The 72,089-nt window shown below is 39.8% G+C and overlaps 3 protein-coding genes across 3 annotated transcripts; all 3 read right to left on the bottom strand.

Annotated features, from left to right (window-relative positions):
* Window positions 1-18,629: 18,629 nt before the first annotated feature.
* Window positions 18,630-32,320, bottom strand: LOC119477399 (toll-like receptor 5). Its single transcript, XM_037751484.1, is given in 6 exon segments — window positions 18,630-19,943; window positions 21,657-21,745; window positions 24,825-26,057; window positions 26,060-27,116; window positions 28,099-28,167; window positions 31,985-32,320. Coding segments are annotated over 5 exon segments (2,673 nt in total). The 5' UTR covers window positions 28,147-28,167; window positions 31,985-32,320; the 3' UTR covers window positions 18,630-19,697.
* Window positions 32,321-45,969: 13,649 nt separating this feature from the next.
* On the bottom strand, window positions 45,970-48,581 carry LOC119477404 (thrombomodulin-like). The gene has a single exon (XM_037751493.1). It carries the CDS (start codon window positions 48,344-48,346, stop codon window positions 46,667-46,669), a length of 1,680 nt encoding a protein of 559 aa, XP_037607421.1. The 5' UTR covers window positions 48,347-48,581; the 3' UTR covers window positions 45,970-46,666.
* Window positions 48,582-54,639: 6,058 nt separating this feature from the next.
* LOC119477410 (thrombomodulin-like) lies at window positions 54,640-56,940 on the bottom strand. Its single transcript, XM_037751504.1, has one exon. It carries the CDS (start codon window positions 56,598-56,600, stop codon window positions 55,446-55,448), a length of 1,155 nt encoding a protein of 384 aa, XP_037607432.1. The 5' UTR covers window positions 56,601-56,940; the 3' UTR covers window positions 54,640-55,445.
* Window positions 56,941-72,089: the final 15,149 nt, after the last annotated feature.

Raw genomic sequence — 72,089 nt, 5'->3', positions numbered from 1 at the left:
TACAGAGCTCCCCGCCCGGACCTCGCCGCATCGTCGACAAAGAGCTCGCTGCACCCTCTCTCCCGGCCGTGGACAGCGGCAATGTCGCCAACCCACCCGACCCGTCTTCAAACGCGGACCGAGGAGTCTAACGCACGCGTGAGTCGGAGGGTGCAAACAAAACCCTGTGGCGTAATGAAAGTGAGGGCCGGTGCGCGCCGGCTGAAGTGGGATCCCGGCCCAGCATGGTCGGGCGCACCACCGTAAAGTGGTATCGGTGCCGTTGTATCGGAGCCGTTTTGCGAGTACGAGTACATGAGCACAGTATTGGACCCGATACCCGATACTGGTATCGGGTATCGGTGCATCCCTAAGTTATATCATTATGGGAAATAATGGTGTTTTCACAAAGGCATCTCCATGAAAATTAAAGTGTTAAATATGCTCATACAACAGCCATTTGCACCGAGGATGAAATGGAATAGTATATATTGTGTGTAATTATAAATATATGTTGTCAGATATGATCACATCAACCATACAACAGAAATGTGCCACATTTTACAAGCTGGTAAAAAGTCATTGCCTGACACTTTTTGTATTTATGGGAGCTGGTGTTAAATTCGGTGTTTCGAGTCGCCACACGCCTCAGATAAAAGATGTACTGTATGATTAAAATGTCTTTTTTATTACTTTTGTCCTGCTGGCTCCTATTGTCTGCTCTTCCTATCTTGTGTACACACACACACACACACACACACACACACACACACACACAGACCATAAAATGAGACGAGGCTCCGTTCAAAGAAGAGGGTATATCTTTAATCATAACAGTCTACACCTGTTTCATTGTCTCAGGACTGCTGGCGCCTTCAGTGCTATCTGTTACATCTGGCCTCAGGTCATTGACTGGATTTTAAAGTGGGCTGGCTGCCTGCTCTTTATGCTCATGTAGACTTGATTTACACCAGAATAACAGATTTGTATTACAGGTTGTTATACAGATCTCATTTTCTCACAGCTACAAGTCCATCTACAGCGGTGGTTCCCAACCTATTTTTGGGCTGGTCCACAGAGGGCCAGCCCTACGAACGCAGAAGTCTGTCACCGACTGACTGAGTGAGGGATGAAGTTACACGGCCGAGTTTTGGAGTTTCCTCATCGGTTCTTTCAAAATGAAAAGTCTGTTATGCAAATGAGTCCATCCAGTGCAACGTGTCCGACTCGCGAAACTTGGACCAAGTTGTGAAACTAGGCGATCTAGTTCTAAAATGAAACCAGATTAAGCAGTGACATCATGGCCTGTTTCGCACTTAAAATGTTTTCAGATGTAGATTTTGGTTGATTTTTTTGATGGAATAACAGGAAGTTTACGAGCAGGCCGCCATGTTGTTTCCTGTTTGAAACGGCGAGCAGAAAACCAGGAATCAATCAGTTGCATTCCACGGTAAGGTACGTCACCCCTTGAACGGCCAGTGCGTCCCTTAGTGTCCTCGCCGGACCTGGTGGACATGAACCGCTGGATCTAACATTATAGACATGACCACTGACTATTTGTTGAACAATTTAGCCACAAATCCACAGACTGACCGTACACAGTGCAGACATATATACTCGGTATGGACCGAGTCTCGTTTCTTGAAGCCCCCCCTACTTATATCTAAGAAAAGCTGAGACCCCACCCTCAAATTTTGTGACGTCAACACCCTAACTAAATTACAACTCCTCGAACAAAATCCTCAATTTGTATCTTTTTTTAATAAATCAACTGTCTTTAATGAACTCGTCAGTGTGAGAGCAAACAGTCTTTTTGCACCATCATTGAAAATTTTGTTTTTGAAAGGCTGCATGCCAACAAATAGGGATTGAATCGTAATATTTCATTAGATAAAAACATTTTATGAATTTTGGAAATGACTACATTTTGACTTTTGGACTTTACAACACTTAGTTATTGGAAATGTTTGGATCATAAAAGTCTGAAGCAATCCTACGCAGCCGGCACTGGAATCTAATTCTACAAATAGTATAATACTAATAATATTAGCCTAGCCTGATCTTTATCCGCAACTGAGCACACATACTGGGTTTAAACAGTACGTGGCCCACTACTAAATATATCTTTAAATAATTTTATATACAGACTTTTATATAAATTATTCAGTAAGTGTGTTATGATTTTAGTTATACATGTGCAAATCGAATTTTGACAACCTCAGAGCAGATAAATCCTCGCGCACCCCTTGGGATCTTTGGCGCCCCCACTGAGGGGGGCCCGGACCCTATGTATGGAACCACTGATCTACAGCATTTCCACTCAGGAACTGTTTAAAGGTTCCATATTGTAAAAAGTGAGATTTTCATGTCTTTTATATTATAAAGCAGGTTTAAGTGCTCTATAAATACTGTTGAACTATCAAAACGCTCAATATACGGAGAAATACACCCAGCCCGTATTCAGAAATGTGCGTTTGAAACAAGCTGTTTCTGTCCATTTGTGATGTCACAAATATACAATATTGAGACCATTACACGGTTTTAAACATAAACATTCTAAATGTGTCCCAGTTTATTTCCTGTTGCAGTGTATGTAAATAACATCAGCTGACAGGAAGTAAACATGGACCCAAGCTGTTGCCTAGCAACGCAATTTCGTTGAAATGCACTAAAACAGAGTGTTTCAGACAGGGTAAATACAGGTATATTCAGGCAGACAGTACGAGACAAATAACGTTGTTTTTTTTTAACATTACAGCATGTAAACATGTTGTACTAGAAACATAAAATACAAGTATGAACCTGAAAATGAGCACGATATGGGACCTTTAAGTTCAGAAATGGGTTTATTTATCTTTATTAAACAGCTGTATTTTCTTTATTGAGCATACTTTGGTAGCACTGCTGTTTTCTTTACATATTCATGACTAACATTACACTACTATCTTGGAATGGGCGAGGCTTAAATATCCCTCAAAAAAGAATAAGCATTATGGATTTATTAAAAAGGAAAAAAGTAGAAGTGGCCTTTTTATAAGAAACACACTTATTGGAAAAAGATGTTGCCAGAATGCAGAATAGATTCTACCATGTTATTGCATCTTCTTCAAACACAAAAAAGAATAGAGGTGTAATAATCCTCGCCAAACGCACCTTTCAATATACAGATCTGGGATCTGGGAGAGATACTGAAGGGAGAGTTGCTTATATAAAAACATTAATTAATGGGTTCAAAATAGCATTTATTTCTGTATATGCACCGAATGTATTTGATGCTGAGTTCTACAACTACTTAACTAACACAATACTCGAATTATCAGAATTTTCTCTAATAACAGGGGGTGATTTTAATGCAGTTTGGCTACACTCTTTGGACAGAACTGGGATTACTGAGTCAAGAGAACAACGTCTGGCATCTAGTGCATTAAGGAAATGGGCTATAGATTGTTCGGTTGTAGATGCTTGGCGAATGTCACACCCCTCAGTGAAAGAATTTACCTGTTTTTCTTCACGACATCAATCCTTTTCCCGTATTGACTACATTTTTGTCTCTACACAGCTGTATGATAAGATTTCAGATCTTGAATTACTTCCCATGTCTCTCTCAGATCACAGAGCGGTGACAGGTAAAATAACCATTCTCTCTATCCCTAAACGTGCAGCACGTTGGCGTTTTAACTCTACTCTACTGCAGAATGAAATCTTCCAAAATGAAATGAAAGAACATTTAGATGAATTTATTGCAATTAATAAACCGTCAGTGAATGATCCTGGTATTCTGTGGGAGGCATTGAAGGGATGCATCAGGAATAAAACAATTGGGTTTGCTTCCAATCTAAACAAATCTAGACTGCAGCATATTCAGAAATTAGAAAAAGACATCTCTGAAGTAGAAAATATGATGACCTTGAATGTTACACCGGAGTTGGTACTTAAGAGGGAGCTACTCCGTAAAGACCTCAATCATTTACTTACACATAGAGCAGACTTCCTCATGCATAGAACAAGACAAAATTATTATTTAAACGGTGCACAACCAAGTCACTTACTGGCACTAAAACTTAAAACCAGCGAAAGACTAGCAAATATAACTTCTATTAAATCCGCCACTGGTAAATTGTGTACAGACCCAATAGAAATCAATGATAACTTTAAGGCCTTCTACTCATCTCTATATACATCAGAGATAAATTACGACAGTCGATCCTGCTCTAGCTTTTTAAACCCACTGCAGCTTCCGCAGTTTTCTCAGGAGGATCGTGTTGTTCTTGATGCCCCTTTATCTTTACCTGAACTCCATAAAGCTCTCCTGTCAATGAACAAAGGCAAGTCACCAGGTTTAGACGGGTTACCTCCAGAATTCTATTTAGCCTTCTGGCCCCAAGTAGGACCTCTCTTACGGGATATGATTCTTTCTGCAATTTCTAAGGGTTCATTTTGCAAAAATAATAACATAGCCATTATCTCTTTACTTTTAAAAAAAGGCAAGGATCCACAGGATTGCTCAAATTATCGACCACTATCACTACTGAATACTGATATCAAGCTATATGCCAAAGCACTAGCCTCTCGATTGGAACCGCATATGAATTATCTCATTCATGAGGATCAGACAGGCTTTATCAAAAATCGCCTTGCCTCAGACAATCTACGCCGTCTTCTTCATATCATTGAGTTTTCTAATAACACTGACTCTTCAACAGCTATCCTTTCTCTCGATGCGGAGAAGGCTTTTGATCGCCTTGAGTGGCATTTTCTATGGTCAGTACTACGCCGCATGGGCTTTGGTAATCATTTTATTACTATGATTCAAGTTCTTTACTCAAATCCCACTGCTATGGTATTGACGGGGAACGTCTTTTCTAAACAATTCCTTGTATCTCGTAGCTCCCGCCAGGGCTGCCCTCTTTCTCCTTTGTTATTTGCCCTCTCTCTGGAACCTGTGGCCCAGGCTGTCCGACAATCAGTTAGCCATGAACCTATCAATATGCATAAAACCAAGCACTTTATTTCCCTATATGCCGATGATATATTACTATTTATTCAGGATGTCTCTCGGTCTCTTACCCATCTGCTAAATATATTCAATAGTTTTAGCCAGATCTCGGGATATAAAGTTAACTGGGCTAAATCTGCTTTACTCCCACTCAATGCTTCAGCAAGACAGTTGACCTCCATATCCAATATTCCGGTGGTTCAGAACATCAAATACTTAGGAGTGTCAATCTTCCCTTCAATTGCAAACATTATAAAAAACAACTACAACGTACTTGTGACAGAGATTGAAGCAGATTTACAAAGATGGAAAACCCTTCCATTATCATTCCATTCTCGCATCTCCACTATTAAAATGAATGTCCTCCCAAGAATCAACTTTCTCAGCTCAATGGTACCTTTACAACCACCTAAAGACCACTGGAAAAAAATTAATTCTTTAATGTTGAGGTTTATATGGGGGAATAAAAAGTCAAGACTGAAACTATTAACTCTCCAAAGGCTAAAAGATGAAGGGGGCCTCGGTGTACCTAACTTCCAGTGGTATCATTGGTCGTTTGTACTGCATCCTGTCTCCAAATGGTTAAATCCTGCTTGTCAGGTGTCTTGGAGGCCAATGGAAGAGAACATGGTGCACCCTCACAGGTTACAAGACCTAATATACTCCAACATTCCACTCAAACAATCAAAAGAGAAATTTGGCTCAATTATAACCGAAGTAATCTCTACCTGGCGTCTTGCCGAAAAGCACTGTAAAATTTTGTCTAACTGGTATCTTCACTCTCCCATTTTTAATAATGCTGACCTCCGTTTGGGTAGCCAACCAATTTCGTTTTCTCAATGGAGCAGTAAAGGGGTGCACACTCTTGGTGACATCTATGGTCCTCAGGGCCTACAAGCATTCCAAGACATCCAGAAACATTTTAATTTACCTGGCTCATCATTCTTTTTCTATCTTCAACTCCGCACAGCGATGCGCACTTATGGTGTGCCTTGGAACATATCTCTTCCCATACATGCATTTCACACAGCTCTTACCAGCCCTAGAGGACTGGTCTCGAAAATATACTCTATCTTACATAAGGCCTCCTGTAAGCCACTAACTATTGACAGACTGTGGAAGACGGACCTCTCTCCAAATAACTCCAACCTAAATTGGAAACTAATCTGGCAGAACATCCAACTATCTTCCAGGAACCCCAACCATCAAGTTATACATTTCAATTTCATACACAGAACATATTTCACCCCCCACATATTGCATAAATTTAAAGCTTTACCATCACCAAACTGCACCTTATGCAATCAAAATGCATTAGGTACTTTTTTCCATATGGTTTGGGGGTGTCCAAGGGTTGCAGAGTTCTGGAAAAAGGTTGCAGAGATGCTATCAAACATATTGTCAAATACAATTCCTTATTCACCTGAAGTCCTGTTACTTAATGACAGCTCCAACCTGGAACTCTGTGTTAAGCAGAGACGTCTCTGGTTAGCTGGCCTTACAGCTGCAAAACGACTAATAGCTTGCAGATGGAAAGCTCCACATTCTGTCAATATACAAAGATGGCTTCTTGACTTCTTAGATATAGCAGGTATGGAACACTGGGCTGCAAACATGCATTTGGCAAAAAGAGAAAATATATCACATTGGAAACAAGCAATCACTACAATTAAATCCTTCATATAATTGTTCACCGTGTCCCAAAGGTCTAGGGTGGGTGGGATGGGAGGGAATCAAAAGGGAGGGATTTGGGGGTGGGGGAAGGGGGGCGCAGAAGTTTTTATTTTAATGACTTTTTGTTGTTGTTTGTTGTTATTTTCCTTCTTCCTGTTTGTTTGTTTGTTTGTTTGTTTTTGGTTTTTTTTTCATTTTCTTTTCTTTTCTTTTTTCTGTAGCTACTTGCCAATTCTGTATTGATTAGTACATGGACATTTGTGATTATATATATATCTTCTTTTTTTACTCCATTGTTGACCTATCAATTTGTAACCCCACCCTATATCATTTTGCTTAAATACCAATAAAAAATTGATCACAAAAAAAAGAAATGGGTTTGGGAATTGCATAATAAACGTAAAACAATAATCATAAAATCATTTTAGGAGCTGGGTTAATAGGGTAAAAGAAAAACAACTTTGTGTTGTGTGCTGCGTTCTGCATTACATCAAATGAAAGAAGTGCTCTAAACGTTGAAGCAGACTGCTTTAATTACAGGGAGACGACACTCTGGCACTAAGCGAGCGACCCAGCTGCCATCAGCGGCGGTTTAACAAATCTATATTTTGAATGAGTTACTCTCTTGTAATATTTCCAGGGCGACGTTGGAGCGAGATCTGCTGACTGTTGTGCCTGTTTTGTCTTTGAAACCGGGCCTATGCAGTTTGTTTATTGGCCTTTTCCAAACTATTGGGAGAATATTAAAGGAGCACAGAGGCTTTTCACATTCAGCGTTAAATCAGCTATAATCAATATGTTTACAATAACAATGGACTAAATTGTTATGTGTATGAGAACGTTGTCTTGTAGGGATGAACCTACAGAGAAATTATCACCCAACTCTGCAGTTCCCCTCAGCTATACGGAACTTTAGCATCTTTCAGCTTGTTGTTTTGGTTTTTCGGGCCCGCCACTCTTGCTGTTTTGGTTCACTCACCGATGCCCTGGCAGTGGTTTGGGCCACGGCAAGCTGTTTCCAGCTAAAAAGCTCTGATAAACACACTGTACACTACGTGCCCAGTACCAAGGCCTATGGAAAGGAGGCTGTGTCACGCGTCATATGTTTTTGGGGTACAACACATGCGCAGTAAAATCTGGTCTGCACTTGTCGAAATTGAGCCAATCGGAACGCACGACCACAGCTTCAGTTACACTGCGCATGTGTCATACCCCATACCTCAAGACCCATGTCCCAGCCTTCTTTCCATAGGCCTTGCCCAGTACCAAATGACACGCAGGCAAAGTTAGCATCTAACTAGGTAAGAAAGTGTAGCATTTACTGGGGACCAAAAAGAGAAATAAAGGGAGAGTAAATACTGGACTTAAAGGTCCCATATCGTGCTCATTTTCAGGTTCATACATCTCCCTCACTGGCAAAACAAGGCTTGTCATCATTGAAGACCATCTCAATGCAGTGAGATATCGGGATGAGATTCTGCAGCCAGTGGCGATCCCATATCTCCACAATCTGGCACCTAACTTCATCCTCCAAGATGACAACGCTCGCCCCCACAGAGCCAGGGTTATCACAGATTACCTCCACAATGTAGGAGTAGAGAGAATGGAACGGCCTGCCAAGAGTCCAGACCTCAACCCAACTGAACACTTGTGGGATCAGCTTGGGCGTGCTGTACGTGTTAGAGTGACCAACACAACCACGCTGGCTGACCTGCAACGAATCCTGGTTGAGGAATGGAACGCCATCCCACAGCAACGTGTGACCAGGTTGGTGACCAGCATGAGGAGGAGGTGCCAGGCTGTTGTGGCTGCGTATGGATCTTCCACCGCTACTGAGGCTCCTGACGGTGTATTAAATGAATAAAGTGTAAAATAGCCAATATGTCATGTTTGTTCCTTGTTACTGATAGAGAGTTCAATCATCCAATCCACCAAACAACTCAAAACAAGAGTCAATACCAACAGGAGAATACACTGTTAACCATTGACGGAGCATTTTGGCAAATTTTTCTTGGGCGCTACCCACATAGTCAGCTGTGCTGCTCATCCCACAAATACATGATCCTTACAAGTTGGACATCATTGCGAAGGTAAATAAACAGGCTTTCTAACGATGTAAAATACAATGACCATTAGCATTGTAACAACAGAGAAATAATCGACCAAGCACAAATTTCCGAACTTTGTTTTTCCAGTTTATATAAATGCATGCTAACAAGTTGATAGCTTGTTTTTCTACTGACCCCAAGTGGCCAAAAAGCTGTTATTGCAGGTTTAGTCCACCTGGCAGCTGCCCAGTGGGGGAGACCGGGGGCAATTGTAACATCTCAATTTACACCAATCAGAAGCGAGACAGAACCATGGAACTCATTATGCACATGATCTGTGATGATCCCTCTCTGACTGCCAAAGGACAAACTGGCGTCTCATACGATTAAGTCATTTGTTTGTCATAGTGACTTGATAAGGCTGCTAATGGTAATTTCCGTTCCTGCTTTTTAGACAAAAAAAAAAAGCTGTTAAGTCTTAAGTTAAGGGGAAAACGTTGTGTTTTGGTTTAAAATAACTAAGAACACAAAGACAACTCTACGCTGTTGGTTTTCCACGGGATGTGAACTCTGGTCTCCTGGGGTGTAGTAGGCCCCTATTGACCCACATCTATGGGGCTTATAGCAACTGATAACGCCTATTTCACAGTCTGACAACAGTCTAATCGGCTGGCTTTTCACACAAACACAACTGAGGAGCATGGTTAATGGATTTTAAAGCTGGGAGTCCCAACTGTCCCTTATTGAGCTGTATATCTAAACTGGTGACAGAATGATGTAGACATGATATCCCTCCTTTTTGATCCCTCTTTCCTTCTATGATCCCTCCAACCTCCATTTTTCCTTCTCTCTTTCTTTCTTTCTTTCTTTCTTTCTTTCTTTCTGCCACTAAATCCATTCCAACAAGTGCAGAAAACACCTGTTTCCTCAGAGGTCAGCTGGGAAAAGAAGCAGCCATCCTCTCCGATCGTCTTTCTGCTGCCTGTCTTTCCTGCAGTGAGTTCACTGCTCACAGTGAGTTCACAGCTCACAGTGAGTTCACATAGTGGGTCAGAGAGATGTGTTCTGGGGACAGGGGGATTCACACTGAAGCACCAACTGAAGTTAGTGGTCTCTTTTTGGCTCGACAATAGTCTTACTCACACTTTGGTCCAAAATCCGGGAAGCAGTTACTCCAGAGATCCCACATTTCACTGCCATTCTTTTGATGTGGAATTTCACCACCAATCGTCTTTTCGCTATCTTCAAGAGCTGCTTTGACATCTCAAATTGAATGTTTTATTATTTTTTCCGTCCCAGACATTTTTCACATTGTGGTTGTGGAGGGGCGCTTCTGTGGAAATATTATTAACTCATCACAAGGCATTCGTTTCAACTACTTTCTACTTTCAACCACAACCTTGTGGAGTCACTTTTGTGTCTTTATTATGCATTCAAACAGAATTAAGTTTGAGAGCAAAACTTTCCACACTGTAATCAAAAAAAGGTTTTATTGCAAGTAAAATCAATTTGTGATAAAAATGTATAAATGCAAATCCAAAAGTTTTGTTTGCTGTTAGCTTAATCTCAATAGTTTAATCTTGTGGACAGGACCTTTGGATTTGCTAACAAAACTTTTGGATACACAAACAAATAACAAATTTACAAACAAAACTTTGGGATTTAAAAACAAAACTTTGGGATTTATAAAGAAAACTTTGGAATTTGCAAACAAAATTTTTGGATTTGCAAACAAAACTTTTGGATCTGCAAATAAAACCTTTGTATTTATAAACAAAACTTGTAGATATACAAACAAAATTTGGGGATTTATAAAGAAAATGTTTGGATTTGCAAACAAAATTTTTGGATTTATAAACACAACTTTTGGATTTACAAACAAAACTTTTGGATTTATGAATTCTAATTGGATTTGCAAACCAATTTTTTGCAAACAATTTTTGGATTTGCAAACAAAACTTTTGGATTTATAAAAAAAACTTTTAAATATACAAACAAAATTTGGGGATATACAAACAAAACTTTTGGATTTATAAACAATACTTTTGGATATACAAACAAAACTTTTGGATTTATAAACAATACTTTTGGATATACAAAAAATCTTGGATTTATAATCAAAATTTTTAGATTTGCAAAAAAAAATTGGATTTATAAACAAAACTTTTGGATTTACAAACAAAACTTTTGGATTAATTAAAAAAAAAATAGATTTGCAACAAATTTTTTGCAAACAATTTTTAGATTTGCAAACAAAACTTTTGGATATGCAAACAAAACTTTTGCAAACAAACTTTCGGATTTGCAGACAAACTTTTGAATTTTTGAACAAAACTTTTGGAATTACAAATAAAACTTTGGGATTTGCATTAATACATTTTTAATCACAAATTTATTTTTTTTGCAATAAAACATTTTTTGATTGCAGTGTGGCAAGTTTTGCTCTCAGACCTATTCTATTTGATTTCATAATAAAGACACAAATGTAACTCCATACAACCTTGGCTCGAAAAAAGCTGCTGGAAAATTGATGGATGATGCACAAATCCTGCTCTAGCTTGAAAACATTTCACCCCGGGCAGGCTGCCGGTGTCAGAGAGGAGGGAGGAAAAGTACCGCTATGCTTTTGCTGCTTCGTTCCTCTCATCCCCGTCACGCCCCCTTAACCTCAGAACAAACTTCCACAAACAAACAAGCCCTATAAAACACATCACGTAAGTAAACCGCCCACACTGGGCTCGCTTGATGCTCCTGTGTTGAAGGAAAGATCTTATTTTGGCTCACAGAGATCAGCTTGTGTTCCCCTCAGCCTCAGATCCCCCATGGCTGCCTTTATTCCCCTCCTCCTCCTCCTCCTCCTCTTCCTCCTCCCAATCACTGCAGAGAAGATGAGTCCCTCAGAGGATCCCCCTCCTCAGGCCTGCGTGAGCATCCCGGTAATTATATTTGCTTAAACAGAGGTCAAATATTAGCTGTGGCCATGGGGCAGGGTTTATTACATTTCCCTGCGAGGGAGAATCTCCGAAGCATGTGTGTCTGTTCTAAGTATATTCTGCAGGCCTGAAATAACTGCGAAGAGGCCACAGAGCTGGAGAGCTTGTTTACAAGGTAAACATTTGCTTCCACTTTTCAAATTAGATCTTGGTGGAGCCGCTGGACTGGTCCAGATTCAAGGAAGTGAAACCGTTTTTCTTTTCTTTCTCAGTGGAGGAGGAATATTTTTTTTGGATTGATCTTTTTCTCTACGGAGCCTCGAAACTGAGACAGGTCAATAAATAGTAAAGTTAAATGGAATACTTTTGATTTGCAGACAAAACTTTTAGATTTATAAAATACAATTTGGATGTGCAAACAAAAATTTTAGATTTGCAAACAAAACTTTTGGATTTGCAAACAAACTTTTGGATTTGCAAACAAATTTTTGGGATTCGCAAACAACATTTTTGGAATAACAAACAAAACTTTTAGACTGTTTTTTCTACTTTTACTGTTTTTAATCAAAATAATTAATTTCACTCTTCAATTAAATCTTTCACTTGTTAATTTCATTTTCCAACTCTGTCATTTTCCTCATCTTTTGGTCTTAGCACAAATTTATGTATTGCCTATTCATGACCACATTTCCCATCTTCCTAATGCTTATATGATGACATGTCACACATATAATGACATGGGTGTGTCCATGCATGCCCAAGGCAGAAATGAGTCCAGGGCATGTGTGTAACATAACTCAAGAAATGAGAAAATTGTGTGATGAGCTAATAATTTACCTGAAAACATTGTCTGGTATAAATACCCTGAGCTCCGGTCATTTTTAGATCAGGGGTTCTCCCACTTTTTGGGGCCAGGTGACCCTCACTGGGGAGAACATTTTCCAAGCACCCCCTGTAAGCGTCTATGTTGAATACTCAATTCTGATTGGTCAATCACAGCATTCTACGATCTGTTATTTCTTTATAACAGACCGTTGCTATGTATAGCAGACCGTTGCTATGTATAACAGACCGTTGCTATGGATGCAGTTCCAATGTCGGACTCTGGTGGACCATTTTTGTGTGAAATGATTGATTTCTTCAGTAATTAGCCGTGTAATAAGCGGGATAATGTACAGCTAGCAGGTCATTGTTGTGAAATAAACCCCTTCAGGACGATGCTAGGGCGATGCCCCTGTTGGGGTTTATTTCGCAACAACGACCCGCTCGCTGTACATTATCCCTTACTGGTGCAACGTGTGTTTTGCATTGCGTAAGTTAATGTATACTCGAAACAAAACAGAGTAAACAATCTTTTTATGTCAAAAAAGCCCCTAAATAAGCCTCAAATGTATCTTTTACCATGTGTTTACAAAAATATTGCAATAACATTCAAATTAAGTTTCCTTATTGATCTTTTATCAATGTTCTTCAATATGAAATAAAAAAAAACAACAACTAAAAATTAAATAATTATTATGTGAAATTGAATTTGAATTTGACCATATAGCATGAGTTGAGTTTTCAAAATATTAAAGGGCTTATAAAAGTCACCAGAAAAGAAATTTCAGGATGACAACCACCCTGGCACTTCTTCCATGGGTCCCTTCTATATAAAAACATATGTTGTCAGCTTTTACCTAAACATGTTAGCAAAGGTCATACAGCAAGCACTATTGTGAATTGGACCCCTGACTATTGTCTGGATGATAACCATTATCTGCACTGGGGGGGGTGTACTGTAGGTTTAATGAGAAGTTTAGCTTCAGCTAGGTAGCTAGGCTGAAAAAGGCTGCTGCTCAGTGTGTTTATCCCGTGGATGTATTTAGCAACCAGCATTTTCAGTTAAAGCAGCAGTGGGTAGAAATGGAGCAAATATGCTTAAAAAAAAGTTATTTTTATAAAACAGTCACTATATCATGACAGTAGTGCATGAGACAGGTAATCTGAAAAAAAATCATGTTCCTCTGTGCCCTCCGGTGCTCCTAATGGCATCTGCAAGATTTCACAGACCGGAGGAAAACAAGCAGTAAGAGCTGATCTGAGGTCTGCTGTCCATCTGCCGTCTCTGAGCCAGCTGTCAATCACTTGAGAACTCCGATCAAACGGTCAAACTAGGCAGCGCTGATCAAATATGAATCAATATTCTGTTACGTTAATGTCTATTTCTCACCTCAAATGTTCTCAGAATCATCTTGTAGTGCACTGTTTAGCTGTAAAATGAGAAAGTTTGTGACCCGGCAGCCATGTTGAGATCCGTTGAGGAACTACCAAGCACCGCCCACCATCTGGAGCACAGCCAATAGGAACGCTCTCTCTCTCTGAAATGACCTGTGATTGGTCAAAGTCTCCCGTCACGGGCTAGATGTTTTAAAGCCTGAAAACAGAGCCATGAGGAGGAGCAGAAGTCTAGTTTTCTCTCAGAACACTTGAATTACAAAATGCTGAAAGGTTATTATGGAATTGTTTTGCCTACTGCAGGTTTAAGCTAGCCAACCACTCAGTCCTCTCGTTTTTGCCTATCTTACTATCATATAAGGAAATGTGGTGAGGAAAACAGGAAACGTTGTTTGAGGAAAACTGAGAGCTGATTACTGAACTGAACGTGTGCTAAGAGCCAAAAGAAACATGAGCTTGTGAAAGATAAAAATAACTGATTGTTAGTAAAGGAAAAAAAAAATCTAATAAAAGGTTTTCCCTTTTTAAAGGTCCCATATCGTGCTCATTTTCAGGTTCATACTTGTATTTTGGGTTTCTACTAGAACATGTTTACATGCTGTAATGTTCAAAAAACACATTATTTTCCTCGTACTGTCTGTCTGAAAACTGCAACAGGAAATAAACTGGGGTACATTTAGAATGTTTACGTTTAAAACTGTGAAATGGTCTAAATATTGTATATTGGTGACATCACAAATGGACAGAAATCCTAATGGCTTGTTTCAAATGCAAAGTTCCTGAATACGGGCTGTGTGTATTTCTCTGAGGATTGTGTGTTTTGATAATTTCACAGTATTTATATAGAACTTAAACCTGCTTTATAATATAAAAGACATGAAAATCTCACTTTTTACAATATGGGACCTTTAAATTAGTTTATACATTCCATTTGAATGATGTATACAAAAGTATTTATTGATGTATTCACATTCTGGGCATTCATATAGCATCATAGCCTACATCCAAATGATACCAGCACATTTTGGGGGGTACTAACAACCTTTTCAAATCCATAACCGGTAAAAAAAAAATCACAACTGCGTAATAAAAGCAGGCCAGACAGATGTTAATGTTGTATGTTGTTGAGATTAATGGACTGTCCACAGTGTATAAGCAGCAGGAGCCTGCAGACGGGCCGTAATGTTCACAACAGCTGGCTCATAAAGGCTGGGAGGACGCAGGCCGCCGGGGCCGCCGGGGCCAACGGGACGGAAGCGTTCCTCTGCCCAGTAGCTTCCTGTTTTCAGACACACGGCTCAAATGAAAAGGAAACCTGCTGACCCCCATATCTGCTCTCATCTTACAGTCCAACAAAAACCCGAGTGCTTAGAGAGATGGTAGCTGTTAGAATGAATTTGTGTCATTAAAATTTGTCCTTGTTGAATGTGACATGCCCATAAACACTCTGGATGTGGTGATCTGTTACTTCCTCAGTAATACTGGGTTTTCACTGATCCACTCACTGACAGCTAACACCATCTAGTGGTGACAATAGTACATGAAAATCCAAAGGGGACCTTCATCATTTTCCCCAATCAGACACCTGAACAGTCAACCCCCCCCCCCCCCCCCCCCCCCAATGCTTTTTTTCTTTATTTTTTTGAGTTGCAGCCTATTTCTGTGATTTCTAAAAAAAAAGTATACGTGATGTATAAAATCATTCAAACTGAGCTTTAGGTTGGGCGAACAAAACCAAAGGCAGAGGAAAAAAATCCCATTAAATGAATTTAAAGTGGCAGTATGTTTTTGGCATCATTGGGCAAAAGTTCCATAATAACCTTTCAGCATATTGTAATTCAAGTGTTCTGAGAGAAAACTAGAGTTCTGCTCCTCCTCATGGCTCTGTTTTCAGGCTTTAGAAGATCTAGCCCGTGACGGGAGACTTTGACCAATCACAGGTCATTTCATTGAGAGAGCGTTCCTATTGGCTGTGCTGTGGTCATGTGACCGGAACTTGGCGTTCCTTCACCAGATTTCACAGTGGCGGCGACCTCACAAAGTTCCTCATTTCACAGCTAAACCGTACACTACAAGATGATTCTGAAAACATCTGAGAAGAGAAATAGGCATTAACGTAACATAATATTGATTCATATTTGATCAGCGCTGCCTAGTTTGACCGTTTGGTCGGAGTTCACGAGGGATTGACAGCTGGCTCTCATAGACGGCAGCTGGACAGCAGACCTCAGATCAGCTCTTACTGCTTGTTTTCTTCCGGTCTGTGAAATCTTGCAGATGCTGTTAAGACACCAGAGGACACAGAGGAACATGATGTTTTTCAGGTTACCTGTCTCATGTACTACTGTCAGGATATAGTGACCGTTTTATTAAAATAACTTTTTTTAATCATATTTGATCCAACCTCGCCTACTTCAGCTTTAAGTGTGTTTTGTATAAATTCTGATGCAACCATAAAAACATATATCTTATACATTGAAAAATTCTTTACTCAAACCATGAAAAAAAGAAAAAAAACATCCTTTATTGAATCGTTTGACTTAAAGACTCAAGCTGGAAGATAAACGTATATTTTTAACCCTCTGAGACCCAAAGTCGACCCGTTTTTGTCTTTTTCCGAAGATTAACGTGAGATGCAGCTCAGCACTGTGTGTCAAGTTGTTTTAGTCATAAATCAGAAATAAACATGAATGAATGAATGATTTAAAATATATTGTCAAAGTGTACAAGGGCTTAGAACATGATGATAGAAGTATATGATGGTCATTCCCCATGCTCTATTATGTCTCATAAGTTGGTTGCAGCAATTTTTGGGGTTGATACCATTTGTTACACAGATTTGGTGCTAAATTGAACCATTTTTTTTACCACTCGAGAACAGTTTACGTTTTCATTTTTAGTTATCTTTGTTGTAGGTCTATGGTATGACAGTACGACGGAGTATTAGGGCCACATTGAGGAAAAAAAATAAATCTGAGATTTCGGGAATAAAGTCATAATATTACGAGAGTAAATTCATAATATTATAAAGTAGTAATTTTATGTGTTATTCTTTTTTCTCGTTAAGTTATGACTTTATTCTCATAATTTTAAGACTTTTTTTCTATTCAAGTTATGACTTTATTCTCGTAATATTACGATTTTTTTTCCTAGTTAATTTATTACTTTATTCTCGTAAAATTATGACTTTTTTTCTCATAATGTTACGACTTTTTTCTTGTAATATTATGACTTTATTCTGGAAATCTCAGATGTTTTTTCCCTCAATGTGGCCCTACTACTCCGTAGTACATTTGCACTTTGGCCCTCACTGCATTAGACTTATATACTATATACTGAGACTATAAACTGTGTTACCTTCATTACAAATGTTTTGCGGCTTCAGATAGATTTTTTATTTTATTTTTTTGCTTAAAATGGCTCTTTTGACAGTAAAGGTTGCTGACCCCTGCTCTAGGTCCAAAAAAAACAAGCGTGCTACAGCCTCTGAAAGACAGTAAAGTCGGTTGTCATCGTGGGTCTCAGAGGGTTAAAAGGCTTCTTCATTTAATTAATAAAAAATAAAAAAAACACTTTACATACAAAGTAATATACTGGGGGGGGATTAAACAATGAAATGCTGTCGTGCACTACAGGGATCATGAGATCAACGACAGCTCTCCACACATTGACAAACCAAACTGGCCAATCACCATTTCAACACACACTTCTACCAGCAATGCCCATGTTCAGGTCTGCCTTGAGCTGCGGTTACGCAAAAAAAAAGCAATAGTTCCAGAAACATTGATGAAAACCAAAAAACGTCTTGGAAAAGAAGACTCTTCAGTTTTCCAAGCTAAAGAGACAATGAAGGCGCAACATGGAAAACCGTAAGGAGACAGTTCGTCCGAAAGCTTCTTCTGACCCCTAGACGACCCACCGACTTAAAAACGTGGAACTTGAGGACCATGTATGTAGGAGGAAAGACAGCAGTAATAGGGGAGGAGATGGAGGAGGTGCAGAGATATCTCTCCTTGGTCTGAGTCAGGGCTCAGCAACCTTTACTATCAAAAGAGACTGTTTAGGCAAAAAAAGAAAAAAAAATCAGTCTTGAGCCGCAAAACATTTGATCATTGTGATGAAGGTAACACAGTTTATAGTCTAAGTATATAGTATATAAGTCTAATGCAGTGAGGGTCAAAGAGCAAATGTACTACGGAGTATTAGGGTCACATTGAGGGAAAAAACATCTGAGATTTCCAGAATAAAGTCAGAATATTACGAGAAAAAAGTCGTAATATTACGAGAATAAAGTCCTATCTTTACGAGAAAAAAGTCGTAATATTACGAGAATAAAGTCATAACTTAACAAGAAAAAAAGTTGTATTATTATGAGAATAAAGTCATAATATTATGAGAAAAAAGTCGTAATATTATGAGAATAAAGTCATAACTTAACAAGAAAAAAAGTTGTATTATTATGAGAATAATGTCCTAATATTACGAGAAAAAAAGTCGTAATATAAGGAAAATAAATTCAGAATATTACGAGAAAAAAAGTCATAAAATTCCGAGAATAAAGTCCTAAGTTTAGGAGAAAAATCTTAATATTCCGAGAATAAAGTCAAAAATTTGTGAGAAAAAAAGTCTTAATATTCCGAGAAATAAGTCATAACTTTAGGAGAAAATAAGTCATAATATTACGAGATTAAAATCATAACTTTAGAAGAAAAAAAGAAAATAACACGTAAAATTACTTCTTTATAATATAATGACTTTATTCTCATAATATTATGACTTTTTTTCTCGTAAAGTTATGACTTTATTCTTGTAATATTACGATTATTTTTGCGGCTCCAGACACATTTTTTTTTTTCTTCGCCTCAAATGGCTCTTTCGATAGTAAAGGTTGCTGACCCCTGGTTTAGGCGCTCACTACTGGATGTCAGAGTGAAAAGAGGTGCTGATGCTGGATCAGACCGTCACCTTGTCACAGCAAGGATCCAGCTGAAACTGAAACGCACAAAACCCAGAGAAGGAAGAGTCCAATTCAATGTACAGCAATTTCAGGATATAAGGCACATCAGAACTCTACCAAGTAACATTACGCAACCGGTTCCAAGCACTACAAAACCAATAAAAGAGAACCCCCCCCCAAAATCACTGGAGGATACATGGAAAGGTCTGAAAACCATACGGAAGGACACATGTGAAGAAGAGGTAGGGAGGAGGACGGCAAACAACAAAACCTGGCTATCAACGGAAACACACAAAAAAGTGAGTGAGAGAAGGGGGAAAAAAGGAAGCACTAAACAGAAGTAAAACCAGAGTGACGGGGGAGGGGGGTCAAAAGGACAGAAGGACTATGAAGCAACAAACAAGGAAGTGAAGAAAAGTGTTAGAAAGGACAAAAAGAAGTATATCGAGGATCAAAGAGAGAGCACCAAAAGGGCTAGAGCCAGCCCCGACATCACATATTATTAATTCCAATAATATAATAACATATTAACAAATAAAATAATCATTTTTTATGCTATACAAGTCATTGGGTCGTGAAGTGTAATGTAAACAAAAGATAAAATAAAAAAAAATGTCGTGCCACAGATCACATAAATACATGGAAATTAAAACTGTTCAGGTCAACCGGCATCAGGTTCTGTAGAACTGAAATATGAAGGAGTCTTTGCCTTTACTTTCTCTGAAGCTCGGTTGGCCATTTCCCTTTTTTTCCCTTGAAAATCAAAAAACAATCCCTCATTCCTCATCCTGCCAGGGAGCCTGGGTTCTGGTCTACTGGTGACCCTTCAGCGGGCTGGATGTTGGTATCAACATCTTGGTTAAAGTAGATTTTCTTTAACACACAGTCAGAGTTCACAGGGCAATTGCTCTGATGTTCTCGAGCTGGATGCTGTCCTCATTCTGAGGTTGGACGTCAGGCTCTGCAGGCTCCGGTTTTTCCTCCGCAAACTTTTTCACCTTGGTGTCTTTGAGCATCTGTGAGACGAGCTGCTCATAAAACCACTCCAGGTCCTGAGGGTCCTCCGGCCAGATTAGGTACTCTCTCCTCTGGACGAAAGCTCTGACGGCGTTGCATTTCATCAGCTGGTAGTGAGCCACCTTGAGTTGTATTGTATTAGAATGGAGATAACAGTCATTAGTGAAGGTCAAGAAATTCTATTTGAAATTTTTGATTTCCTGTAAAATATTGCACAGCGCCAGTTTTCTGCCCTATGTAAAGCAATGTTAAAGGTCCCATATTGTAAAAAGTGAGATTTTCATGTCTTTTATATTATAAATCAGGATTTAGTGATATATAAATACTGTGAAAGTATCAAAACACTCAGTCCACAGATAAATACACACAGCCAGTATTCAGAAACTGTGCGTTTGAAACAAGCCGTCAGGATTTCTGTACATTTATGATGTCACAAATCTACAATATTTAGACAATTTCACAGTTTTAAACGTAAACATTCTAAATGTGTCCCAGTTTATCTCCTGTTGCGGTGTATGTAAATGACATCAGCTGACAGGAAGTAAACATGGACCCAAGCTGTTTCCTAGCAATGCAATTCCATTGCCATTCCGTTGAAATGCGCTAAAACGGAGCGTTTCTGATAGAGGGTGTATACAGGTATATTCAGGCAGACAGTATGAGAAAAATAATGTGTTGTTTGAACATTAAAGCATGTAAACATGTTCTAGTAGAAACCCAAAATACAAGTATGAACCTGAAGATGAGCATGATATGTCCCCTTTAAATAAACATTTGATTATGGTTTAAAACAGCTATTATCAATATTTTTTATATTAACAATTGATCACATAACTACTTGTATGTTAAAGTTAAAGATGTTAAAGCATTGCTTTTGACAGCAGACAACTTTGCACGAAAAGGCTCTTAAGACCCTCTGTGCCCTACCTGCCCAGCACCAAACAGCAGGAAAGACAAAGTTAGCTAGCTAGCTAACTAGCTGATGAACATAGTATAGCATTTAGCAGCTACAGAGCCAGATATTTCCCTCAGACGTTGGAGACCAGAACCAGAACTAAAAGGAGAGTGAATATTGGACTTAAAGGTCCCATATCGTGCTCATTTTCAGGTTCATACTTGTATTTTGTGTTTCTACTAGAACATGTTTACATGCTGTAATGTTAAAAAAAAACTTTATTTTCCTCGTACTGTCTGTCTGAATATACCTGTATTCACCCTCTGTCTGAAACGCTCCGTTTTAATGCATTTCAATGGAACTGCAACGGAATTACGTTGCTAGGCAAGAGTTTGGGTCCATGTTTACTTCCTGTCAGCTGATGTTATTAACATACACTGCAACAGGAAATAAACTGTGACACATATACAACGTTTACGTTTAAAACCGTGTAATGGTCTAAATATTGTATATTTGTGACATCACAAATGGCTAACGGCTTGTTTCAAACGTGAATTTCCGAATACTAATGCTAATAATGTGTGTATTTCTCCGTATATTGAGCATTTTTATAGTTTTACAGTATTAATATAGCACTTAAACCTGCTTTATAGTGTAAAATACCTGAAAATCTCACTTTTTCCAACATAGGACCTATAAATTTGTCAGGTAACCAGAACAAACACTCCAAATAAATGCTAATATTGCTCTCCATCTCCTTGATGTCTAAATAGGTAACTGCTTGCTAACTGCTAATTCCCCTGCCCCAAAATGGCCAAAAAAAGCAGTTATTGTAAGTTTTAAGTACACCGACAGATAGAAATCCTACATTTTTAGACATGACTTTTGCCAACCCACAGAGAACGGGTGTAAAGAAAGTAATAAGCAGCCTTATACACACCTTCCCTACCACCAACATAATTAGGATGTTTGTCATCTCCTCCATCATCCGACCCTGGGCCAAAGTGAACGCCTCCAAGCACCAACCATCTAGAAAGAGGCATGACACAGTTAGTTTCTTTAACCTCTTTAATTTTCCATTTGGTAATTCATTTTATGATTCACTTCCTTGTTGAGAGTTAGATGAATACCACTCAAATATGAAGCTACAGCCAGCAGACGGTTAGCTTAGCTTAGCATAAAGACTGGAAACAGGGGAAAACAGCTAGCATGGCTCTGTCCAAAGGTAAAAAAAACAGCACTTCTAAAGCTCACTAATTAACACACTATATCAATCACATTGTACCTACTAGCGATGTCACGAGAACCGATACTTCGGTACCAAGTCAAAGCCAAAATTTTAAAAAAGTGACGGTACTCTTTTTCTACAGTACTGAAGGTACCGTACGATGCCTGTAGTGGTCGTTGGTAGGGATGTGACGTGAGGAAAATGTTCCCACCGGTTCATAAACTTGTGACAACACCGGTGTCAGCGATTACACCGGACATTTTACAATAAAAGATGACGGTCAACATGTGCAGAGCGCTGACTCTGATCTTTACTGTCAGGTGGCGGTGTGTCTGGCCTCTCCGGTAGAGCTTTTGCTGCGGGGCTCCGCTGCGGGGGTCTACCTGTCGCTGCTGCTCCGTGCACACCGGCTGTGACAGCTCCATCCACCTTGTGGCAATTACCTCATTAACGTTCTGGTTCCCTTATAGCATTGAGATTAAACCTGAAATATTGCCAAATAGGTGCGTTTGCTTTTCACTCTGACAACATATCCTCTGCCTCCTACTCCTGCTACTCTGAGCTGACGGACCAGATGCATTCACGGTCAGTATGTAGTATCCGTCGTCTGACTATCGATTGATAGCATGCCGCTGATATGCCAAAATGAACAAAATGGGTCAATTATTTTTATTTATTACTTAAAGGCTTCATGTCTCTGTTTTTTGTAATGTTCAAATGTTTTTAATAAAAGAGTGCGTGTTGAATTACAGGGGATTTATTGTTGTTTTGTTTCGTTTTTACTGTGGTATCGAATTGGTATCAAGAATCGTGGAAATTCACTGGTATTGGTATCGACTACTAAATTTATGGTATGGTGACATCCGTAGTACCTACAGTATCAATGTAAAAGCAACAATGGTGTGGTTTTACAGGGGGTAATGTGCCAGACTATTTCTTGGCTGGGAGAAGTGACTTCCTCAAGTCTCTGCTGGTTGCCTGGCAATGTCACAGAGATGACAAGACTCCTAAGTCACTGTGCCCGGCCAAGAAATAGTCCGACATTTTTACACTTCCAGGGCTCTAGACTAACTTTTCCACTGGTAGCACTGGTGCTACCAACTTTCTCAGTTGGTCGCACAAGCACATGATTTGGTCGCACCCTTTTTTTGGGTTACAGCATGGTATTAATCAATGACCTTGCATGCTAATAAATAGTTGTCTTGATATACATACCCCAGTGAAACACTGAAAATGCCTCGAAACTTGATATTTGCAAAATGTTTTAACTAGCAAGTTTAGAGTTGCCTGCAACGGATGGACCTCATTGTCTACAATAAAAACACAGCACCGGGTTCCCCTCGTACCGTAACCACGGGTACTGTGTTAGCCATTGTGGCTGAAAGTGGTACTTCTTTTTCTTCACCTGTCTGTCAGCCAGTCTATCCGTGCCTGTTGCACATTCATCATCGGTGGTGTCTGAGTCGGCACCTCTGTCAGACTCTCCCTCACCACCGGCTTCCTCCTTTCTCTCCTCATTGTTTTTTTTTTAAAATAATCAGCGATAGAACGCTTCATTTTGGGGAACAGCAAAACTTTGGCGCCTTGCAGTGTGTGATGCGCGTGAGCAGGGTCTGAAATTAACTTTTTTCCATTAACTGTGGTTTGTTATTTCCATCTGTAGTGGTTATTTGCATAAAAACATAATTATTAATTGTGATTATTTAAATATAATATGTATAATCATAATTCCCTTTCTATTATCTATTTTATATTGGTGTGAAAAAAAATAGCATTTGGTCGAAAAACAAGATTTTGCATAGGGCCCCCAAAAAGGTTAGGACCTGCCCTGCTAGCTGCTCCTAAAGTTAGAGGAGCTGCTGGAGATGCTGCTGTCATGAGGAGAGACGCAGCATGTTGGTACCGACAACATTCATTCATTGCAGCCTTGTTACCCAAAGAGGACAAAGAGAGGAGTTAGTAAGTAAATAAGTGGTTAACATCAGTAACATGATTTGAGCTGTGGCGGAGTTTTGACTCCTTGTTAATGTAACGCTATCGTCAGCTCACTCACTGTAAATACAAACGTCTGCTGCCGGCTCGTTAGTGAGCGTTAACTGTAACGTTATCGTTAACATCCAACAGTCTAACGTTAGCTAACTGTAACGTTACTGGTAACTACTAGAAAGTTTAACTCATTGACTTGAGAAGAATTCCCCGTTGACGCTGCAGCTCCTGAGATCAGAGGCAGGCGGTATATGTTGTATGTGTCTGTGTGTGTGTGTGTGTGTACGTGTGTGTGTGTACGTGCGGGACGGATCGGCCGAATACACTGTGTATGCGTGTGTGTGTTTATGTTGTCACGGAGGTTTAATAATAACGATGCGCTACACAAAACGTGCAGTCATTTTCATCATAGAAGGTTTCCACAGAACAGAGGAGAGTGCAGGAGGGGAGAGAGAGGCTGCGCCAGTGAGGAACAAAATGCACTGCTTTCATCTGCAATATCCAACGCTCGTACCTTGTTACCAAAATAGTAACGATCATGCACTCGCAAAATGCGACTAGGTAAAAATTTTACTCGCACACTCCCAAAAAAAGGTTGCATATGCGATTATTTTGGTCGCAGTCTAGAGCCCTGACTTCATATTTTGTCCATTACTGCAACCAGGTGAAAAGTTAAACCACTGGCGTTCGGCAGAAACAAGATTTTCAGGGAATGTTAAGTTATCCAAAACCAAACCTATAGGATCATCTAACTCTCGGCAAGAGAGGGAATTAGTGCATCTCTCAAAATGTCAAAGTACTCCTTGAAAGAAAGGACAAAAAATATTTCAAGACCAAAAATTAAGCAGCTCCCAATTGTTCATACAGATCAAAGTCTGAAAAACAGTAGCCTACCTTTAAGGAACTCTTTGGAGACAATGCACACAGTCTTCCTGCTGCCCCAGACTGCATCTCTGATGTTGGAAAGGTGATCCTCACCTGGCAGGAAGTCTCTGGCCTCGAAACAACAGCGGAACATGTTCTCCTCCAAAAACTGGTTAGCCAGCTTCTTCAGCAAAGCAGCCTCTACCCACTCGTAGTCATTGTCGCTAAAGCAGAGGAAGGCATCGTACTGCACTTCGTCCACAGGAGGTGTCGGTTTCGGGCCCTCAAGAACCCTACCGACGATCTTTTTGTAGATGATGAATATGCGCCCTCGGAGACGGGCGTAAACAATCCCACTGAGAATGAAAGTGATGACGAGGAGAGCGGAGAAGATGAAGAGAGCAAACTTGAGATCTTGGACGGCCTTTTCGTCATCTTCCTCACACGGTTCAATGATCGAGGAGTACTCAAGCAGAGGAAGATTACGGAGAGCAGTTGGGAACTCACACTTGTATTCCTCAACTGGGCTCAGGAAGGTTACATTCGTCACGTTCAGCCACTTCAGGAAGCTCTCCAGATTGCAATCGCAGTGGAACCGATTTGCAGCCAGGCTGAGGGAGTTGAGAGACCGAAAAGTCGTAGGGTCCGGGAAGGCTAAAACGTTGTTTGAGAGGTCGAGTCTTTTCAGGCTGATCGGAAAGATATCCGGCTGCAGATAGGTTAAGGCATTAAACGAGAGGTCGATCTCTATGATCAAGCCTAGACCGCTGAAAATCCCTTGTGGGAGAGTCGCAAGTGAGTTGAAGCGTAAATCTAGACCGAGCAGATTCTCTAGAGGATCAAACAGGTCGAGGCACTCCCCCTGCGCCCAAAATAACTGCAGGGAACTGCCATGAAGATCCAGCACTTGCAAACTATTATTCCAAGGTACTGTCACTTCCGGACTTAGTGTGCACCACTTGATGACGTTGCCGCCATAGAAGAAATTTTGGAGATGATTTAAATTAGTTAAAATATTATAAACATCCTCCAAGTTTGTTAATCTGTTGTCTGCAACATTCACGTAGGTGCTGCTCTTGCCCAATTCAACGATGTTCCATAGCGATTCCAATTTATTGTCGCCCAAAAGAAGATATTCTAAGTTTGGTAATGGCGCAGGAGAACTCAGGTCTCGCAGTGAATTTCCAGTCAGATCTAACCATCGTAAGTTTGGAAGACCACTGAATGCTTTGTCTCCCAGTTTGCCGATGTGGTTGTAAGACATTCCAGCACCCGAAGGTCTGTCAGATTGGTGAATGTGTGAGAATATATTTCTCCTAGGAGGTTGAATGACAGGTTGAGCATTCGTAAATGTCCTTGGAGACCATCGAAGGCATTTTTGTTAATCTGATTGATTTTGTTCATGGAAATGTCAATAATTTTTGCATCCTTCAGAGGACTTAAAAAAGCCTTCTGCAGAGCAAATATAAAGTTTTTAGACAGATCTAAATGGTTGACTGAACTGTAATTGAGGCCTTCAAAAGTGCTTTCATCCGGATCGGGAAGGTTGTCATATGAAAAGTCTTTGCCCATGGGTCCTACAGATAATATAAGGTGATCAATCTGAGTACCCTGTATTGCTTTGAAAAATTGTCTTGCTATGTTCACGTTGAACCCATTGTTGGATAAGTCAAGGCTATTAAAGGTCATCCCTCTGAAAGGGTTCCCGCATTTTTCCCAGTCAAAACCTACACTATACCCGATATAAAAGTGAATGGATTGCAAGTTCAGGAGTGTGAAGTGTTTCCCCTGGAAACCAACAAGCTCATCTTCACATAATCTTTCAATCGGATTCAATTTGAGGTTCAGCTGTGTGAACTTTGTAAGTCGTGAAAAGAAAAGTCCTGGTCGGAGTCTCGCTATTTTATTACCAAAGAGATCGAGCGTTTCTAAGGACAAGAGTGGCTGCAGATAGCTGTCTGCTAGTATGGAGTCTGTCAGATTGCAATAATCCAAAAAGAGGTGTTGTAAATTGTACAGTCCTGCAAATGCCCTTCGCTCCATCTGAAGGTCAATATTGAGGCCCAGGACCAACTTTGTCAATTTCCTCTGCCTGAGGAAAGCGTTGTTCCTTATGACGAGCAGCACATTCTGCATCCCGAGATCTAATTGTTGCAGCTGGTCATAGCCTCTGAGCGCGCTGCTGTTGATCTCACTGATGTAGTTCATCTCCAGGTAGAGGTGGGTGATTATGGGAGGCAGAGCAGGAACCCAGTAGTGGTGCCGTGAGGCGCAATCAGCCACCAGGCCATACAAAGTGCATGATGGATAGCATGTGGGTACCTTCTGTAGGAAGATTACAAAAATGACTGAACGCTGTAGTTAAAGGAATCGTTTATCGTTTTTAGAGAAGTAGTTGTCTTCTAAGACAGTGAATTTAGCATCTTTTGAATTTGAGTAAGCGTATCAGACAAACTTTAGATTTCTTTTTAAAGGTACAGTGTGTAGGATTTGGCGGCATCTAGCGGTGTGGTTGCAGATTGCAACCAATTGAGTACCCCTCTGCTCACTCCTCCCTTTCCAAGGCCGTTCGCTTCATAACCATAATAACACAACTTTAGTAGCAACAGTCGGCGGCTGGCGGTACCACGGTTTTGCACTCTGTGGCTCACGTTACCGCTGTTTCACAAGTGTGTTGGAGAACTACGGTGGCCTTCAGGTAATGTAAAAAAGAATCTCTGTAGAGCCAGTGTTTGGTTTGTCCGTTCTGGGCTACTGTAGAAACTTGGAGGAGCAACATGGCGGACTCCTTGAAGAGGACCCGCTCCCTATGTAGATATGATATTCCATTTCTGCTAATAGATGCTGCATGGTGGTGCAGTGGTTAGCGCTGTTGCAGCTTGGGGCCCTTCTGTGTGGAGTTAGCATGTTCTCCCCGTGTTAACGTGGGTTTTCTCCGGGTTCTCAGGTTTCATACCACAGTCTAAAGACATGCAGGTTAATTGTTGACTCTAAATTGCCCGTAGGTGTGAATGTGAGTGTGAATGGTTGTCTGTCTCTGTGTCAGCCCTATGATAGTCAGGCGACCTGTCCAGGGTGTACCCCGCCTTCGCTCAATGTCAGCGGGGATCCTGAATCACGACCCTGAATAGGATAAGCGGTTGCAGATAATGGGTGGATGGATGGGTGGATTTTTGCTAATAGATCCCCTGAAATGTAACACACTGTTCCTTTAAATTAATTTCTGGTTACTGTCTTCTATCTGTTCAGTTTGGGAAAAACAAAGTACAACCAATCCGTTTAGAGTTCAGTGTTATACACATACCTGTAGGTATAAACCAATGAAAACCAACTGAAGAGCCAGCGTCCACATACTGTCCCTCGTCCTAACGAGCTGTCCAAAGAGAAAGTCAAAAATTAGCAAAGCTTAAAGGATGCGATGTTGTAGCATTGGCTCAGCAGTGCAAATAGAAGCGAGGACAGGTGAGCGTTTAGTAAGGTACGTAGGAAAACAGGGAAGCTGTGTCCGATTGTTTGCTTTGGCTGGTTCATGGTTCACTGGGTCAGCTTCAGTGTTACACCGCTCAGTACACAACCATTCATGCCTGATAGGAGCTTTCACAACAAAGCTCCATTCGAATAGTTGACATATTTGCCTTGAGCTAATAAGTGGAATGTGTCATATTGTAATGATTATTACTGCTGTCGCACCTCCCACCTGCCATATCAGATAAATTACACTTTATTAGCATTTCTGACGTGTTTCTACTGAAACATGTTTCCATGCTGTAATGTTCAAAAAAAATTATATTTTCCTCATACTGTCTGCTGGAATATACCTGAATTTACCCTCTTTCTGAAACGCTGCGTTTTAGTGCATTTCAACGGAATTGAAACAGAATTGCATTGTCTGGCAAAAGTTTGGATCCATGTTTACATCCTGTTAGCTGATGTTATTTACATCCACTGCAACAGGAAATAAACTGGGACACATTTAGAATGTTTACATTTAAAACTGTGTAATGGTCTAAATATTGTATATTTGTGACATCACAAATGGACAGAAATCCTAACGGCTTGTTTCAAACGCACAATTTCTGAATACGGGCTGTGCGTATTTCTCTGTATATTGAGCGCTTCGATACTTTCCCAGTAATTATTTCGCACTTAAACCTGCGTTATAATATAAAGACATGAAAATCTCACTTTTTACAATGTGGGATCTTTAAGGTTTACTTCGCCTTTTCGTCACATTCAAACCCAAACAATTCAAGTAGATGGCACTGATCACTGATTTTACATATGAAGTTCAGTTTACACGCCATGAGTCCTCTGTGGCTCTGGAAAAGCTTTCTAAAGTCTGAAAAAAACTAGCTAGACGCTATCAAGTTGCACTATGGGAAATGTAGGTGTAATTCAACTGTTCAACTGCTCTCATACTAAGAGCTAAAAGTCAATAGCCTCAATCCAAAGAGTATAGAAGCAAAGAGATGAAACTCCGGTGCTTTTTTGACAACAGCCGCTAGATGGCGCTGCGATAGCGCTGCAGCCATTTTGGACTGTAAATGCAAATGAGTCTGTGGCCATGGATGTACTGTATAAAGTGACATTTGTAAATCAGAGGATCATTTTTTTTAGGTAAATCAACTTCCCAGTACGAACACTTAACTATCCCTCATTTAAATCATTATATCCTAAAAGTTGTAAAATGAACTAACAGCTGAATCCAGAGTTATTTTCCACGGCATATAAACGGTCATCAGACCCACAGGACTGCACCGCCCTGCACGCTCATATGACATATCGGGTTCTGTATGCGGCTGTAATAATGGATATACTGGCTTTAATTCATCACTTTTATTATTTTCTAATACACCCATGGGCTGTATGCTGTAAGCCTGCACAGTGGTGGATGTATTAACGTCTCTGTCCCAAACAACCAGCTATCGGCCAGTAGCTAGTAGTGCTAGTAGCATGACATAAACAGAATTTAAAGGGCTCATATTGTAAAAAGTGAGATTTTCATGTCTTTATATTATTATTATAAATACTGTTAAACTATCAAAACGCTCAATATACAGAAAAATACACACAGCCCGTATTCAGAAATAGTGTGTTTGAAACAAGCCGTCAGGATTTCTTTCCATTTGTGATGTCACAAATATACAATATTTAAACCATTACACGGTTTTAAACATAAACATTCTAAATATGTCCCAGTTTATTTCCTGTTGCAGTTTATGTAAATAACATCAGCTGACAGGAAGTAAACATGGACCCAAGCTGTTGCCTAACAACGCAATTCAGTTGAAATGCACTAAAACGGAGCGTTTCAGTGAATACAGGTACATTGAGACAGACAGTATGAGGAACATAAAGGTTTTTTTTAACATTACAGCATGTGAACATGTTCTAATAGAAACACAAAATACAAGTATGAACCTGAAAATGAGCACGATATGGGACCTTTAATGTAGTTGTAGGCTACTTACTAACACATAGAGCTAATGCACAAGACACAACCTCTTCTACATCTATGGTCTGTGGTCTGTTGGACATCCATGTTGGAACCTTGACATGAAAAAGTTTGAGATTGCTCTCAAAATCTGTGTGCTGGATTTTTCTAACTTCCATTTATGTCCATCGCTCACTTTATGCTCCTCCACCTCATTAATAACTAAATAAGTACCTAAGCAAATTGTTCAACACAGGCCATTTCGGTACTTTTTAGGCAGACGATTTACTGGTGTCCGGTTAGTAATTGCTTTCAGTCCAAAATGGCGGAAGCGTAGCGTAGCTGCTGGGCGCTGATGTTACAATGGAACGAGCAATTGGCATTCACTTCTTATCAATATACGTTCTTTGCTATATCTCAACCTCTGCTACATCAAATTTTGACCATTCTTTTTTTAATCCCCCAACTTTACGGATCTGCAAACATTAGTGGAATACTCCTTTAACAATTACCACTGGATAATAGGCTACTAAACCAACAGATTATTCTCCACCAACTTTAGGGCTGTCAAAGTTAACATGATAATAACGCTCTGTTTTAAAGCTAGAGTGAAGATACTGGCATCATATGAAACTAGAAGAACTTAATGAATCCATCGGTACCAACCATGTCATTCTAGCTTGTCTCCAAGGAGGCTAAATAACGCTCCAAACTTACACTAAATTTTGGCAAGGAAAAAATGTCATAGCTGTTTTCAAAGGGGTCCCTTGACCTCTGACCTCCAGATATGTGAATGTAAATGGGTTCTATGGGTACCCACGAGTCTCCCCTTTACAGACATGCCCACTTTATGATAATCACATGCACTTTGGGGCAAGTCATAGTCAAGTCAGCACACTGACACACTGACAGCTGTTGTTGCCTGTTAGGCTGCAGTTTTCCATGTTATGATTTGAGCATATTTTTTTATGCTAAATGCAGTACCTGTGAGGGTTTCTGGACAATATCTGTCATTGGTTTGTGTTGTTCCAATAATAAATATATACATACATTTACTTAAAGCAGCATATTTGCCCACTCCCATGTTGATAAGAGTATTAAATACTTGACAAACCTCCCTTTAAGGTACATTTGAACTGATACAAAAATGTGCGATTAATTAGTCGTTGTTAAATATTGAGTCGTTAAAAAGATTGACAGCCCTAATAATAATAATAATAATAATAATAATAATAATAATAATAATAATAATAAACACCCAGGAGCTATAATACGTTATTTTACAGCCTTTTTCCCTGTTGTGAATAGTGAGCAAGTGTTCATTTAATACACTTAATATGTACTGCGAAATGTGTTCCCCATTACAGTTTATAGCTTTTATCATATGATAACAGCCCTTCTCCTGTATTACCATGACAGCATAATACTCCTTTAATACAACTGCCTGTATGGTGTTAGCAGCTTCCCTTTAATATCTGTAGCCTGCCCTAGCTTTTGTAATAAATGCTCATCGAGCTGGAGGCTACTTCACTTTTCGAGTAGCTAAACTTTGAGTTTATTAGTGTATGTAAGCATGTAGGCATTAACATGGTTTATTGCACAATGTGGACTATTTCTAACAGCGGAGTGATCAGTCGAAAACACGACATGTTCAAACAAACTCTCAAGAACGTGTTTGAGAAACCGACAAATGTTCCTGGCAACAAATATTCTTAATCATTTGTAGTTTACAGTGATAATGAAGTGAAAATCGTACCTGTGCTGGTGTTCTGTGCAAAAAAAATGCTTCCCAGTGTTTGTCCAGTGTTTAGAGTCGGTCCGCCTCCTCCAGCAGACCTCACCACTACCACTAATAAAGATCTGCTCTGGGACCAGTAGACCAGTAAACACAGACCGACAGTGAGTTTCTGTCAGTCTGACAAAACAGAGAAATGTCGCAATTTCCCAAGTGAGCTTCAAGGTGTTCTTCCTCTTTCGAAGGCAGCTCTCCTCGTTTTATTGCTCCACTTGTTGCAGTGGATCCACAGATTATATTATTATGGGCTGCTTCATCTCTGGCCACATTTACCAACCTTTAGCTTTCTAACTCTTTACCACTGATAGCATGTAGGCTACTAGCTACTAGTCTACTACTGCCACAATACTAGTCTACTACTGCTACAATACTAGTCTACTACTGCTAATTATACTAGTCTACTACTGCTACAATACTAGGCTACTACTGCTAATTATACTAGTCTACTACTGCTACAATACTAGTCTACTACTGCTACAATACTAGTCTACTACTGCTAATTATACTAGTCTATTACTGCTACAATACTAGTCTACTACTGCCACAATACTAGTCTACTACTGCTACAATACTAGTCTACTACTGCTAATTATACTAGTCTATTACTGCTACAATACTAGTCTACTACTGCCACAATACTAGTCTACTACTGCTACAATACTAGTCTACTACTGCTAATTATACTAGTCTATTACTGCTACAATACTAGTCTACTACTGCCACAATACTAGTCTACTACTGCTACAATACTAGTCTACTACTGCTAATTATACTAGTCTACTACTGCTACAATACTAGTCTACTACTGCTAATTATACTAGTCTACTACTGCTACAATACTAGTCTACTACTGCTACAATACTAGTCTACTACTGCTAATTATACTAGTCTACTACTGCTAATTATACTAGTCTATTACTGCTACAATACTAGTCTACTACTGCTAATTATACTAGTCTACTACTGCTACAATACTAGGCTACTACTGCTAATTATACTAGTCTACTACTGCTACAATACTAGGCTACTACTGCTAATTATACTAGTCTACTACTGCTACAATACTAGTCTACTACTGCTACAATACTAGTCTACTACTGCTAATTATACTAGTCTACTACTGCTAATTATACTAGTCTATTACTGCTACAATACTAGTCTACTACTGCCACAATACTAGTCTACTACTGCTACAATACTAGTCTACTACTGCTAATTATACTAGTCTATTACTGCTACAATACTAGTCTACTACTGCCACAATACTAGTCTACTACTGCTACAATACTAGTCTACTACTGCTAATTATACTAGTCTATTACTGCTACAATACTAGTCTACTACTGCCACAATACTAGTCTACTACTGCTACAATACTAGTCTACTACTGCTAATTATACTAGTCTACTACTGCTACAATACTAGTCTACTACTGCTAATTATACTAGTCTACTACTGCTACAATACTAGTCTACTACTGCTACAATACTAGTCTACTACTGCTAATTATACTAGTCTACTACTGCTAATTATACTAGTCTATTACTGCTACAATACTAGTCTACTACTGCTAATTATACTAGTCTACTACTGCTACAATACTAGTCTACTACTGCTACAATACTAGTCTACTACTGCTACAATACTAGTCTACTACTGCTAATTATACTAGTCTACTACTGCTAATTATACTAGTCTATTACTGCTACAATACTAGTCTACTACTGCTAATTATACTAGTCTACTACTGCTACAATACTAGTCTACTACTGCTACAATACTAGTCTACTACTGCTACAATACTAGTCTACTACTGCTAATTATACTAGTCTACTACTGCTAATTATACTAGTCTACTACTGCTAATTATACTAGTCTACTACTGCTACAATACTAGTCTACTACTGCTAATTATACTAGTCTACTACTGCTAATTATACTAGTCTATTACTGCTACAATACTAGTCTACTACTGCTAATTATACTAGTCTACTACTGCTACAATACTAGGCTACTACTTCTAATTATACTAGTCTACTACTGCTACAATACTAGGCTACTACTTCTAATTATACTAGTCTACTACTGCTACAATACTAGTCTACTACTGCTAATTATACTAGGCTACTACTGCTAATTATACTAGTCTACTACTGTTACAATACTAGTCTACTACTGCTAATTATACTAGTCTATTACTGCTACAATACTAGTCTACTACTGCTACAATACTAGTCTACTACTGCTAATTATACTAGTCTACTACTGCTACAATACTAGGCTACTGCTGATACTACTAGTCTACTACTGCTACAATACTAGGCTACTGCTGATACTACTAGTCTACTACTGCTACAGTACTAGGCTACTGCTGATACTACTAGTCTACTACTGCTACAATACTAGGCTACTGCTGATACTACTAGTCTACTACTGCTAATTATACTAGTCTACTACTGCTAATTATACTAGTCTATTACTGCTACAATACTAGTCTACTACTGCTACAATACTAGTCTACTACTGCTACAATACTAGTCTACTACTGCTAATTATACTAGGCTACTACTGCTAATTATACTAGTCTACTACTGCTACAATACTAGTCTACTACTGCTACAATACTAGTCTACTACTGCTAATTATACTAGTCTATTACTGCTACAATACTAGTCTACTACTGCTACAATACTAGTCTACTACTGCTACAATACTAGTCTACTACTGCTAAAATACTAGTCTACTACTGCTAATTATACTAGTCTACTACTGCTACAATACTAGGCTACTGCTGATACTACTAGTCTACTACTGCTAATTATACTAGTCTACTACTGCTAATTATACTAGTCTACTACTGCTACAATACTAGTCTACTACTGCTAATTATACTAGTCTACTACTGCTAATTATACTAGTCTACTACTGCTACAATACTAGTCTACTACTGCTAATTATACTAGTCTACTACTGCTAATTATACTAGTCTATTACTGCTACAATACTAGTCTACTACTGCTAATTATACTAGTCTACTACTGCTACAATACTAGGCTACTACTTCTAATTATACTAGTCTACTACTGCTACAATACTAGTCTACTACTCCTACAATACTAGTCTACTACTGCTAATTATACTAGGCTACTACTGCTAATTATACTAGTCTATTACTGCTACAATACTAGTCTACTATTGCTAATTATACTAGTCTATTACTGCTACAATACTAGTCTACTATTGCTAATTATACTAGTCTATTACTGCTACAATACTAGGCTACTACTTCTAATTATACTAGTCTACTACTGCTACAATACTAGTCTACTACTGCTAATTATACTAGGCTACTACTGCTAATTATACTAGTCTACTACTGTTACAATACTAGGCTACTACTTCTAATTATACTAGTCTACTACTGCTACAATACTAGTCTACTACTGCTACAATACTAGTCTACTACTGCTAATTATACTAGTCTATTACTGCTACAATACTAGTCTACTACAGCCACAATACTAGTCTACTACTGCTACAATACTAGTCTACTACTGCTAATTATACTAGTCTACTACTGCTACAATACTAGGCTACTACTGCTAATTATACTAGTCTACTACTGCTACAATACTAGGCTACTACTGCTAATTATACTAGTCTACTACTGCTACAATACTAGTCTACTACTGCTACAATACTAGTCTACTACTGCTAATTATACTAGTCTATTACTGCTACAATACTAGTCTACTACTGCCACAATACTAGTCTACTACTGCTACAATACTAGTCTACTACTGCTAATTATACTAGTCTATTACTGCTACAATACTAGTCTACTACTGCCACAATACTAGTCTACTACTGCTACAATACTAGTCTACTACTGCTAATTATACTAGTCTATTACTGCTACAATACTAGTCTACTACTGCCACAATACTAGTCTACTACTGCTACAATACTAGTCTACTACTGCTAATTATACTAGTCTACTACTGCTACAATACTAGTCTACTACTGCTAATTATACTAGTCTACTACTGCTACAATACTAGTCTACTACTGCTACAATACTAGTCTACTACTGCTAATTATACTAGTCTACTACTGCTAATTATACTAGTCTATTACTGCTACAATACTAGTCTACTACTGCTAATTATACTAGTCTACTACTGCTACAATACTAGGCTACTACTGCTAATTATACTAGTCTACTACTGCTACAATACTAGGCTACTACTGCTAATTATACTAGTCTACTACTGCTACAATACTAGTCTACTACTGCTACAATACTAGTCTACTACTGCTAATTATACTAGGCTACTACTGCTAATTATACTAGTCTATTACTGCTACAATACTAGTCTACTATTGCTAATTATACTAGTCTATTACTGCTACAATACTAGTCTACTATTGCTAATTATACTAGTCTATTACTGCTACAATACTAGGCTACTACTTCTAATTATACTAGTCTACTACTGCTACAATACTAGTCTACTACTGCTAATTATACTAGTCTACTACTGCTAATTATACTAGTCTACTACTGCTACAATACTAGTCTATTACTGCTACAATACTAGTCTACTATTGCTAATTATACTAGTCTATTACTGCTACAATACTAGTCTACTATTGCTAATTATACTAGTCTATTACTGCTACAATACTAGGCTACTGCTGATACTACTAGTCTACTACTGCTACAATACTAGGCTACTACTTCTAATTATACTAGTCTACTACTGCTACAATACTAGTCTACTACTGCTAATTATACTAGGCTACTACTGCTAATTATACTAGTCTACTACTGTTACAATACTAGTCTACTACTGCTAATTATACTAGTCTATTACTGCTACAATACTAGTCTACTACTGCTACAATACTAGTCTACTACTGCTAATTATACTAGTCTACTACTGCTACAATACTAGGCTACTGCTGATACTACTAGTCTACTACTGCTACAATACTAGGCTACTGCTGATACTACTAGTCTACTACTGCTACAGTACTAGGCTACTGCTGATACTACTAGTCTACTACTGCTACAATACTAGGCTACTGCTGATACTACTAGTCTACTACTGCTAATTATACTAGTCTACTACTGCTAATTATACTAGTCTACTACTGCTAATTATACTAGTCTACTACTGCTAATTATACTAGTCTATTACTGCTACAATACTAGTCTACTACTGCTACAATACTAGTCTACTACTGCTACAATACTAGTCTACTACTGCTAATTATACTAGGCTACTACTGCTAATTATACTAGTCTACTACTGCTACAATACTAGTCTACTACTGCTACAATACTAGTCTACTACTGCTAATTATACTAGTCTATTACTGCTACAATACTAGTCTACTACTGCTACAATACTAGTCTACTACTGCTACAATACTAGTCTACTACTGCTAAAATACTAGTCTACTACTGCTAATTATACTAGTCTACTACTGCTACAATACTAGGCTACTGCTGATACTACTAGTCTACTACTGCTAATTATACTAGTCTACTACTGCTAATTATACTAGTCTACTACTGCTACAATACTAGTCTACTACTGCTAATTATACTAGTCTACTACTGCTAATTATACTAGTCTACTACTGCTACAATACTAGTCTACTACTGCTAATTATACTAGTCTACTACTGCTAATTATACTAGTCTATTACTGCTACAATACTAGTCTACTACTGCTAATTATACTAGTCTACTACTGCTACAATACTAGGCTACTACTTCTAATTATACTAGTCTACTACTGCTACAATACTAGTCTACTACTCCTACAATACTAGTCTACTACTGCTAATTATACTAGTCTACTACTGCTACAATACTAGGCTACTACTGCTAATTATACTAGTCTACTACTGCTACAATACTAGGCTACTACTGCTAATTATACTAGTCTACTACTGCTACAATACTAGTCTACTACTGCTACAATACTAGTCTACTACTGCTAATTATACTAGTCTATTACTGCTACAATACTAGTCTACTACTGCCACAATACTAGTCTACTACTGCTACAATACTAGTCTACTACTGCTAATTATACTAGTCTATTACTGCTACAATACTAGTCTACTACTGCCACAATACTAGTCTACTACTGCTACAATACTAGTCTACTACTGCTAATTATACTAGTCTATTACTGCTACAATACTAGTCTACTACTGCCACAATACTAGTCTACTACTGCTACAATACTAGTCTACTACTGCTAATTATACTAGTCTACTACTGCTACAATACTAGTCTACTACTGCTAATTATCCTAGTCTACTACTGCTACAATACTAGTCTACTACTGCTACAATACTAGTCTACTACTGCTAATTATACTAGTCTACTACTGCTAATTATACTAGTCTATTACTGCTACAATACTAGTCTACTACTGCTAATTATACTAGTCTACTACTGCTACAATACTAGGCTACTACTGCTAATTATACTAGTCTACTACTGCTACAATACTAGGCTACTACTGCTAATTATACTAGTCTACTACTGCTACAATACTAGTCTACTACTCCTACAATACTAGTCTACTACTGCTAATTATACTAGGCTACTACTGCTAATTATACTAGTCTATTACTGCTACAATACTAGTCTACTATTGCTAATTATACTAGTCTATTACTGCTACAATACTAGTCTACTATTGCTAATTATACTAGTCTATTACTGCTACAATACTAGGCTACTACTTCTAATTATACTAGTCTACTACTGCTACAATACTAGTCTACTACTGCTAATTATACTAGTCTACTACTGCTAATTATACTAGTCTACTACTGCTACAATACTAGTCTATTACTGCTACAATACTAGTCTACTATTGCTAATTATACTAGTCTATTACTGCTACAATACTAGTCTACTATTGCTAATTATACTAGTCTATTACTGCTACAATACTAGGCTACTGCTGATACTACTAGTCTACTACTGCTACAATACTAGGCTACTACTTCTAATTATACTAGTCTACTACTGCTACAATACTAGTCTACTACTGCTAATTATACTAGGCTACTACTGCTAATTATACTAGTCTACTACTGTTACAATACTAGTCTACTACTGCTAATTATACTAGTCTATTACTGCTACAATACTAGTCTACTACTGCTACAATACTAGTCTACTACTGCTAATTATACTAGTCTACTACTGCTACAATACTAGGCTACTGCTGATACTACTAGTCTACTACTGCTACAATACTAGGCTACTGCTGATACTACTAGTCTACTACTGCTACAGTACTAGGCTACTGCTGATACTACTAGTCTACTACTGCTACAATACTAGGCTACTGCTGATACTACTAGTCTACTACTGCTAATTATACTAGTCTACTACTGCTAATTATACTAGTCTACTACTGCTAATTATACTAGTCTACTACTGCTAATTATACTAGTCTATTACTGCTACAATACTAGTCTACTACTGCTACAATACTAGTCTACTACTGCTACAATACTAGTCTACTACTGCTAATTATACTAGGCTACTACTGCTAATTATACTAGTCTACTACTGCTACAATACTAGTCTACTACTGCTACAATACTAGTCTACTACTGCTAATTATACTAGTCTATTACTGCTACAATACTAGTCTACTACTGCTACAATACTAGTCTACTACTGCTACAATACTAGTCTACTACTGCTAATTATACTAGGCTACTACTGCTAATTATACTAGTCTACTACTGCTAAAATACTAGTCTACTACTGCTAATTATACTAGTCTACTACTGCTACAATACTAGGCTACTGCTGATACTACTAGTCTACTACTGCTAATTATACTAGTCTACTACTGCTAATTATACTAGTCTACTACTGCTACAATACTAGTCTACTACTGCTAATTATACTAGTCTACTACTGCTAATTATACTAGTCTACTACTGCTACAATACTAGTCTACTACTGCTAATTATACTAGTCTACTACTGCTAATTATACTAGTCTATTACTGCTACAATACTAGTCTACTACTGCTAATTATACTAGTCTACTACTGCTACAATACTAGGCTACTACTTCTAATTATACTAGTCTACTACTGCTACAATACTAGTCTACTACTCCTACAATACTAGTCTACTACTGCTAATTATACTAGGCTACTACTGCTAATTATACTAGTCTATTACTGCTACAATACTAGTCTACTATTGCTAATTATACTAGTCTATTACTGCTACAATACTAGGCTACTGCTGATACTACTAGTCTACTACTGCTACAATACTAGGCTACTGCTGATACTACTAGTCTACTACTGCTACAATACTAGGCTACTGCTGATACTACTAGTCTACTACTGCTACAATACTAGTCTACTACTGCTAATTATACTAGTCTACTACTGCTACAATACTAGGCTACTGCTGATACTACTAGTCTACTACTGCTGCAATACTAGGCTACTATTGCTAATACTACTACCAGCCTTCATAGGGAGGCGAAGTCCCATCTGAAGGACCCCATGCGAAGTCCCTTCTGATGGACCCCATGGGATCTTATTTCGTTAAAAATATGCAAGGGACAAATATATATATATATATTTTTTGCTCAAAGTCTTTTTATTGGTATTCTGTACAGAATCCAATAAATCACAGAAATAATTATACAAACACATTATAACCCCCCTCCCCCATCCCTATAACAATATTACTGCACCATTAAAAAAAGCAGAGTTAATTTCATAAACAATTACATTTATACATATAAATTAATTCAATCCGATAGAAACGAAGATGAGACACACAGAAAAAACGGAGGAAAGAACCAAAAACAAAAAGAAAAAATAAACAAATAAACAAACAAAAACAAAAAAACTTAAGTAGAAGCATAAGTTGTGAATTATATGTAATATGGGATCAGCAGTTCAAAACTTCAATGTCAGTGATATCCATTTTTTCTTTATAAATTAAAAAAGGTCTAGCACAACATTTCTGAGCACACACTCTTGTAGTATAGTGAATCTTCTCCAACACCAATTGATGTATGAGATCTTTAATCCACATCTTAAAGGTTGGAGGGTACTTCTCAACCTGGCGACTGAGATGTATATCTTGTGGTGCTACTCCAAATACTGCAGTAATAGCAGAAGGTTCTACGGGCACTTCCAAAACATCTGAAAAGGTTTTAAATATTGACTGCCAGAAAATATTTAGTTTTGGACAAAAAACAGAACAAATGTGAAAGGGTATCTGGTGCTCGCCTGCATCGGTCAGTAAAACAGAATTTTGCAAGTCAAGAAAGTAACAGTTTGTACGTATCATTTAGTTTTGTGTGAAACCGCTCAGTGAACTACATCTCTCGTCTTGCACAATATATACGTCACCAACACTAGCTAACTAGCTAACTGCTATGTTCCATGCACCTGGTGTTTTTAGAAGAAGAAGAAGAACGGCACTTTATTAAAATTAAATTTTTTCACTCTGTTATTTACACAGTACACACAGGCCCGAAATACACACACATGCACAGACAGGACCTACATGCATTAATGAAGAGATGTCAGAGCGAAGGGGCTGCCTCTGACAGGCGCCCCAAACTGTTGGGAGTTTGGTGCTTTGCTCAAGGGCACCTCAGCAGTCCCCTAGAGGCAAACTGGCATCTCTCCAGCTAACCGTTCCCACTAAGTACTTGGTCCATGCAGGGACTTGAACCGGCAATCCTCCAGTTCCCAAGCCAAGTCTCTATGGACTGAGCTACTGCCGCCCCAGCTGGGAAGGGAAAGAATGATCAGAACGGTTGCTGGTGTGAGTTCATGAGAACAAGTAACAGAGGTGAAGTATTTAGGGACAATTTTAGATTCTCAGTTAAACTTTAATAGTCATGCTAAAAAGATTTGTAAAACGATAAAGGCTAACCTTAGCTGTTTTAGTATTATAAGCAATTGCTTGACATTTGACTGTGCCTTGCTGTTTCTAAATTCAATGATTTTCTTACATCTGTCCTGTGGTTTGGTTGCCTGGTCCCAGGCCAACCAGTCTGTAGTAAAATCCATAGAGTGTCTTTACAACGGGGCCTTGAAAATCTTGGACAAAAAGCAAATAAGGTACCATCATTGCCGCATTTTGTGTAAATACAAGATGTTAAGTTACAGAGCTGTAGCAGATCCTCCAGAGCAGCTTCAAGTGGCTACTGTAAAGTTCAAGTCTGCAAAACATCTTTTGCTCAGACAACTTTTTCTGGGAAACTCGCTACCTGATCACTTGAAATTTGCTGCAAACTTTACCACTTTTAAAAGAGCAACCAAATCCTTTTTAATTCAGCGACAAACCTGTACTCGTCTAGTTTTTAAATGTGTTGTTTTATTGTATTTATTTATTTTTCCTGTACTCATTCCTGTTTTAATCTCTTATTTTCACAAAAAGGTGTTGCAAATTAGCAGCCGCTATAAGCACTATGATACTGGCATCAGATAGCCCTTTTTAAGTTGTCTATGTACTTTGTATTCGTCCCTATCAAATAAACCATGAAATGAAATGAAGCGAGGAAGAGAGAGAGCGACGTCACTTTCACGACTTTTGGGTGTGTCGTCTTTCTAATTACGTATTTTCACAGTCTGATACTTCGACAGTTTTACAACAAACTGCAGCTTTATTGACTTTCAGAATTGTGTGACAAACATCACATGTGTGATTCATGGTGCAATTCAAACAGGATCAAAAAAATATATGTTTAATTTTTTCCGAAATGAGTTGGTCCACTGGACGGGGCGTAACTTTGTGTCTTATTACTCACAGACTACTTGAACAGTAATGAAAATAATGTGATCCCTGAACAGATATGGTTGTCTGCTAACAATTTATCAATTTTAATTTAGATCCCAACCCAGACGTAAAAAGCACAATTTTGTTAAACGTATACAGGGAGTATATTTTCCCAAAATTCTGCCTCCCCAGGACGTTTTTTTTATTTATCCCTTGTTCTGGGATAAAATACATAATTTAAAGTGAAAAAAAATTGCGGTCTAATTTTAAACACCTTATGTTTACAATGTCACGTGTTCACACATTTCTTTCAGAAAAAGAAAAACATTTGTAAAATTATATTTATATCATATTTTCATAAATTACTGAGATATGGAAATTGACAAGAAAAAGGTCATTTGTAAAATAATTCAAGCTGTCAGATAAATGAATAATATGTAATATTACTTCTCTCTGAGATGTAGTAGAATATAAGTAGAACGTTGCATGAAAAGAAAAGACTCAAGTAAAGTACCTCAACTTTGTACTTAAGTACAGTACTTGAGTAAATATATTTAGTTACATTCCACCACTGACTACTACTGTTGCTGATCCCACTACTACTACTTCTCCCTCTACTGCTACTACTACTGCTGCTAGTACAAGTACCTCAAATCTGGACTTTAGGACTGTACTTGAGTAAATTTACTTGGTTCCATGCAACAACCAAGTAGGATACTAGTAGCAGCAGAATTAGCAGGTAGGAGTAGTGTAATTACTACTACTACTACTACTACTTCTATATATATATACTGTATATATATATATATATATATATATATATATATATATATAATCCCAGAACAAGGTGTTCCATCCTTCCCAGGGAAGCAGAATTTGGGGAAAATGTACTCCTTGTTCGTTTAACAAAATTGTGTCTTTTGCATTTGGATTGGGCTCTAAAAAACTTGATGAATTGTTCGTAGACACCTGTATTTGCCCTGAAGGGCAAGTGAGAATTCTTTTTTTTTTCTCTGGTGATCTATTTTCTAAGTCTGATCTAAAATATTTTCTCTCCTTTACTTTTTTTTGCCAGGATAATCTTTCTAAGTTCCTTTTTTTGTCTGAAAACAAGTGGAAAAAGCTTTTTTTTTTTACATTTTTTTTAGGCAGTTACCTTTCAGGGCTTCCGTGGTTTCCCCTAAGAGTAAAAAAAAAGTAACTTAGAAAAATCCGCCTCAATTTCTTTTTTACCTATTTCACAGACAAAAAAAGGGACTAGAAAGATTATCCTGGCAAAAAAAAAAAATCTTCCTGTTCATAAGTCATTAACACAGGAGAGAAAATATTTTTCTTAGAAAATGGATCACCAGAAAAAAATAAAATTCTCACTTGCCTTTCAGGGCTTCCGTATGTATCTGTAACCAACCCTTCCAACTGTCCTGGGGAGGCAGAATTTTGGGAAAATGTACTCCTTGTACATTTAACAAAATTGTGCCTGTCACATTTGGGTTTGGCTCTAAATTAAAATTGATAAATTGTTAGCAGACACCTGTATATGTTCAGGGATCACATTAATTTCATTATTGCTCAAGTAGTCTGTGAGTAACGGAAGGTTATTTGGTGTTGATACAAAAGTGGCCCAACCGACCCCACTCTCCCCTACATAAAAACGTACATCCTTTTAACACGTTATCTAGGCTTTATGTGTGCTTGCTGAGTCATGTGTGTGGAGGACATTACTTTAGCGGGGTTCATTATGACCCAACCAGTCGATGCAGAGCTGGGTTCTGCCCAAGGTTTCTATCCGTTAAAGGGGAGTTTTTTTCTTGCAATTGTTGCATTAGAATGCATGCTCATGGGGGGATCTCCTGTTGGGTCTCTAAATTATAGAGTATGGTCTAGACCAGCTTTTCTCAACCACTGAGCCTCAGAGCGCCATCTAGTGGGACACGGAGGTACTGCCAAATGGTTAGATTAACCTCTTTAAAATCCAACTGCCTTTCAGGGGTTGTAGCGCGTTCAGTTTTAAAGGTCCCATATTTTTAAAAGTGAGATTTTCATATCTTTTATATTTTAACGCAGGTTTGAGTGCTATATAAATACTGTTAAACTATCAAAACGCTCAATATACGGAGAAACACACAGCCCGTATTCAGAAATTGTGCGTTTGAAACAAGCCGTTAGGATTTCTGTCCATTTGTGATGTCACAAATCTACAATATTTAGACCATTACATGGTTTTAAACATAAACATTCTAAATGTGTCCCAGTTTATTTCCTGTTGCAGCATATGTAAATAAAATCAGCTGACAGGAAGTAAACATGGACCCAAACTGTTGCGTAGCAACGCAATTCCGTTGAAATGTGCTAAAACGGAGTGATTCAGACAGAGGGTGAATACAGGTATATTCAGGCAGACAGTATGAGGAAAATAAAGTTTTTTTTTAACATTACAGCATGTAAACATGTTCTAGTAGAAATACAAAATACAAGTATGAACCTGAAAATGAGCACGATATGGGACCTTTAAAGCTAGAGTGAAAATACTGGTATCATGTGAAAGTACAAAAACCTAAGGAGTACATTGGTTGCCGACCGTGCTAGCTTGTCGGGAAGAGCACTAAATAATGTTGGGGAGGTCAAACCGGCATTGCCATTTTCAAAAGGGGACCCTTGAAAACGGGTTCTGTGGGTACCCACTAGTCTCCCCTTTACAGACATAACTAACGTTCTCGGATGCAGTGGCACAAAATGGAGCAGTTTTTTTAAACAAAAATGTCGTTTTGGAGACAACCCTGCACCGGTAAAAGCTCAAATCGTGTGGTGAGGAAATATGACCCTGAATACTTTGGATTCATAAAGGCAGACAGTGGTGGGTGAGGGTAAGCTGAATATTGATGTGGGTCAGTACAGCGGATAGTGGCATAACACATTATTTATAGCCCAGTTTCTCATTTATTTGTGGTTTAAGGTGGAATTTTTTAACAATTAGAAGTGGGCCTCAAGTTACAAAAGGTTGAGAACCCCAGGTCTAGACTAGGAGTGTAAGAAAATATCTAAAAAAAACAAAACGAATATCGGCATATTATGTTTAGTGATACTATATTGTTTCTCAAAAACATTTTAATAAATAAGTTCACATGCAAAGATTAACTCAGTCAATACTTTATTTCATTGGCAAAGAGATGCATGCTCTCAGTGTATTTTACTCAGATTTTATGCATATGGTTGTGTGTTCTTTATACTATGACAGTTATCCCCAAATTAGATAAAAGAAATCGCAATACATTGCCTTGCTTACAGTATCGCAATATATTGTATTATAACCCCTGTATCATGATCGTGTCGCCAGATTCTTTCCAATACACAGGCCTAGTCCAGACCTGCTCTATATAAAAAGCGTCCCGAAATAACTTCTGTTATGATTTGACGCCATATAAAAAATGAATTGAAATGTAGTGGTGAACTGTGAGGTTGTTTGACCTGTAGGTCTCTTGTTTCTCCACAGGGTGGAGCAGTCGGCCTGTGTCTGAGGCCACATTGAGCTGAGAGGGCTATAAAAAGAAAAAAACTGAATGTTCTTCATTCACTTTTTTTTATAATTTCATGATGTTCCAGCAAAAAAAAAAAAAGTTCTTTGTCACCTTTTACTACATTGCATCTGGTGTTGTATGAGCTGAACGGCAGATAAAAACCAGTCCTCCTCCAAGGCAGTGGATATCTGTCGCTAATCGTTTGGCTGAGAAATCTACATCATTTCAAAAACCTGTCAAAACTGTCTCTGTGCTTTTCACCTGTACATTCACATGTCGTTTACTTCAACTGTCTTTTTCTTCTTTCTTTTCTCTACTCATCACTCTTCACCTGCTCTAACCGGTGCGCTTCTTCCTCCGGAGCTTTGCTGCTCTCCATCTTCCCTTTGCTGTTAAAGATGTGATGAGCCAGAAACACCAGGAACACGATGAAACACACAGTGCACACTATGATCCCCACGAGACCCCCCACCGACACCCCCGAGGACGGCTGCCTGGTCGGATCCGGATCTGGATCCGGGTGTGGCACCCCTGATGTTGCAGATGTGGGGATGCTCGGACCCGGACTCGGACTCGCTCCGGATCCCTCCATCCCCCCGTCTGTCTCCGTGTCGTCCTCGTTCTTCACGCACCGGTACTGTCCCACTAGTGTGTACCCCGGAGAGCACGTGCACACGTAGCTGCCGAACGTGTTCCTGCAGTCCTGGTCGCAGTAGAAGAAGGAGCACTCGTCTATGTCGATGCAGACCGTGTGGTCGGTCCTCTCCTCCGCTATGTAGCCGTCCGGACAGTAGCATTGGAACCGGTCGTTGGGGTCGCACTCAGCAGGACATTCCTCATGTCCGCAGTGGAGGACACACTTATTGGGTGTCTTCGGGTCCTCTTTATATCCGTCATAACACGAGCACTGGTAGCTGCCGGGGCTGTTGGCGCACATGTGCTCGCACGGAGCGGACGCGCACTCGTCCACGTCGACGCACAGCCCGTTGGACATCTTGTATCCGTCCTCGCACACGCACTGGAACCCGCCAACGGTGTTGACGCACGCGGAGTTGTCCCCGGGACACTGGCGCTCGTCCGTGCAGTCGTTGAAGTCCACGCACGCCCTGCCGTCCCGCGCCAGCTTGAAGCCATGGTCGCACATGCACGTGTAGTTGTCCCCGTCCTTGTGGCAGACGTGCTCGCAGCGCAGAGACAGACACGGGTCGTCCTCCGGTGTCTCCTCGCAGGTGACCCGGTTCCCCGGGTGGACGGCCTGGCCCGGTGGACAGTAGCAGGCCGGCTGGTTGTCCTGGTCCACCGCGCACTTGTGCTCGCAGCCGCCCTCTTTGATCTCGCAGCTCCAGGGCGCCTGCAGCCACTGCTCCGAGAAACACACGTACTTGGTCTCTGCTGGCATCCGGACCGCGGTGGTCCCGGGGGGCAGGGACAGCGCGTCCTCAGACACGAACCCCATGGGGGTCCTGTAGGAGACGGACTCGCCCTGCGCGGCCGTTAGACTCTCACACGGGTTCGTGAAGCCGTACTCGCAGAGGAACCCGGCCGCGGGTTCTCCGCACGGCTCCTGGGTCCATGTGAACTCGTCCTCTGAGGACACGGAGACACAGCGAGGAGGAGGAGGAGAGCAGCTGCTGTTGAAGCTCTGCGGCCATTTGGAGAAGTCGGTCTCCTGGTCTCCGGTGACCCATTGGAAGCCTCTCAGCTCGGCAGCAGGGTCCGGGCAGCCGGTCTGCAGATGTAGACCGATCCAGAACCGGCCCATGAGGTTCCCCAGCAGGATCTGCAGGACATCATTGGACACGGTGGACCGCACTGTCATTAAGTGTCCTCCCCGAGCTGTGCATTGGTCCCTTGCCGTGGTGAAGTCGCTGGGCTCTGTGAACACGGTGAAGCACCGGGTCCCGATGCAGTACCCGCTGTCCGGATCGGTCCCTCCGGTTCCTCCCAGCAGGAGACTCAACACCAACACACAGAGTCCGGTAACATCCTTCATGTTGGAACCTCGGGGTGCGTCCGTTCAACTTCTTGCGCGTGCCAGCAGTCTGTGAGCTTGTTTGTTTGACACAATATGTTCCTCGCATTTATAATAACCCCCCCCCAACTCCAACTCCATGTTAGTACCCGGACCCGGACCCGGAGGAGGAAGGAAGTCTCTGGTAATCAGCCCGCTGAGCTGCTCTCACTGTCTCTACACTAACTTTCTCCTCTGCACGGCGGACCACATCAACAATTACGCACGGCCTTTACGCATGTACGCAGCGAAGCCGTGCGCACGCAAGGGGTGGGGGGGTGGAGGGGCATTTTCCCAACTATTTGCAGAAGCCCCTCCCAACTCCACTCTTCACTAAATGGGAACCAGGAGTTTATATTCTCGTTGTTTTTCTTGAGGTTCAAATTCTGACAGTTATGGGACGTAGTTCCACTTTCCCGACACATTTGACTTGTTTTAGAGGTTTTCTGGACATAAAAGGCATTATTGTGTTATAATGTGTTGATTTTCATCTGAGACAAGAGGTCAGCAGTAAATGGACTTGCTTTTATTTAGCGCTTTTCTAGTCTTCCGACCACTCAAAGTGCTTTACACTACATGTCAGCATTCACCCATTCACACATACATTCGTACACTGATGGCAGAGGCTGCTAAGGAGCCAACTTTGCCCATCAGGATCTAATCTGAATACTCATTCACACACCGATAGCTTATGCAATTTGGGGCTAAGTGTCTTGCTCAAGGACACATCGACATGTGACCTGGAGCCGCTGGGGATCGAACCACCGACCTACCGATTGGTGGACGACCTGCTCTACCCTCTGAGCCACAGCCGCCCCAAGCAGAGATACAGAAATAATTTTTTTTTTGTTTTGGGAATAACACGATAAAATATCTGATTGTGTTATGTTCTAAAGGAGTAAGAGGAAACAGTGACAATGCAAAGGAAGGTTTATTTTCTAAGTGCTCTTCTCCCCCAGTTTCTCTTCCTCACACCTCTGATGTATTATTAGGGGCCGGGCAGCTGGGCTGCTGGTCCCTCACGTTTTTGTCAATATTCTTCTTCTCCTTCCTCGGAAATCTGCCTTCTCATGCATGAAAATAAACCAAGCTTTGCACATATGTCCAGTCCTATACCAAACGTTGTCAACTGGCTTTGTGGGCCAATAGTCCTGATGGTGGCGCTATGGCAGGCGTCTAAAGTTTAAAACTTTGACAATTCATAACAAATCAGCCGTACATGCTACAACTTACTACAACAACATGTAGCCCGAGTTTGCAGAAATGTTCAGATGCTTGCACCTGACAGGAATTATGAAGTCCATCATTCTGTTGTCTAAAAAACTGTAAAACTTATTAAACCTCCCACATTGTTTGCTCAATTGACACCAAACTCGCTGCGTTGCATCTCCAGATTGTCATGGTAAATGGTAAATGGATTTGCATTTATATAGCAGCTTTTCTCTTCCGACCACTCAAAGCGCTTTTCACTTCATGTCAGCATTCACACATTCACACACACATCCATACACTGATGGCTAAATACCCTAAATAACCTGATCTAAATACTCTAATACTCATTCGCACACCGATGTCTATGCCTTAGAGAGCAGTTTGGGGTTAAGCGTCTTGCTCAAGGACACATCGACATGTGACCGGAGCAGCCGGGGATCGAACACCGACCTACCGATTGGTGGACGACCTGCTCTACAACTGTCCTCCACAAACCATCAAGACAGATTTTTTAAATGATCAAAAATTGAGCCCACAGTGTATCAGAAGGTTTTGGTGTAAACACTAATGTACACAGCTACTGCAAATTCTCGCTAAATAAAGCTCCGATGTTCATGAAAATAAATTACAACATTTTGAGCTCACGGTAGATGTAGGGGGGTAAATTTCAGAATTGTATCTCAAAAACTGTATTTTTGACAGTATTTTGAATTGTATTGTATAATTGTTTCTACTAGAACATATTTACATGCTGTAATGTTAAAAAAAAACTTTATTTCCCTCAAACTGTTGGCCTCAATTTGTCTGTATTTACCCTCTGTCTGAAACGCTCCGTTTTAGTGCATTTTGACGGAATTGCGATGGAATTGCAACAGCTTGGGTCCATGTGTCCTTCTTGTCAGCTGATGACATTCACATACACCGTAACCAGGAATAAACTGGGACACATTTAGAATGTTTACCTTTAAATCTGTGTAAAGGGTCTAAATATTATATATTTGTGACATCACAAATTGACAGAAATCCTGACAGCTTGTTTCTAATGCAGTTTCTGAATACGGGCTCTGTGTATTTCTTCGTGGATTGAGTGTTTCGATACTTTCACAGTATTCATATAGGACTTAAGCTCTCTCTCTCTCTCTCTCTATATATATATATATGTATAAATGTAAAGATAAACAAGCCTTTTGTTGGTCTCACACCATGTTTTAGTCTTTATCACTTTATTTATAATTCAACAGTGACATATTCACCAACACAAAAACCAAACATTGCATCAAGTGAAAGCTTGCAGTGAGCCTGTTATACAGACATATACAATATCCCTATATATATATATATATATATATATATAGTGGCTACTGGGCATATTAGAACGAGGTGCAAATGTGTGTTTTCCTATACGTAGCAGCACAGTTTTACATTCTTGTTTAGTTGATCTACAGTGCAGCGTCTGTGGCTCCGCGAGCAGTCTGTTATACAGTGAAGTTACCGACATTCAACTTGAATGTCAGTGGCAGCAATGTCCAGCCAGCACAGCGTTATCAGTGAATAACATGTAATTCAGTTATACTGCTAATGTTCTGATAATGCACATGACCCAACTGAATTGTAACGGTTTCATTTGTAAGTATTTGCAGTGTGTGTACAGTATTATTGTAGTCTTAGAATGAATTGGGTTTCCCAAATCAGGACCCGCAGAGTCACAATTGGAACAGAATGTGGATTTGCTTCTAAATGATGCACCCAGACATACCAATATGTTTAAAGGTCCCATATCATGCTCATTTTCAGGTTCATGCTTGTATTTTATGTTTCTAACTAGAACATGTTTACATACTTTAATGTTTAAAAAAAACCATTATTTTCCTTATACTGTCTGCTTGAATATACCTGTATTTACCCTCTGTCTGAGACGCTCCGTTTTAGTACATTTCAATGCAATTGCAACAGAATCGCGTTGCTAGGCAACAGCTTGGGTCCATGTTAACTTCCTGTCAGCTGATGTTATTTACATACACAGCAACAACAAATAAACTGGGACACATTTAGAATGTTTATGTTTAAAACCGTGTAACGGTCTAAATATTATATATCTGTGACATCACAAATGGACAGAAATCCTGACGGCTTGTTTCAGACGCGCAGTTTCTGACTACAGGCTGTGTGTGTGTTTCTCCATATATTGAGTGTTTTGATAGTTTAACAGTATTTATATAGCACTTGAACCTGCTTTATAATATAAAAGACCTGGAAAAATTACTTTTTACAATATGGGACCTTTAAATATGCATCAGAAACAGTTCATATAGCAACTGACACATCCCAAAACAAATAGTGGTCCGCTTCAAAGCTAGACATCAGAGACAGTATCTGTGTCAAAATGTCACGAATCCAAATGCAAAACCATGTATCATATAGCAGCAGACATCAGTCACAGTGAGTGTAACACACAAAGACGCGAGCAAATAATAATGTGCATTTGACTAAAGACAACTTTTATCAATACTAAAAATTTGTGTAATTTTACCAAAAGATAAAAGATTTAACTGAAGTAGTTCACAAATACAGTATATATCACAACCAATATGTGGAATGTAGCATTGCGATACGCAAAAAATGAAACCTGCGGTATGCAAAATTAGAGTGACAAGCACATTTTTTCCTTTTACAGTGTAATCAGACAGCAACACAGTGATATTAAACATAAAGCTGGTTCTGAAATGAGAGAATCGTGTCTTTCAAAGACACTGAAAAAAAGATCTCTATTGTTGGATTTGTAAAGCTTTTGAGGAAAAAAATTCTATAATTAAAAAAAGTGACCATACTAACTTTTTAGTACCATTACTAGTAGACTTTTTCCTGTGTAACAGAATCTTATAACTCCAAAAACTGGCTTAATTGAGAAGGAAATGTTTCTATTTTCCTGTTTCTGCAACAATAAGGTTGATAAGTATGAGACAAATTAACAACAATACCCCACAGAAACCCATTATACATTCAGAAAGCAAGACCAACATCTATGACTTTACAGGGACATGGACACTCGACTTGCTTTACCCGGTTTGCAAAATGACAGGAAGATAAGTTAATAAACAAACATTAACAATAATATCAAATAAAATGAATAAACATTAAAAGGCCCATAACTTATCTTTAGTTGAAATTCTTTATTTTCAAATGAGCTGACTTATTAACTTAACTTATTAAATTAAATTAACTTGGCACACGGATTGGCACTAAACCTGTATATATTATATGGAAGCCCATTCCCGCCACTGTGATGGAAAAAAAAAGATTAGAAGAAGTCATTATAATGAAAAACTATCTCAAAATAATGACTTAGTATCTCAAAATTATGACTTAGTATCTCAAAATGATGACTTAGTATCTCAAAATTATAACTTAGTATCTCAATATTTTGACTTTGTATCTCAATATTTTGACTTTTTATCTCAATATTTTGACTTTGTATCTTAATATTTTGACTTTGTATCAATATTTTGACTTTTTATCTCAATATTTTGACTTTTTATCTCAATATTTTGACTTTGTATCTTAATATTTTGACTTTGTATCAATATTTTGACTTTTTATCTCAATATTTTGACTTTGTATCTCAAAATTATGACTTAGTATCTCAAAATTATGACTTAGTATCTCAATATTTTGACTTTGTATCAATATTTTGACTTTGTATCTCAAAATTATGACTTTGTATCTCAATATTTTGACTTTGTATCTTAATATTTTGACTTAGTATCTCAAAATTATGACTTAGTATCTCAATATTTTGACTTTGTATCTCAATATTTTGACTTACTATCTCAAAATTATGACTTAGTATCTGAAAATTATGACTTAGTATCTCAATATTTTGACTTTGTATCTTAATATTTTGACTTTGTATCAATATTTTGACTTTGTATCTCAAAATTATGACTTTGTATCTCAAAATAATGACCTAGTATCTCAATATTTTGACTTAGTTACAAAAATAGTGACTTTTCACTCCAAATATTCAGATACTAAGTCAAAATATTGAAAAGTTTCTCATTATTTTTAGATAGTTTCTCATTATAATGACTTACAGGATCTTTTTTTATCATCACAGTGGCGGAAATGGGCTTCCATATATATGAGAGATAAATCAATATTAATAGCTGATTTGTTGCTTTTTATGCCCTCTGGCACATTATTCACGCTCTTCAGGGGAGAGCAGGGTCGGTTGGGACACTTTTGTATCGCCACCAAATAACCTTCCATAACTCACAGACTACTTAAAAAGTAATGACTTTTTGTTGATTTGCAACAAGGTAGGAACTATAAATTACTGTATGCTGTCTCAACCATCCCAGGGAGAGCAGACACACTTTTGGCTAGCTACCAACAAAGCTTCAGAGAGCTAACACTACATAGCATCAACTGATAAACCAGAAAATAGCCTTTCCAACATTGTGTTTTTTCAACACAGTCTCACGGCAGTTCGTGAAACAATCACGAAATTGAATCTATTGAATTTGTGTACATAGACACGAATTCCCCTTTTTTCGTGACGCTCAGCACGATTTTCAACAACGTATATTTCATGCGTTTTCCTTACAAATGTCCAGCTGCACATGACACGTGTCAATTTCCGCTCCAGCCTTTTAATAAAAAAAGTTAGCTAGTTAGGTTTAAGAATAGATCGACTTGGTTCGGCTTAGGCAACAAACTACTTAGTTAGGTTTAAGAAAAAATTGTGGTTTGGGTTCAAATAACTCCTGAAGGGCTGTAACTTAAAGGTCCCATATCATGCTCATTTTCAGGTTCATGTTTGTATATTGGGTTTCTACTAAAACATGTTTACATGCTTTAATGTTCAGAAAACACATTATTTTCCTCATACTGTCTGTTTGAATATACCTGTATTCACGCTCTGTCTGAAACGCTCCATTTTAGCGCATTTCAACGTTATGGCAACGGAATTGTGTTGCTAGGAAACAGCTTGGGTCCATGTTTACATCCTGTCAACTGATGTTATTTACATACACTGCAACAGGACATAAACTGGGACCCATTTAGAATGTTTACGTTTAAAACAGTGAATTGGTCTAAACATTGTAGATTTGTGAAATCACAAATGGACAGAAATCCTAACGGCTTGTTTCAAATGCAGAGTTTCTGAATACGGGCTGTGTGTATTTCTCCGTGGATTGAGTGTTTTGATACTTTCACAGTGTTTATATAGGACTTAAGCCTGCTTTATAATAAAAAACATGAAAATCTCACTTTTTACTATATGGAACCTTTTAAGTACGGAAGTTATGTGACAAATAAATCAACTTTGACTTCTGGTTCCACAGCGGTCACCTGGGTGAGAGACTGGTGTTTTTTTTTTACCCACCCACACGCCCCGACCTCCTCCCTATACGCAGCGTTCCCCGCTCTCTTTACTTCCCAGTTCACAATTACGTGGATTAAATACGAACTGATTTTGTGCTGGCCATCACGAAGAAAATGTGAATTTTGTGTCTATGGACACGAATCAATACATTCAATTTCGTGACTATTTCACGAACTGTTGTTCGACTGGGCTGTTTTTTTGTATGTGGCATAACTAAAATACAATACTGTAGAAGAAAAAATAACAAAAGAGCAAAACCTTTACTTACGTATATTTCAAAACTGTGAATAAAATACGAGGAATGGTCAGATGGTCTCCACTTTGAGGTTGAAAGTGAAGAGGGTGTGGATGAGCATGATGAATGACATAGTTGTTTTCTAACTGTCCCAACTGTTCCCCTGTCCACACTCTGAGGAAAGAAAGCAGTGCAACGTGACATGAGAAAAAAGGTCGAAGAGCAGCATACTTCCTCAATTAAAGTGTTCACGAGTCGTTTTTAAACTGCTTGTCGAAGGATAACCTCTTATACGTCTCCGTGGTCACCTGCTGCAGGTAGAAAATATCGATGTCCGGATGTTTGAAGGAGGAAAGGTCGAATCTGCCGCACCGCTTGACCGCGTTTCGGATCAGGAAAAACAACAGCGTCGAGCACAGCGCCATGAACACGGCGATGCCCAGGATGCTGCCGGTCTTGATGTAAGAGGGCACCGCGGCTGGGCGGGAGCCGGCTGGCGTCGGGTATGGAGGAGGAGTGGAGCCCGATCCGTTGTCTTCCTCGTCCTCTTCGCACGTGTACCCATCGCCGTGCAGCTTGAACCCCTTGTCGCACAAACACCTGTAACCGCCAAACGAGTTCTCGCACTTGTGATCGCACACTTTGGTCTCGCACTCGTTCATGTCGGTGCAGAAGGGCCTGCTGTTGTTGGCGTCTGGGACGTCTTGGATGTATCCGTCGGGACAGAAACACTGGTACCGGTCCTGCTTGTCGTCCTTGACGCACATAGCCGGACAGTCCCTCTCGGTGCAGATCACCTGGCACTTGGTGGCGTTGTGGGCCGACACCCTGAACCCCTTCCGGCACTCGCACTTGTAAACCCCGTATAATTTGTTGCACAGCATGTGCTCACACTTATCACAGATCTCAACGTTCACGCACACTCCGTCCTCCTCCACGAAGCCATCTTTGCACGTGCACTTGAACCCTCCTCCCCGGGTGGTCTCGCACTCCCGGCCCTCACCTGTGCACGGGTTCAACTCGCACGGGCCGTCGGTGCAGGTGATGTTGTTGGGATGGAGCATCTTCCCCGCGGGACACACGCAGGTGTGCGTCTCGGAGCTGCAGTTGTGCGCGCAGCCGCCCAGTAGCACCTCGCAGGTCCAGGGAGCGCGCAGCCAGGTGCTGTCGAAACACAAGTGCTTCGAGTCCGGATGTTTACTGCCAACTTTTCCCGTTACCGCGAGAGTACCTGGCGGGAACGTTTCCGAATCGTCCAGCTCGAGGTCCTTATGATCGGTGTACTTCACCCGCGCGCCCTCGCCCTCTGCCTGGAGGCGCCCGCAGTGAGACGGGACCGCTTCGTCCAGCCCGCAGAGGAGGAGAAACACACTAATAAGCAGTGTGTGTGTTGTAGGAATCATGGTGTCGATGTTAGAAGAGCAGCCGGTGTTGGTCTGTGGTGGTGTTCGACGATCTGGAGCTGATTCAGAGACTGGAAGCTCAACGTTGTCCCCATTTATAAAGGAGCAACTGGATTTTTTTTTGTCGGACCAGGCGAGGAAGGAAGTTCCTGTTCAGGTCAGTAGTTTAAGCCCCGGTCTGGTTGCTCAACCCCCACGCTGTCCAAAGACCTTATCTTAAAGAGACCCGTCCCATCAAAACACACACACACACACACACATACACACACACACGCGCGCGCGCGCACGTGAACTTTTAATAAGAGGGGGATGAACAATATCCCATAATCCTCTCCCATGAGTGGCTCTTCCCTTTCTAGATTTAAAAGATGTTCCCGTTATAGTCTCATGGGAAGAGAAACCTCTGCCAAGAAAGTCCTTAACAATTAATAGCACAAAATATTAAGCACATAATTAATCATAAAATGTTCTATAATGTCCCAATTTGACATTTCATATTTAAAAAGTGAAGAAACTCCTGCTGATGAGTCAGTTTTTAGAGGCAGAATCCAAACTTTATAGCATCAGTGTTAGTTTATTTTTCAGGACCTTCATATTGTTTTAGTTGAAGGGAAAAGTGAAGGAAAAACAATTGGTATGTTGGGAACATATTTTCTAGTGGTCAAATAATATCAGTTATTAAAGTCAACATTGAAATTTTAGGGGAAAAAATGATGGAAAAATACATTTTGCACACAGAGTAAGTAAAGAGGAGGTTACTCTGGACTACATTGAGGGAGTGGTACACATTTCAAATATGTGCAGCTTCATATTTTCACTTTAGGCCAACAGATAAAGATTATACATACAATATATGCGATGCAATTAAAAAATGTTATGTTGTCATATTTTAAACTATACCTATAACAATAACCTCTACAATATACATTTGTTTGATTTTGCAGCACCCAGACCAGATACCAGAGACCTGGACCATGTTCTTCAATAAATCATCAAACATTGTGACTGACAAGTGTGACTGAAATTCAGACTCAAAGGTCCCATATCGTGCTCATTTTCAGGTTCATACTTGTATTTTGTGTTTCTACTAGAAAATATTTACATGCTGTAATGTTAAAAAAAAAATCTTTATTTTCCTCATACTGTCTGTCTGAATAAACCTGTATTTACCCTCTGTCTGAAACGCTCCGTTTTAGTGCATTTCAATGAAATTGCAACAGAATTGCGTTGCTAGGCAACAGCTTGGGTCCATGTTTAATTCCTGTCAGCTGATGACATTCACATACACTGCAACAGGAAATAAACTGGGACACATTTAGAATGTTTACGTTTAAAACCGTGTAATGGTCTAAATATTGTATATTTGTGACATCACAAATGGACAGAAATCCTAATGGCTTGTTTCAAACACACAGTTTCTGAATACGGGCTGTGTGTATTTCTCCGTATATTGAGCGCTTCGACACTTTCACAGTATTTATAAAGCACTTTAACCTGCTTTATAACATAAAAGACATGGAAATCTCACTTTTTACAATATGGGACCTTTAAAGCCACACCAATCATTATTTTTTTTACATTAATAATGGATTAAATAATTATGACTGTGTAATGTGGGAGAGGTCACTCGTAATGAAAAACACACCGATATCTATCACCCAATCAGCATTTCCCCTCAGGAGCATTTTAGCATCTTTCAGCTCATTGTTTCTGTTTCGGCAACTTAACTGTTTTGGTTCAGTCTCCACAATCTCATGAACCTAGTAGGCTACGTGTGTGTGCCCCACTGGCTAGCTAATCATCGCCGCTCTAAACCGCACTCGTACGGCGGTTACAACTAGTAACGCCGCCCCCAACCCACGGCGTCATCACAGAAGTGTAGCGCCCACCGTCCGGTAGGCATTTTTGGACCGGTGGAACCGGTTCAGCCGTCGCCATATTGAGAGCCGTGTGGGGGAATTTAGTACTTTTAAAGAACATCTTGCGCAAATTGCCTCACTTGCTTCACTCGCATTATAAAGAATGTGGACACTCCAAAATAGATGACCAGCTACAGTACAATTTAAATGTCTACCTAATAATGGAAACATTAACTAAGAAAAGCATTCCTTCCAGGAAAGACACTGACTCATGGATTCAAACTTCCTTGAGGTACAATAATAATTGTTGAGGTAGAGAGACACAATTGTCTGATTTATTGTTAATCTAAATCAGTCATCATCCTTAAACTTTTCAACGTCTTTTCTTAGATTAGTGGGGACTGGCAGAGGAGGAAGAGAGCTGCCTTCCACTTTCCTCAGGGGGGAAAGTGACTGGACTGGAAGAGGAAGTAGGAACAAGAGGGCTGGACACACTTCCTACAGCCACAGGGTGCGGAAACAAAACGTAACAATTAAGAACCACGTTACGTAAACCTACATTCTCATTCCTTGAGCCGCTGAGTAGGTCTGAAGGAATGTGATTACATCCGATTGATTCCCACCCAGAGTGACTCAGTGGATGTAATCGGAGATGAACCGTATGTTTCAGTGCAATAGAGTATAGAATCATAACTTAAGTTAGCATCAGCTGTAACCAAATTCGTATCCAGAGACCGGAAAACTGACTTCTTACTGCGATTACATTCATTAATGACACAGTGACGAACTACCTACAAATTCACAGAGGTGGTAGACTTAATGCTATTTCAGTGCCTCCTTATTTCCCCTCATGAAGGGGTGTGGTGGGATGGAACGGGGTGGAGGGGATGTGACAAAGGCGTACAGGGATGGGAACCCTTTGTTCACGCTGTAGAAACTAAATAATCAGTTCAGTGTTTTTATTTGAGTAGTTAACGGTCAATTTTAAGATTCTGAACTTAAGACGGCGGGGAGCGCCATGGATTCAATCCAATACAGTGACACACACTTCTGTATCACCAAAACACAAAGTCAGCCCGGCGACAAAAACCAGGCCGGTCGGTCTCCGTAAATATTTTTTCAGATATCTATCTTTAATGCCCACACTGAGTTTACCCAGTGGAGCGTCCAAGAGTTGCCTGTTTTGTTTCTCCTAAATCAAAGCCTGCTCTTTCCAGTTATCACTCTCACTGTGTTTTCTCAGTAAAACCACATGATGCAGTTACTTTGACAAGGTTTGGTGTCAGTGCCACTAACAACATCCTCAGTACGGTCTTGTTTTTGATCCGATATTCTTGATATCGCTCCATGTGTCCGTTTAAACTTGTTAAAACAGCTTCACCTTGACTGACCTGTGAAGGCTTCACTAGTTTCCTGCTGCCCAGTGGCGAACTCAGGCTGTCTGAGGGGCAAGGGCAACAAAAAAAAAACCTAACGGGGCACTAGTGTGCAGAAAGCCGCCATTATGGCACTGCATCATGTTTTCTCAATTTTTAAGGCCACCCTAGAGGGCACCTTATCACGCTTTCACCACTGGAAGGGCAGTTCATCGTGTTTTCTCCACTGGATGGACACCTTAGAGTGAACTTCATCGCATTTTCTTTACTGGAAGGACACCCTAGAGTGCACTTCATCACATTTTCTCCACTGGATGGACACCCTAGAGTAAACTTCATCACATTTTCTCCACTGGAAGGACACCCTAGAGTGAACTTCATCACATTTTCTCCACTGTAAGGACACCCTAGAGTGAACTTCATTGCGTTTTCTTTACTGGAAGGACACCCTAGAGTGAGCTTCATCAAGTTTTTTCCACTGGAAGGCCACTCTAGAGTACACTTCATCAGGTTTTCTCCAATGAAAGGGCACCCCCAGGTGCACTTTGTGAAAGATCATACATACCCAACTGACGACTGAATATTAAGGTCAACTTACGTATTATCCTGTTGGTAAAAAGCAGGCACAGTCTGACTGCAGTAGAATACTACAGAATATATAGGAAAGTAATATGCAATCACCTCACATCAGTGCTCATGACGAGATATATAATCTCTCCAGCGTGTTCTGGGTCTACACCCCGGGGCCTCTTACCAGTCGGACGTGCCCAGAAAACCTCCAAAGGGATGTGTCCAGGAGGCATCCTGATCAGATGCCCAAACCACCTCAGCTGGCCCCTTTCGACACAAAGGTACAGCGGCTCTACTCCGAGCTCCCTCCGGACGTCTGAGCTCCTCACCCTATCTCTAAGGCTGAGCCCAGCCACCCTACGAAGAAAGCTAATTTCGGCCGCTAGTATCCGCAATGTCATTCTTTCGGTCACTACCTAAAGCTCATGACCTTGAGTGAGTGTTGGAAAATAGATTGACTGGTAAATCGAAAGCTTTGCCCTCCGGCTCAGCTCCCTCTTCACCACAACTGTCCGGTAACAACGCCCGTATAACTGCTGATGCTGCACTGAACCGCCTTTCCATCTCCTGCTCCACGTTACCGTAACTCGTGAACACGACCCCGAGATACTTAAACTCCCTCGCTTGGGGCCGTGACTCTCTCCCAAACCGGAGGGCGCAGTCCACCCTTTTTCAGCAGAGAACCATCATGGCCTCAGACTTGGAGGAGCTGACTCTCATCCCATCCGCTTCACACTCGGCTGCAAACCGCCCCAGTAGGTACATGCTTTACATCACTGTCTGATGGAGCCAACAGAACCACATCATCTGCAAAGAGCAGAAATTAACAATTCTGAGGTCCCCAAACCGGACACTCTCCACCCCCCAGCTGTGCCTTATACTCGGCACAAAGTCAAGTGCTTATACACAAGGAACCATAATTACTTCTTCTATTAAATGCAGCTGCACATGCTAAACCAAACAAATATTGTGTGCCTCACTTTCACATCCTTCCAGAACTAAATCATAATATCCATAATGAATTTGTAACCAGCAGTTTGTGTACAAAACCCTCTGTTCCTTATTGAATTAAGCATACTTTGAGCTGCAAATTTGTGCTGTTGACCAATGGCAAGCCGTGTCCACAGTGCTGACTTTTAGGGGCCGCAGAGTCCAAAAATTGGGGAAACTATTGTAGCTTATTTGGCTGTGTTGCACTATCATCTTTTAGAGTTAACTGCTCCGCAAAAGAGCAACGGTTTGCAACTAACCTCACCTTTAACCTAAAGTAACGTTTCGTTGTCACTTTCACTGCAGTTTCCAACAATGCTAAAGTACGGCCAAGGACTACAGAGAGTGAGAGAGCAATCACCAGCCGAAGAGGAAAAAGGAGGTGTTTCCATGTCCTGGATGAGGATAAAAGGAAGGAGAGCTGAGGTTAATTTACCCGTGGCCTCACACACACACACGCACACACACACACAAACACACACACACACACACACACACACACACACACACACACGCACACACACACACACACACACACACATCTACATGCACACAATCCTATCTGCACATACGGATGCAGAAGCACAAGGAGGCTCCACATGTGTGTGCGTGTGGATAAACTCACACACACAGACAGACACAAGCGTGACACCTCAGTTTATCACACGCCCTGTGCCACCCACACCCTGAGGAATTGACTAAGCTCTGTGGTGTGCACCAGTGTGCAGATATAGAGCACAAACATGACCACCCAGATGACCTTTCCTATGCCACACATCCCCTCCAGGGAGTGGTTGGTTGGTTTATGTAAACACACACACACTGAAAGGATATTGGGACTGGAGACTTGCAAGTACAAGTGCAACTTATTTTCCCTAAAAACTTTACGTTAGATGTCCAAAAATAATTTCTATGTTTGGAAGGTTTTTATTCTGTCATAGTTTATTTGAGGTTTTAAAGAGGACCTATTATGCTTTTGTGCTTTTTTCCTTTCCTTTAGTGTGTTATATCTTACATCGTTTTTTGTAGGGATGCACCGATACCACTTTTTTTCAGACCGAGTACGAGTACAAGTACTTACATTTGGGTACTCGCTGATACCGAGTACCGATACGAGTACTTCTCTGTGCCAAAAGACCCTCGTTAACAGCCAGCTGGAGGGTGTGAGCGACACACGGCAGGCTGGGGAGTCCTGCATACGAGGCGGTGCGCCGCGACCGGTTCTAGGTCGGCTTAGAAAGGCTCGGGGCGAAGGTGGCTCGCGGCCGCAGCTTTACAGCGCTCCCCACCTGGACCTCGCCGCACCGTGACGGGGCTCCCTGCTGCGGCTCCCTGCTGCGGCTCCCTGCTGCGGTGCGGCTGTTGACGGTTGGTCCGGCTTAGGTGGAGCGTGAGGACCCGAAAGATGTTGACGAGCAGTTAACGTTGCGCTGCCGTAAAGTGGTATCGGTGTCGTTGTATCGGAGCCATTTTGCGAGTACGAGTATGAGTACATGAGCACAGTATCGGACCCGATACCCGATACTGCATCACTATTTTTTTGTGAATGTAAAAGGTCTGCGAAGTTACAAAGCTCAAAGTCCACGCCAAGGGGATTTACTCTCCCCCACAGAAACTCTGCTCCTGAACTACCTGAAATGCCTTGTATTCTTCCGTAATGTGGTGATGTCACCAAGTAACACATTTGCATATACCTGCCTATAGTGGCTAGTTTGGCACGCCCTCAAACAAAGCTAGTTTAGAGCGGAGCTGGAGTGGAGTCCGAAGAGTTTGGTTCAATTGAACAATCACAACGGAGTTCAAACAGTGTGTCATTTACAGATAGTTGCTTGTTGATGTCGGTAACAATCCCTCAATCCACAGGGAAACTGAGTGTGCACAACTATGGCAAGTACAATATTTCAAAGCTGAACCAGGAAGTCGGTCTGGGAACTGATGAATGTGTAAAATACAGATTTGGGGGAATAATTTTACTGCTTGCATTTGTTTTGTCTACCAATTAAAGCAACACATCTTCATAGAATAGGTTGTTTGCCAATGACTTTTTAAACATGTTTTTGGTTAACGTTGTGAAACGGTCGCAGTTTGAAACACGTGGTCAGCGTTGTGAAACAGAGCTAATTAGTTGGTGTTACGCGCCGTGTTGTGTTGTGTGTTTTTGTGCCCTCTGGCAGACGGGGCCAGTGGGCCAAACGACAGTGTTTCATACTGTGTGTTTTGTGGTTGACATCGGTGGTTGGCGTGTGTGCCGGAGTCGGCAGTGCTTTCCCCTATTAGTGCATTGAGTGTGTTTATTGTTGTAGTGCTGTGCGGCATTTTAGCCGTTACGCTTTCTGTTAGTTAGAAAGTAGATTTAAAGGTCCCATATCATGCTCATTTTCGGGTTCATACTTGTATTTTGTGTTTCTAATAGAACATGTTTACATGCTGTAATGTTAAAAAAAACCTTTATTTTCCTCATACTGTCGGCCTGAATATACCTGTATTTACCCTCTGTCTGAAACGCTCCGTTTTAGTGCATTTCAACGGAATTGCGACGGAATCGCAACAGAATTGTGCTGCTAGGCAACAGCTTGGGTCCATGTTTACTTCCTGTCAGCTGATGACATTCATATAAACTGCAACAGCAAATAAACTGGGACACATTTAGAACATTTACGTTTAAAACTGTGTAAATGGTCTAAATATTGTATATTTGTGACATCACAAATGGACAAAAATCCTGACAGCTTGTTTCAAATGCAGAGTTTCTGAATACTGGCTGTGTGTATTTCTCCATGGATTGAGGGTTTTGATACTTTCACAGTATCTATATAGGACTTAAGTTAACTTAGGACTATATAGGACCTGCTTTATAATAAAAAAACATGAAAATCTCACTTTTTTATAATATGGGACCTTTAAGTTGGTCTTTGTACATTTTTAATTTATTGTTAAATATATTATATCATTTTGTTCACACACATCCGTTGCCCGTCTTTCTCTACCCTGGGTACATTTTATTATTACTCCCTCCATCCCTGGACGGTAAACGGGGAAACGTAATAGTTGGGTTTAGGGAAAATCATGGTTTGGGTTAGAACTATATAACTAAATAAGTATGTTTGTTATGTAGCGCTACTAACGTAGTTATGTGCGTAACTTAAAATAACTCTGTGACTTAAAATAACTTAAAGGTCCCATATTGTAAAAAGTGAGATTTTCATGTCTTTCATATTATAAAGCAGGTTTAAGTGCTTTATAAATATTGTTAAACTATTGAAACGCTCAAAATACATAGAAATACACACAGCCCGTATTCAGAAATTGTGCATTTGAAACAAGCAGTTAGGATTTCTGTCCATTTGTGATGTCACAAATATACAATATTTAGACCATTAGACGGTTTTAAACAAAACATTCTAAATGTGTCCCAGTTTATTTCCTGTTGCAGTGTATGTAAATAACATCAGCTGACAGGAAGTAAAATGTGGACCCAAGCTGTTGCCTAGCAATGCAATTCCGTTGAAATGCACTAACACAGAGCGTTTCAGACAGAGGGTGAATATACAGGTATATTCAGGCAGACAGTATGAGGAAAATAAAGTTTTTTTTTTAACATTACAGCATGTAAACATGTTCTAGTTCAATCTTTCAAGACCAGACAACACCGTTGTAGCGACCTGCCAATCACTAGGTAGCCACGCCCTAAAGCATCCCCTGCTTTATGGTCTATCTGACTCTAAATGGGACCATAATTTACTAAATGAACATCATGCTGTATTGAAGAAGGCTTGAAACTAGCGATTGTGACCATAAACTCATGTTTACAATGTTTACTGAGGTAATAAATCAAGAGAGAAGTAGGCTCATTTTCTCATAGACTTCTATACAATCAGACTTCAGAGGAGCCGCCCCCTGCTGGCTGTTATGCAAGTTTAAGGCATTTTCCACATTGGCTTCACTTTTCAGACCCCGTAGGTTGCCCTTTGTTTTCACACGGGACACGAACAGTGGAAAGTCCTGTGTTTGTTTGACCCACACATCCACCCAACCTCCTCCTAACGCAGCCTTTAATTGTTGCATTGTGCCTGTATACATCACTTAAGCTTTGACATCACAAAAATGTTCTCCCTTCTGGGCAACTGAAACCTTAGGTAATCATAACAACACCCCACAACGTGGTGGTGCAACGTGATGTTCTCAAAGTAATATGTTCAGAGTCCTGTCAGAAATACTTTGGACATTCTTCAATCCCTATCTCAGCTAGTCATGGTTTTGAAATCATGGCAGGGATGCATCTCGCTCTCCCTCCCCGACCCTCGCTGACCTGCGAGGAACTCGCTGTGAGGATATTGTGTTTCACCATCTGAGACGCACAGATAAATATTGGCAGTGTAAATCATGTCCTGTGTTGGGGCGCAGGTGGGGGGGTAGATCCACCGCCTCAATAGCAGGAAATGCCCCCTCGGGACCACGGATAATATCGCTAGCCTTCAGGTTAAACAAGCATCTTCGTCATCTTTAACATCTTTGTTTTCATTCCTGCTGGACTCTGTTTGGACCATGAGCCACAATGAAACAAAAGACAAAACAGGTGGAAAAAAGTCACGAATTCAAACTTTATTGATGTTTGTCAAGATAACTTCTATTAATAATCAAAATGGTATTATTAGTGCATTGAGAGATAATCAACCTATCAGGATAGAACTCTTGTATGACTGACACTGATGGGACATTTTCAGCTGAAAACAGGAAATTATTGAATGAATATATCTGGCCTGGATTTTCCTGTATACATCAATGTTACGACCGAGCTCGCTAGGATAAAGGGAAGCAACATAAAACCAGATTTTGCTGGTAAATTAAGTTATTTTATTTACAAGGAGTTTGATTTTCTGTTAACAACAAAAGGTGGTGAGGCAGACAAAGTAGAAAAGGGGTTTGCGGTTGCTGTTAGAAATTAAGGAAATAAATAGAGGAGAAGGAGGACTCCTAAAAATGGGAGGTATGCAACTAATCTCGCTATAAAGAAACAGAATGGAAAATAAAAACCTCACTAATTAACTTTACATAGTAGACCCAAAAAGATACAATCAAAACAGCACCCCGGCACACTAGTGACACAGACAAAAAACTTCCAAGTGTTGCAAATCAGTTTCTAACCTATACTAACCTGGCCCACACTTACTCCAATCTACTAACAAGTATCTTGTTTGGACCACACACACAGCACAGAGCATCCCCTGCTGTCATCTGGTGCATGGAGTCTTGCAGCCGCTCTCTCTTCATGCCGCAGTTCATTGCTGGAATCCCCTGAACTGAGCGGGCCTCGTCTCGCATAAAGCCAGATTATTCTCAGGTTTTGTTGTTTTTGAGAGAAGCCGAAGACGAGCCGAACAGAGGAATGTGTTCTCCCAAAAAGCTTCAGTCCCATCATCGCTCTCCTTCCAACAGGAAATCACAGCGAGACGTTGCGGTTTATTGTCTGTTTTCCTTCGCAGCTTTTAAAAACAGTGGAGGGGTGTGTTCACACACAATGTAGATTTATTGGACACATATCACAGTTCACTCCAATTTCCTGCCATTGTGTTTCATGTCAAAAGGGAGCAAAAGTAAGTCGGCGATTGAACACACTGTTTAACACGTTCTGTGTAACATGCAGAAACACAGTGTGAATTATCACCGTTCTTATGTGATGACAGATGCAACACAGCGCTTAAAATAAAGCTATCTGAGCTGCAGCTAAGACCTTACCAAGGGGTTTCCTCTCCTCCTTAGTAGCGATGAACCAATCCGACTTTTTCAGTCCCGATACCGATAGCGATATCTGGGCTTTGGGTATCGGACGATACCGAGTACCGATCCGATACCAGTGTTTAATTAATAAGCTGTATGCCTCACTGTGTGGAAGTGACTCGGATCGTTCATTTATGTGTAAGGCGACAACAGGATTGACTTAAACATTGCTTTCTTAACTTTGTAAAACAAAATGTAACAAATAAATACATAGATATAAATTTATTGAATCATTTATTATTTAAATAATAAATGGTACACAAGCGTCTTGATAAAAAAATCTTCAAAACAGGAATTACAATTTAAGTGTAAACCTTTTTAAAGGTCCCATATTATAAAAAAGTGAGATTTTCATGTTTTTTTATTATAAAGCAGGCTTAAGTCCTATATAAATATTGTGAAATTATTGAAACGCTCAATCCACAGGGAAATACACACAGCCCGTATTCAGAAACTCTGCATTTGAAACAAGCTGTCAGGATTTCTGTCCATTTGTGATGTCACAAATGTACAATATTTAGACCCTTTACAGGTCTAAATAGATTTAAAAGTAAACATTCTAGATGTGTCCCAGTTTATTCCTGGTTACAGTGTATGTGAATATCATCAGCTGACAGGAAGTAAACATGGACCCAAGCTGTTGCCTGGCAACGCAATTCTGTTTAAATTCTGTCGCAATTCTGTTGAAATGCGCTAAAACGGAGCGTTTCAGACAGAGGGTAAATACAGGCATATTCAGGCCGACAGTATGAGGAAAATAAAGGTGTTTTTGAAACATTACAGCATGTAAACATGTTCTAGTAGAAACACAAAATACAAGTATGAACCTGAAAATGAACACCATATGGGACCTTTAATGCAGCAACAAATTGGACAAAACTGAAACAGGAATTAAAATTCCAGTATATAATGTATATAGTATATAAACATAGAACTGAATTGAATAGATCAGCTCCATTGTCGCTGATACTCGATCCATTTTGATCCCGATTTTTTTTTTTTTTTTTTTTTGTGTTTTAGTTCAATTGTTTGGAGTTCAGCTCTATGAAGCATTTTATCACATTCTAGCTCATTGTTTTGGTTTTAGCAAAAAAACAAAACAACCAAAAAACAACCAACTCCAAATGAATGCTAATGTAGGCAATTTTAAAAAGGGATAAAATGTCAAATTGTTTTCAGCAGTGACCAAAACAAAATGAAACAGACGAACTAAATCATACAATTCAGCTTTAAAGCAAATGACTGAAGAGCATCTTAGGAAATAAAGGGAAATGTGCCACTGTCATCTAATTTGTCATTTGCGGCACCAGTAATAAAAGATGCACATCTGCGAGATCCCAACAAAACTTTTTGCGAGATCCTGCAAATGTAGCTATTTTTTTTTTCAACCTTCAATTTGTTTTTCCTCCATGTCCCTTCCCAGGCTTCCTATGATGGCATAGATCCATATCAGCCACTACAGTGGACCCAAGTGCATCGCGCCACCCACTGCCACCCACTGCCACCCACTGGCCAGCTGTTGTAAATGCAACACAGATTCTTCGAAACCAAGATGGCCGCTGGACGGACAGAAAACACTCAGCAGCTCAGGAATATCTTGCCAATCTTGCACTTGCAGGTAAATACAATTTCATAACATTTAAGGAGTAATACAGTTTTCAAAATGTTTTGGTTGAAGTATTTTATGTGGGGAGAAAATTAGGCCACCTTTAATCATCTATGTACGAAATTGCAACAATCAACACATTATTGCGACTTTGTTGTTCTTTTATTCTTCATCTCTATGGAGGACAGAACCTGCCAAATTAAAAAAAATAAATAAATGACTCAATAAATAAACAAATGAAATGTGACATAAATTGTTATTTCTGTTTTAATCTGCTTCTTTATTTATTTATAGCCCCATCATTTGCATAACAAGGCAGAAATGCGATAAAGAAATGTAAAAAGAAATGTGTAAAGTGTATAAAGAAAATGCAGACTAAATGCAGTAAGAGTAAATAAAGAGTAAATAAATAAGGGAATTAATACAAAGATAAATAAATAAGAAGCAAATTAAAACAGAAATATCAATTTATCACATTTTTTCAATTAATTAATGGCTACATTTATTTTAAATGTTATTTTTGCTACATTTAATGACACATTTATTTATTTATCGAGTCATTTATTCATTTTTGATTTTGGCAGGTTCTGTCCTCCATACATCTGCAGTAACATTTTGGGCTGTAAATCAATTGATTTATGTTATTATAATGCAACTTGTAGTTTCTGTAACAAAAACAATATTTTTCAGTTACGTTTATAGAAAATATTCATTGAAAATGTATCAGTACAGTAATAAATAAATCAAATGCTCTGACAAAAAAAAGAAAAGAAAAAAGAACAGTCTGTACGAACTGTAATGAGCCCGTCCAATCATTGCATTTAACGCTTTCCTTTGCAGAAAGGTACAGAATCTCTGCAAAATAATTCTACAAAAACACGACAGTAGCGCTGTGTTTCTTGTGTCGATTCCCAAAAATGCTGATCTTGACAGATTTATCGTGAGGAAAATCCATCTCATTGTGTTTGTAGCGCCGCAAACACGGCCTCCCATGTGCCTCTTCACAAAGCCGAGTTAACACCAGCGTTTCCTCCTCGTTCTTCCAAGTCCCACCTGGAACGCCGCTGCCTGCTGACAGATGGATGCATGGAGGGATGGACAGGAACACCCCTCGTCTGTTCTTTCTACTTCTGTGGTAAATAAGACTGCCCCGCTGAGGAGGCAGTGTTGGCACGCTGACAGAAATATTCTGAACTTCCTGTGACCTCAGAAACAAGAACAAACACCCTGGACCCTTGTAAGGTGGCTTGTAAGTACCAGTCTCACACACACACACACACACACACACACACGGACATTTTTCATTTTATACCTGTCTAGCTGTTTCCACTTTCCGTGCTCTACACTTTCCATGTACTGCTTTCACTGGTGCACACACGCATTTATTTTCTGTCTCTTTACACACCTTTTGTTTTACACGAGAGCACAAGGGTCAACACAGACCGGTGATAATATTTGACTCGTTGATTGTTTCCATGTTTTTTAAATCAGGAGGATTACAGACCACAGATCAAAAGGGAAAAACATATTTTTTTCATCAACCTGTGTCCTATTTTTGACATAATATACAGTATACTAAAAATTAACGCTTGGCTGAGATGTGTCGATGAAAGCGAAATGTGACAAAGTGACGTACATGAAGCGTGTGACTTAAACGCACACCGAAGCTGCCGCTGAAGAGACGAAAACATCAGATCTGTGTGGAGCAATGAGGAGACTGTAACCTTCTTCAAAGCTCACATTTCAATCTACATTTTTCTTTGAGTTTTGACTGGTGCTGTTTTAATTACCTCATTATCTTCTGCAGTGGTTAAATGGCAGTGACTGTAGAATCAGTAGCATCTGCTGTTTTTATCATACCCCCGCAACAACGTAGTCAAGGGTATAATAATAATGGAAACCTGGACAATACCAACCTGGTCTCACGGGAAGGTGTATAAATACCACGACATTACACGGACCTTCTGCACATCATAAATACACATTTTAGTCTTTTCCACCACCAGGTTAAGGGAAAACGTCATGGTTGGGCTTAAAATAAGTATGTAAACTAAGTAAAATATGTACGGAAACAATTACAGAAAAGACGTCACAAACATGTAACTTACGAAACAAAACGCCGGTCTCAAACACTGGTGTCCTGGTTAAAAGTCTGTTGTTTTTTGTTACCTTAGAGGAAGTTAAATAAGTTCTGTCTATTACTATCAAACAGGTCTGAAGTAAAAGTTTTAGAGTACAAATAGTTCCAATGGCATCTAAGAGTAAAAATGGTATTAAGCATTATGCTTATACTTGTGTTAGGATTATGAGGGGGTGCTTGGAAAATATACTCCCCTTTAAGGGGTCCCTGGCCCCAAAAAGTTTGAGAACCCCCTGATATTCACTGCTCTTTGTGTAACCCTTGACCTTTTATTGTTCAGTCCTATGCTTACATGTGCATACACAATATACTGTATGTGCAAGGACACACAGAATCCAGGGGTTACAGGGGTCTGTAAAAAGGAACTTTATTGAGAATCACCGGCTCTCATATTCCGGTAGAACAGACTCTATTGGAAACAGGGTGTTTGACTTCACATTTGTCAGCTGTTAGTGGTCTGGAGGTGCGTGTGTGTGCATTGGAGATGGTGGGTTTTAAGGTCTAGCTAATCTAGTAAGGAATTTGTGTATTTTCCATGACTGTAACGCATCTAGAGTTCATGTTCACGCAGTAGGTCCTGTCCTCATGCACTATTCCCACACATCCTGTGCACTTGTCTCCACGGGGTTTTGGTGTATTATATATAGACATACTGTATGTCTGGGATGGTAACGCAGGACAACTTCTTTTAATGGGAAGTGACCCATCTGCTTGGATTACTCTCACAGCAAGCTCCCTGAAGTCATAGCTGGAGAACAATAACCTGTGGGGAAGTCAATTCCTCTGAATTCCAAAGTATGTGCTCCTGGTGGGGTTGAACTGGGAAGGGGCATGAGGTTCCCGTCAGTTTTTGCTTACGCACGAGTCTGACCTGGTTTTCCCACACAAAGGCCTCCCCATAAACCCCCCACCCCTTCTCCCTAATGATCTGACCTACATGTGGTTACAGAGCACACTGGGAAGGTTACGTTTCTTTCCCAACAAGTAATATATTTTGTTCATGGCGTGAATTTCAAAGAAATATGAGCCGCAAGGACGTAACCTGCAGCATAGAAACAGTACCCATTTCCCTCCGGCTGGTCAGATCTGAAGAAAAGAGTGTTTAGAGTGTGAAAAGGAAACAGCGAAAGCACTACTTTATTCTGAAGCCCACTTTATAGCGTTTGTTGA

This window comes from Sebastes umbrosus, chromosome 18 (assembly GCF_015220745.1).
Source record: "Sebastes umbrosus isolate fSebUmb1 chromosome 18, fSebUmb1.pri, whole genome shotgun sequence".
Classification (NCBI taxonomy): domain Eukaryota; kingdom Metazoa; phylum Chordata; class Actinopteri; order Perciformes; family Sebastidae; genus Sebastes; species Sebastes umbrosus.
The sequence above is the reverse complement of the archived record's forward strand: the minus strand, read 5'-3'. Positions and strand labels throughout refer to the sequence as shown.

Bases quoted from the DNA above. Each gene is read 5' to 3' on its own strand.
- LOC119477404 (XM_037751493.1), bottom strand. From the start codon at position 48,346: ATGAAGGATGTTACCGGACTCTGTGTGTTGGTGTTGAGTCTCCTGCTG.
- LOC119477410 (XM_037751504.1), bottom strand. From the start codon at position 56,600: ATGATTCCTACAACACACACACTGCTTATTAGTGTGTTTCTCCTCCTC.